Source organism: Oncorhynchus mykiss, chromosome 4 (assembly GCF_057628025.1).
Source record: "Oncorhynchus mykiss isolate SJ-2025 chromosome 4, ASM5762802v1, whole genome shotgun sequence".
NCBI lineage: Eukaryota > Metazoa > Chordata > Actinopteri > Salmoniformes > Salmonidae > Oncorhynchus > Oncorhynchus mykiss.
The window spans coordinates 51,076,047-51,148,135 of NC_143025.1; the positions used below are offsets into that span (position 1 = coordinate 51,076,047).

General features: G+C 41.8%; 3 protein-coding genes and 1 long non-coding RNA gene across 8 annotated transcripts in view; 2 read left to right on the forward strand and 2 right to left on the reverse strand.

Annotated features, from left to right (window-relative positions):
• The first annotated feature begins 2,272 nt into the window (after positions 1-2,272).
• On the forward strand, positions 2,273-19,957 carry ctbs (chitobiase, di-N-acetyl-). Its single transcript, XM_021599959.3, has 7 exons — positions 2,273-2,548; positions 4,048-4,186; positions 14,501-14,709; positions 15,274-15,445; positions 15,605-15,702; positions 18,914-19,075; positions 19,385-19,957. Exons 1-7 carry the CDS (start codon positions 2,438-2,440, stop codon positions 19,586-19,588), a joined length of 1,095 nt encoding a protein of 364 aa, XP_021455634.1. The 5' UTR covers positions 2,273-2,437; the 3' UTR covers positions 19,589-19,957.
• Positions 19,725-35,877, reverse strand: spata1 (spermatogenesis associated 1). Of its 4 annotated transcripts, none has more exons than XM_021599958.3 (12): positions 35,594-35,877; positions 35,274-35,380; positions 34,908-35,025; positions 34,742-34,795; positions 34,110-34,473; positions 33,773-33,899; positions 33,569-33,620; positions 33,217-33,319; positions 32,997-33,122; positions 21,575-21,753; positions 20,834-20,932; positions 19,725-20,574 (listed from the first exon to the last, which is right to left on the reverse strand). In XM_021599958.3, the coding sequence occupies exons 1-12, from the start codon at positions 35,651-35,653 to the stop codon at positions 20,434-20,436; spliced, it is 1,530 nt and encodes a 509-aa protein (XP_021455633.1). In that variant the 5' UTR covers positions 35,654-35,877; the 3' UTR covers positions 19,725-20,433. The 4 variants fall into 4 exon arrangements, with proteins under 4 accessions (XP_021455633.1, XP_021455630.1, XP_021455631.1 ...); XM_021599955.3 differs by having other exon boundaries at positions 20,834-20,977; XM_021599956.3 differs by having other exon boundaries at positions 20,834-20,977; positions 34,766-34,795; positions 35,594-35,857.
• A 15,926-nt stretch (positions 35,878-51,803) lies between these two features.
• LOC149984049 (uncharacterized) lies at positions 51,804-53,785 on the reverse strand. The gene is made up of 2 exons (XR_016495318.1): positions 53,691-53,785; positions 51,804-53,594 (listed from the first exon to the last, which is right to left on the reverse strand). It is a non-coding gene; the product is annotated as an uncharacterized LOC149984049 (long non-coding RNA).
• Positions 53,786-54,720: 935 nt separating this feature from the next.
• uox (urate oxidase) overlaps positions 54,721-72,089 on the forward strand; it is a 17,986-nt gene continuing 617 nt past the window's right edge. The window contains exons 1-8 of one of the 2 annotated variants that reach the window (XM_021599954.3): positions 54,721-54,885; positions 56,985-57,197; positions 57,587-57,703; positions 58,053-58,131; positions 66,772-66,958; positions 69,274-69,397; positions 70,250-70,333; positions 70,620-72,089. The exon at positions 70,620-72,089 is cut by the window's right edge and continues 617 nt beyond it. In XM_021599954.3, the coding sequence (XP_021455629.1) occupies positions 54,865-54,885; positions 56,985-57,197; positions 57,587-57,703; positions 58,053-58,131; positions 66,772-66,958; positions 69,274-69,397; positions 70,250-70,333; positions 70,620-70,694 (900 nt within the window). In that variant the 5' untranslated portion in view covers positions 54,721-54,864 and the 3' untranslated portion in view covers positions 70,695-72,089. Of the gene's footprint in view, positions 54,886-56,984; positions 57,244-57,586; positions 57,704-58,052; positions 58,132-66,771; positions 66,959-69,273; positions 69,398-70,249; positions 70,334-70,619 lie in introns of both variants that reach the window. The other variant, XM_090232256.1, reaches the window with a different exon arrangement.

A 72,089-nucleotide genomic window follows, 5' to 3' on the forward strand; every position in this document is an offset into this window, starting at 1 on the left:
TCCTACAACAAAGCTTTCTTAGTATCCAACAAGCTTTCTCTGCCCTTAACCTTGTACTGAACACCTCCAAAACAAAGGTCATGTGGTTTGGTAAGAAGAATGTTGTTCTCCCCACTGGTGTGATTACTACCTGTGAGGGTTTAGCGTTTGAGGTAGTCACCTCATACAAGTACTTGGAAGTATGGCTAGACGGTACACTGTCCTTATCTCAGCACATATCAATGCTGCAGCCTAAGGTTAAATCTAGATGGTTTCCTCTACTGCAATCACTCCTCTTTCACCCCAGCTGCCAAACTAACCCTGATTCAGATGACCATCCTACCCATGCTAGATTACGGAGATGTAAATTAGAGATCGGCAGGTAAGGGTGCTCTCGAGCGTCTAGATGTTCTTTACCATTTGGCTATCAGATTTGCCACCAATGCTCATTATATGACACATCACTGCACTTTATACTTCTCTGTAAACTGGTCATCTCTGTATACCTGTCACAAGACCTACTGGTTGATGCTTATTTATAAAACTCTCTTAGGCCTCACTCCCCCCTATCTGAGATACCTACAGCAGCCCTCATCCTCCACATATAACACCCGTTCTGCCAGTCACATTCTGTTGAAGGTCCCCAAACAGTGGCGACCTGTCATTGTGGGGCAGACCCCCACATTTGAAGCTAAAAATAAATACACATTTTTTTTTTTATTGTGGGGGGTTGCCTGTTTTGCATGTTATTTTGGCATTAATATGTGTCACATATCAGTTTGCAAACAATGTAAAAGATAAATAAATAACTATTGAGTTAATAAAGCCACAAACAAACATGGTCTCTTTTTTGCTTTCTTGAGTAAGGCAGGTCCAAAATGCAGGTGCTACAGCCTAGCTTGGTGCATTCTTTGGTGGTGGGGCAGCCAGCGGAAAATACGGAGCACAAGGGTTGGTAATGTTCTCTTGTTGTGACGTGATTGGCTCAGTGTTCTGTCACTCATGGAGACACTACGTCACAGCCAAATCTAGGGGTAGAGCTCGAGAATTCAAGCCCCTTGGGTGCTGCCATAGAGTTACATTAGAAGTGCCCATCCTAGAAGGTTCAAAGTCATTGGCCATAGATAAAATAACTGGCAGTCATCATCATGAAGTCGACAATCTACTGGCAAATCCTTTTTAATCCTTGTCATATGAAGAGAAATAATAGATAAAACTTGTCGGTGCTCATTGGCCATAAACATTACAAAACAAGTTGGATATCGCAAATTCAACAATGAAGTAAGCAGTGGCTAACTGCAAGCACTGCAAAGCAATCACTAGCCTGCTATTCAGTGGAGTGGCTGTGTGGTCCCAAGTCTCAGTTTAAGGGTCTATTTAAGGGTCTATTTCAATCTTAAAATTATACAAATGATTCCAGGCTGTATCACAACCGGCCGTGATTGGGAGTCCCATAGGGCAGCGCACAATTGGCCCTGCGTCGTCTGGGGTCATTGTAAATAAGACTTTGTTCTTAACTTGCCTAGTTAAATAAAGGTTAAATAAAATGTAAAAAAATATATTCAACATTGGCCAATCTAGCATTATTTCCCCCGTGCTAAAAACAACTGTTAACTCGGAACTGGGAAATCTGACTTCAGTGAGTTCAAAACAATTGGGAACTCAGGAAAAAACTAGCTCCGACTGGGAAAATACATTTTGAATGGTCATCCGTCTTGGAATTGTTGTTTTTCCGAGTTCCCAGTTGTCTTGAAAGCACCATAAATCCAGGGAATGCCAGACTGGAACTAGCTGCAAAAAAACACTCAAATTGTACAGTTTTATCCTCATCTCTTCATTCAAAGACTCAATCATGGACACTCTTACTGACAGTTGTGGCTGCTTTGTGTGATGCATGGTTGTCTCTACCTCCTTTGTGCTGTTGTATGTGCCCAATAATGTTTGTACCATGTTCTGTGCTGCTACCATCTTTTCATGTGGTGCTGCCATGCTATGTTGTTGTCTTAGGTATCTCTTTATGTAGTGTTGTTGTGTCTCTCTTGTCATGATGTGTGCTTTGTCCTATATTACAATTTTTAATCCCAGCCCCCATTCCCGCAGGAGGCCTTTTGGTAGGACTTAAATAAGAATTTGTTCTGAACTGACTTGCCTAGCTAACTAAAGGTTATGTAAAAAATACATAAAATAAAAGCCACGCAAACGTCCCTGTGTGACAACAAATGTGCCCAATTAGCTGATTCGCTTGAAATGCGCCGACTTTCAGAGACACTCCATGCACGCATAGCATTTAGCCATGACACAAACTAAAAGGCGGTGCCCGACGCTATCGTCATGTGATAATAGATATATCACGCTAAGCAACGTAAAGACCTCCGGTCGAAGAGGTATTGACGCGCAAACTCCGGATATCAAACCAAATAACTATTTTGTGCGAAACCTTACACAACTGTAGTCAACAATGTGGCTGTTTTTGTTTCTGACGCTGGTTAGCGTGTGTTGCAAGGCAGAAGTTTGTCCATGCGAGATCCAGGAACTCTGTCAACAAATTCGCGATGAGAAGGACTTTGAGGTAACGTTAGCATGACCGGTTTAGCAGAAATGTAGCCCGCCATGCTGCTGTTAAAACAGGGTAGCATAATAAACGATGGAACTACTTGAGAGTTTAGGCTGACAGCCCCATAAAATGTGACACTAAACCCTGACATTTGGGTGAAGTCGTGGGTGAGCGTACACTGACAAACTAGGCTAATGGCAAGGCCCCGACATTTTTGAGATAGCTCTTACAAAACATAAAATGGATGGTTGTGTACACATTTTACTGCAAGTGGTTAAATTGATAGATATTGTGACATACACCCTAAACGCAAAAAGTGCGGAATAACGGCTGGCTGGAGGGATGGGCCGCAAACATTTGTGTAATCCAATATTGCAAGCTCTGCTATTGTTACAATTTGTAATACAAGTAGTCCGTTGTCAGTTTTACCTACCCTATTGCTGTTTGTATTTTAATGCATCTTGGAAATATAGAATTGTAAACACAGATACAATAGGTGGACACGTCAACTATGAATATTGATGATAAAGGTAAGCTTTTTTTTTTTTTTTTTTTTGTAGCTGATTAATAGCCATAGTCACAAACCACACTTGCTCTCATTCAGTGCTGTATCGTCCTGCCTGACAAATGCATAATGGCAAAACGTTTCCTTGAAGGATGTTGTATCTTTAGCCCCTACTGTTGTAATTAAGTCAGGTCCACCACAGATTATTTTTGGGACCACCATGGATTTGGCTTCAAATTCAATATTGTCTAAAATCCAATGTCTGCAATAAGTCAAATGTTATTGGTTGCATACACATATTTAGCAGATTTTATTGCGGGTGTAGGAACACAAGCATTTCGCTATCTCCAACATTGTAGTAATATTTAACAATTCACAAGAATGGAATTAATTAATATATAATATTAGGATGAGGAATGTTGGAGTCTGGAGTATAAATACAGTATGCAAATGTGATGGGATGTATAGACATTATGGACGCTGTGGATAGAATATTGTGAATATATACAGCAATAGTTGAATAGGATGGCCTTGACTAGAATACACTACAGTGGGGCAAAAAATTATTTTTGTCAGCCACCAATTGTGCAAGTTCTCCCACTTAAAAAGATGAGAGGCCTGTAATTTTCATCATAGGTACACTTCAACTATGACAGACAAAATGAGAAAAAAAATCCAGAAAATCACATTGTAGGATTTTTTTATGAATTTATTTGCAAATTATGGTGGAAAATAAGTATTTGTTCAATAACAAAAGTTTATCTCAATACTTTGTTATATACCCTTTGTTGGCAATGAGAGGTCAAACGTTTTCTGAAATCAGAAAAACATTATTATTAAAGTGACCAGTGTTCTGTTTTTAGTGACCAGTATTCCATGTCTATGGATTTTGATATGAATGAAATCGTGAAAATATGTTTGTCTAGCCTAGATTCAGTAAAAAATAAAGTAGTTGACACGACAAGAGGCTTTAGAATTCATCACCTGCCACTGGTCTCTCTGCTTTCAGGTGTTTGTGTTTGATGTGGGCAAGAAAGCATGGAAGTCATATGATTGGGGAAAAGTGACAACTGTTGCTGCATTTGGGAAATATGATGCTGAACTCATGTGCCACGCCCATTCGAAAGGAGCACGGCTAGTCCTGAAAGGTAAGGTTAGGCATCTCAACTAGAGGTCGACCGATTAATCGGAATGGCCGATTAATTAGGACCGATTTCAAGTTTTCAAAGCAATCGGAAATCGGTATTTTTGGACACCGATTTGGCCGATTTAAAAAATAATAATAATATATATTTTTATTAACACCTTTTATTTAATCTTTATTTAACTAGTCAAGTCACTTGCCTAGGAACGGTGGGTTAACTGCCTCGTTCAGGGGCGGAATGACAGATTTTCACCTTGTCAGCTCGGGGGATCCAATCTTGCAACCTTACAGTTAACTAGTCCAATGCTATAACCACCTGCCTCTCGTTGCACTCCACAAGGAGACTGTTACACGAATGCAGTAAAAAAAACAATCAATCATATTCACTAGTTAATGACACATGGTTGATTATATTACTAGTTTATCTAGCGTGTCCTGCGTTGCATATAATCTGACTGAGCATACAAGTATCTGACTGAGCGGTGGAAGGCAGCAGCAGGCTCGTAAGCATTCATTCAAACAGCACTTTCGTGCGTTTTGCCAGCAGCTCTTCGTTGTGCGTCAAGCATTGCGCTGTTTATGACTTAAAGCCTATCAACTCCCGACATGAGCCTGGTGTAACCGATGTGAAATGGCTAGCTAGTTAGCGGGGTGCGCGCTAATAGCGTTTCAAACGTCACTCGCTCTGAGACTTGGAGACTTGGAGTGGTTGCATGGGTAATGCTGCTTCGAGGGTGGCTGTTGTCAATGTGTTCCTGGTTCGAGCCCAGGTAGGGGTGAGGAGAGGGACGGAAGCTATACTGTTACACTGGCAATACTAAAGTGCCTATAAGAACATCCAATAGTCCAAGGTATATGAAATACAAATGATATAGAGAGAAATAGTCCTATAATTCCTTTAGTTACTACAACCTAAAAATTCTTACCTGGGATTATTGAAGATTCATGTTAAAAGGAACCACCAGCTTTCATATGTTCTGAGCAAGGAACTTAAACGTTAGCTTTCTTACATGGCACATATTGCACTTTTACTTTATTCTCCAACACTTTGTTTTTGCATTATTTAAACCAAATTGAACATGTTTCATTATTTATTTGAGGCTAAATTGATTTTATTGATGTATTATATTAAGTTAAAATAAGTGTTCATTCAGTATTGTTGTAATTGCAATTATTACAAATACATTTTAAAAATCGGCCGATTTAAATCGGTATCAGCATTTTTGGTCCTCCAATAATCGGTATCGGTGTTGAAAAATCATAATCGGCTGACCTCTCATCCCAACCATATGCCAGTGTGCACTTCATCACCTCCATACATGGATTTGAAAGGATATTACTGGTATTTGAAAACAACCTAGCCCAGGCTTCCTCAACTGGCAGCCCAGTGATTTTATTTGGTTCCCCAAGTTTTCTGGGCAAAAAAATGTGTAACTATTTTTGTTGGACATAATACAGTGAAAAACACCAGCAAATCAGCTCCAATTCATATACAGTGCATTCGGAAAGTGTTCAGACCCCTTTTCCCACATTTTGTTGCCTTTGTTACCACTCAGGGAATTCACCATGAGGCCAACGGTGACTTTAAAACAGCTAAAGAGTTGAATGGCTGTGATAGGAGAGAAGTGAGGATGGATCACTAACATTGTAGTTACTCCACAATACTAACCTAAATGACAGAGTGAAAAGAAGGAAGCCAGTACAGAATAAAAATATTCAAAAACATGCATCCTGTTTGCAATAAGGCACTAAAGTAGACCTGGCAAATAAATTAATGTCTTGAATACAAAGTGTTATGTTTGGGGAAAATCCAACACATTACTGAGTGTACCACACTTCATATTTTCAAACATAGTGGTGGCTGCATCGTTATGTGTATGCTTGTCATCGGCAAGGACTAGAGTTTTATAGGATAAAAAGAAACGGAATAGACCTAAGTGTAAGGATTTAATTATTGGAGTACATCAATAAAAGGGAACCAGGATTTTGGAGTTCTCACAGTGTCTTGGTTTATTGACTCTTCAGTTTTCATGAACTGTTGTTCAGCTTTGTTTTATGAATATAACATTTTGAGTTGGTAGTAAGTGTAATCACAATACTGTGGGTCCCTTTTTACACAAAATAAACTTATTTTCACAATTCAAAATTGCAACCAAATGTATGTTTTATTTTATACAAATATGCATACTTTTTGTAGCACAGTTTGTAGCACAGAAAATAGACACCAAGAAAATATTTAACCAAAATCCTCTACACCGAGTGTAACTTAACCTATAGAACCGGTTCCGTAAACCATACAAAAAAAATAAAAAATGTGCTTTAACAAAAATCATTTGAATCTCTTTCCTTTACAGACGAAATATAGAAAATAACTTTGACAGTAAAATTCCCTCTTTAAGACCTTAATCCACATAAACAAACATTTGTTAAAAATAAAAATAATAAAAAATACAAATGAACTCCTTTTAGACAGTACAGACTTGTCACAGCAAAACTTGTGAGCACCAAAACTGTCAATGTCACCTCAAGCCCACTTGATCACTTTATGGCTATTAACAATGTCCGTCCTTTAATGAGAATGTTCTTCTCTTAGTCACTACAAACAGTAATTTGGGGGCTCCTGAGTGGCGCAGCGGTCTAAGGCACTGCATCTCAGTGCAAGAGGCGTCACTACAGTCCCTAGTTTGAATCCAGGCTGTATCACATTCGGCCGTGATTTGGAGTCCCATAGGGCGGCGCCCACCGTCATCCGGGCCATCATTGTAAATAATAATTTGTTCTTAACAACCTTTAGGGTCCCTTCAAAGTGCTGCTAGCATTTAGCTATTGTTTTAGCATTAGCTAGTATCTTCATGTTGCTAGAATTGTCTTCTTAGAATATCAAATCCAATCCTTTCCAAATAGCATTAGTTACAGTACCAGTCAAAAGTTTGGACACCTACTCATTCAAGCGTTTTTCTTAATTTTTTACTTTTTTCTACATTGTAGAATAATAGTGAAGACATCAACTATGAAATAACACATGGAATCATGTAGTAACCAAAAAAGTGTTTAACTTTTCTTATATTTGAGATTCTTCAACGTAGCCACCCTTTGACAGCTGTGGTAGCAATTCTATAGGAAGAGAGAATGCAGATTCTTTCAAACACCACTTTAATATAAGATTTTCAAAAATGGAGAATCAACTATCCACTCAACAGTGCATAGTTGAAGAGCTCAACGAACAGTGCCGGTTCAATGCTTTTATAGAGAAACACATAATTTTTGTATAGGTGGCAGTCAGCAGATACTGTGTAAAAGGCAATTAGTCTGTGCAGATTTAAGACGGCATGAGGTTGATAGCCCGAGGGCTCAACCGTATAACTGCATTCACAACAACAAATACTATATTGTGCTCCTTTCTGCAAGTTTCTGTAGATGGTAAACCCACGGGATGTCACATCTTGCGGTCGCACACAAACGGACCGTGGCTATACGCGCAGTCTTATTACTAAGTCCCACAAAGACAAGTTTGTATCAGGTTAGAAAAAACACGTATAACAAGACAATTCTTTAAACAATAAAACATGGGCTAGCATGAATAATTATAATTTTCCACAACAGCTTTGTACACTCTTTGCATTCTCTCAACCAGCTCCATGAGGTAGTCACCTGGAATGCATTTCAATTAACAGGTGTGCCTTGTGAAGTTAATTTGTGGAATTTATTTTCTTAATGCGTTTGTGCCAATCATTTGTTGTGACTAGGTAGGGGTGGTATACAGAAGATTGCCCTATTTGGTTAAAGACCAAGTCCATATTATGGCAAGAACAGCTCAAATAAGCAAAGAGAAACGGCAGTCCATCATTACTATAAGACATGAAGGTCAGTCAATCCGAAAATTTCAAGAACTTTGAAAGTTTCTTCAAGTGCAGTCGATAAAACCATCAAACACTGCGATGAAACTGTCTCTCATGAGGACCGCCACAGGAATGGAAGACCAAGAGTTACCTCTGCTGCAGAGGATAAATTCATTAGTTAACTGCATCTCAGATTGCAGCCTGAATAAATGCTTCAGAGTTCAAGTAATAGACACATCTCAACATCATCTGTTCAGAGGAGGCTGTGAATCAGGCCTTCATGGTCGAAACCACTACCAAAAGGACACCAATAATAAGAAGAGACTTACTTGGTCCAAGAAACATGAGCAATGGACATTAGACCGGTGAAAATCTGTCCTTTGGTCTGATGAGTCCAAATTTGAGATTTTTGGTTCCAACCGTTGTCATTGTGACGGAGAGTAGGTGAACAGATCTATCTCCGCATGTGTGGCTCCCACCGTGAAGCATGGAGGTGGGGGTGCTTTGCTGGTGACATTGTCTATTTTGAATTCAAGACACACTTGACCAGCAAGGATACCATAGCATTCTGCAGCGATACGCCATCCATCCGGTTTGCGCTTAGTGAGATTATCAAAAGGACAATGACCCCCCACCCCCCCTCCAGGCTGTGTAAGGGCTATTTAACCAAGAAGGAGAGCGATGGAGTGCTGCATCAGATGACCTGGACTCCACAGTCACCCGACCTCAACCCAATTGAGATGGTTTGGGATGAGTTGGACCGGGGAGCGAAGGAAAAGCAGCTAACAAGTGCTCAGCATATGTGAACCTTGAGAGAATGCCAAGAGAGTGCAAACCTACCATCAAGGCAAAGGGTGGCCACTTTGAAGAATCTCAAATATAAATATACACTGCTCAAAAAAAATAAAGGGAACACTAAATTGTTTTATTTATTTTTATTTCACCTTTATTTAACCAGGTAGGCAAGTTGAGAACAAGTTCTCATTTACAATTGCGACCTGGCCAAGATAAAGCAAAGCAGTTCGACACATACAACAACAGAGTTACACATGGAGTAAAACAAACATACAGTCAATAATACAGTATAAACAAATCTATACACGATGTGAGCAAATGAGGTGAGATAAGGGAGGTAAAGGCAAAAAAAGGCCATGGTGGCAAAGTAAATACAATATAGCAAGGTAAAACACTGGAATGGTAGATTTGCAGTGGAAGAATGTGCAAAGTAGAAATAAAAATAATGGGGTGCAAAGGAGCAAAATAAATAAATAAATAAATAAATGAAATGAATCCAGTAGGGAAAGAGGTAGTTGTTTGGGCTAAATTATAAGTGGGCTATGTACAGGTGCTGTAATCTGTGAGCTGCTCTGACAGTTGGTGCTTAAAGCTAGTGAGGGAGATAAGTGTTTCCAGTTTCAGAGATTTTTGTAGTTCGTTCCAGTCATTGGCAGCAGAGAACTGGAAGGAGAGGCGGCCAAAGGAAGAATTGGTTTTGGGGGTGACTAGAGAGATATACCTGCTGGAGCGTGTGCTACAGGTGGGAGAAGCTATGGTGACCAGCGAGCTGAGATAAGGGGGGACTTTACCTAGCAAGGTCTTGTAGATGACATGGAGACAGTGGGTTTGGCGACGAGTATGAAGCAAGGGCCAGCCAACGAGAGCGTACAGGTCGCAATGGTGGGTAGTATATGGTGCTTTGGTGACAAAACGGATTGCGCTGTGATACTGCATCCAATTTGTTGAGTAGGGTATTGGAGGCTATTTTGTAAATGACATCGCCGAAGTCGAGGATTGGTAGGATGGTCAGTTTTACAAGGGTATGTTTGGTAGCATGAGTGAAGGATGCTTTGTTGCGAAATAGGAAGCCAATTCTAGATTTAACTTTGGATTGGAGATGTTTGATGTGGGTCTGGAAGGAGTGTTTACAGTCTAACCAGACACCTAGGTATTTGTAGTTGTCCACATATTCTAAATCAGAGCCGTCCAGAGTAGTGATGTTGGACAGGCGGGCAGGTGCAGGCAGCGATCGGTTGAAGAGCATGCATTAGTTTGACATGTTTTTAAGAGCAATTGGAGGCCACGGAAGGAGAGTTGTATGGCATTGAAGCTTGCCTGGAGGGTTGTTAACACAGTGTCCAATGAAGGGCCAGAAGTATACAGAATGGTGTCGTCTGCGTAGAGGTGGATCAGAGACTTACCAGCAGCAAGAGCGACATCATTGATGTATACAGAGAAGAGAGTCGGTCCAAGAATTGAACCCTGTGGCACCCCCATAGAGACTGCCAGAGGTCCGGACAGCAGACCCTCCGATTTGACATACTGAACTCTATCAGAGAAGTAGTTGGTGAACCAGGCGAGGCAATCATTTGAGGAACCAAGGCTGTCGAGTCTGCCGATGAGGATGTGGTGATTGACAGAGTCGAAAGCCTTGGCCAGATCAATGAATACGGCTGCACAGTAATGTTTCTTATCGATGGCGGTTAAGATATCGTTTAGGACCTTGAGCGTGGCTGAGGTGCACCCATGACCAGCTCTGAAACCAGATTGCATAGCAGAGAAGGTATGGTGAGATTCGAAATGGTCGGTAATCTGTTTGTTGACTTGGCTTTCGAAGACCTTAGAAAGGCAGGGTAGGATAGATATAGGTCTGTAGCAGTTTGGGCCAAGAGTGTCCCCCCCCCCTTTGAAGAGGGGGATGACCGCAGCTGCTTTCCAATCTTTGGGAATCTCAGACGACACGAGAGGTTGAACAGGCTAGTAATAGGGGTGGCAACAATTTCGGCAGATAATTTTTAGAAAGAAAGGGTCCAGATTGTCTAGCCCGGCTGATTTGTAGGGGTCCAGATTTTGCAGCTCTTTCAGAACATCAGCTGACTGGATTTGGGAGAAGGAGAAATGGGGAAGGCTTGGGCGAGTTGCTGTGGGGGGTGCAGTGGTAGGGGTAGGAGTAGCCAGGTGGAAAGCATGGCTAGCCGTAGAAAAATGCTTATTGAAATTCTCAATTATAGTGGATTTATCAGTGGTAAGTGTTTCCTATCTTCAGTGCAGTGGGCAGCTGGGAGGAGGTGTTCTTATTCTCCATGGACTTAACAGTGTCCCAGAACTTTTTTGAGTTAGTGTTGCAGGAAGCAAATTTCTGCTTGAAAAAGCTAGCCTTGGCTTTTCTAACTGCCTGTGTATAATGGTTTCTAGCTTCCCTGAACAGCTGCATATCACGGGGGCTGTTCGATGCTAATGCAGAACGCCATAGGATGTTTTTGTGTTGGTTAAATGCTGTTAGGTCTGGGGAGAACCAGAGGGTGAGGGTGGTCTATTGCAGGCAGCAACGGTGAGAGACTTCTTTTTAGAGAGGTGTATTTTTAAAAGTAGTAGTTCAAATTGTTTGGGTACAGACCTGGATAGCCTGCAGAGTTCTGTCCTACTATCTTTGCAGTAGATTGCAACACCGCCCCCTTTGGCAGTTCTATCTTGTCTGAAAATGTTGTAGTTTGGATCAAAATGTCAGATTTTTTGGTGGTCTTCCTAAGCCAGGATTCAGACACAGCTAGGACATCCGGGTTGGCAGTGTGCTAAAGCAGTGAATAGAACAAACTTAGGGAGGAGGCTTCTAATGTTAACATGCATGAAACCAAGGCTATTACGGTTACAGAAGTCATCAAAAGAGAGCGCCCGGGGAATAGGAGTGGAGCTAGGCACTGCAGGGCCTGGATTTACCTCTACATCGCCAGAGAAACAGAGGAGGAGTAGGATAAGGGTACGGCTAAAAGCAATAAGAATTGGTCGTCTAGAACGTCTGGAACAGAGAGTAAAAGGATGTTTCTGAGGGCGATAAAATAGCTTCAAGGTATAACGTACAGACAAAGGTATGGTAGGATGTGAATACAGTGGAGGTAAACCTAGGTATTGAGTGATGAAGAGAGAGATATTGTCTTTAGAAACATCATTGAAACCAGGAGATGTCATCATGTGGGTGGTGGAACTAATAGGTTGGATAAGGTATAGTGAGCAGGACTAGAGGCTCTACAGTGAAATAAGCCAATAAACACTCACCAGAACAGCAATGGACAAGGCATATTGACATTAAGGAGAGGCATGCTTAGTCGAGTGATCAAAAGGGTCCAATGAGTAGAGAGGTTGGTTGTGGTCACGGCAATTTAGACAGCTAGCCGGGCCATCGGTAGCAAGCTAGCATAGGATGGAGGTCTGTTAATTAGCCACCTCGTGCGTTTCCGTCGGTAGGATTAGTGGGGTTCCGTGTGGTAGAGGGGATGAATCCAAATCGCACACACACAAAAAAAAACAATAGATATAGTTATAGAGGCCCAAGAAAAATAAAAAATAAATAAAAATAAATTGTCCGATAGGTCTATTCAGATAGCAGCCGATAAGACAGCTAACGGTTAGCGGACCGCAGATGGGCGTTCAGGTAACGTCGCGACGGAGGAGCCAGCCGGATAACTCCTTCGGGTAGATAACGTCGGTAGTCCAGTTGTGAAGGCCCGGTGGGGCTCCGCGTTGGCAGTAAAACGGGTCCGGATAGGTGATTGTAGCCCAGGAGTGATTGATGGAACTCTCAGCTGCCTAGCTCCGGAATAATTGATGTTTGCTCCGGAATCGACGAAAGCCGATAGTCACACGGATAGCAGCTAGCTAGCTGCGAGATCCAGGTATGAATGTCCAGAGTTAGCGGTTGAAATCCAGGGACATGGAGAGAAAATAACACATCCTAGATCTGAATGAATGAAATATTCTTATTAAATACTTTTTTCTTTACTTAGTTGAATGTGCTGACAACAAAATTATCAATGGAAATCAAATTTATCAACCCATGGAGGTCTGGATTTGGAGTCACACTCAAAATTAAAGTGGAAAACCACACTACAGGCTGATCCAACTTTGATGTAATGTCCTTAAAACAAGTCAAAATGAGGCTCAGTAGTGTATGTGGCCTCCACGTGCCTGAATGACCTCCCTACCATGCCTGGGCATGCTCCTGATGAGGTGGCGGATGGTCTCCTGAGGGATCTCCTCCCAGACCTGGACTAAAGCGTCCGCCAACTCCTGGACAGTCTGGTGCAATGTGGCGTTGGTGGATGGAGCGAGACATGATGTCCCAGATGTGCTCAATTGGATTCAGGTCTGGGGAACGGGCAGGCCAGTCCATAGCATCAATGCCTTCCTCTTGCAGGAACTGCTGACACACTCCATCTAGCATTGTCTTGCATTAGGAGGAACCCAGGGCCAACCGCACCAGCATATGGTCTCACAAGGGGTCTGAGGATCTCATCTCGGTACCTAATGGCAGTCAGGCTACCTCTGGTGAGCACATGGAGCCCCAAAGAAATGCCACCCCACACCATGACTGACCCACCGCCAAACCGGTCATGCTGGAGGATGTTGCAGGCAGCAGAACGTTCTCCACGGCGTCTCCAGACTGTCACGTCTGTCACGTGCTCAGTGTGAACCTGCTTTCATCTGTGAAGAGCACTGAGAGCCAGCGGCGAATTTGCCAATCTTGGTGTTCTCTGGCAAACGTCCTGCACGGTGTTGGGCTGTAAGCACAACCCCCACCTGTGGATGTCGGGCCCTCATACCACCCTCATGGAGTCTGTTTCTGACCGTTTGAGCAGACACATGCACATTTGTGGCCTGCTTGAGGTCATTTTGCAGGGCTCTGGCAGTGCTCCTCCTTGCACAAAGGCGGAGGTAGCGGTCCTGCTGATGGGTTGATGGCCTCCTCCACGTCTCCTGATGTACTGGCCTGTCTCCTGTCTTGCCACAGCTCGCATTGATGTGCCATCCTGGATGAGCTGCACTACCCGAGCCACTTGTGTGGGTTGTAGACTCTGTCTCATGCTACCACTAGAGTGAAAGCACCGCCAGCATTCAAGTGACCAAAACATCAGCCAGGAAGCATAGGAACTGAGAAGTGGTCTGTGGTCACCACCTGCAGATCCACTCCTTTATTGGGGGTGTCTTGCTAATTAGGTGTAGGTGTGTAGATGTGTCCAAACTTATGACTGACTGGCTCTGTACATTCTACACGATTCTGTGCTTCCAACTTTGTGGCAACAGTTTGGGGAAGGCTCTTTCCTGTTTTAGCATGACATTGCTCTTGTGCACAAAGCGAGGTCCATACAGGAATGGATTGTTGAGACTGGCCTGCACAGAGCCCTGACCTTAACCCCATTGAACACCTTTGGGATGAATTGGAATGCCTTCTGCGAGCCAGGCCTAGTCAGATTTGAGTGATGTCCCTCAACTACAAAATTTGCCATATTGAGAAAAACAATGATTACAAAACAAATAGCGTTTGCCTTTTTTAAAATTGCTTCTTGCAATAGTCATTTGGAACATTGTGGTAAAATTGACATTTGAATTCATCAAAATATTTATATATATCGCCTAGCCCTAGATGAGCCCTCCATGTGCACTAATCCTAAATGCATTTGTCAGTGTTGTACATTTCTTTACTGTAGGTGATGTGTCTATCCATGAAATGGTGGACCCTGCCAACAGGACAGCATGGATCACAAGCAAAGTGGACTTGGCAAAGAGGCAGTTTATGGATGGCATCAACATAGACATTGAGCAAGAGGTGGCCGACTCCTCCCCAGAGTACTACACCTTGACAGCACTCGTCAAAGAGACCACTGAGGCCTTTCATAGAGAGATCCCAGGTTCCCAGGTGAGTACAATAGTGTATCCTAGTCATGCCAGACCAATAACTTGGGGTGTAGGGGATATGTTGGCGTGTAAGCTAATTACGCTCTGATTCACGAATGAAAGCGGGCCACATTCACAATTTTGGTTGAAAGTAAATTGATTAATCCAACCTTACAATCTGCATACCTAAGCTTTTTTGGGTGTCACAACTGAAAACACTCATCAGGCACCAACCAGAAGAAAATGAACTGAAACAGGAAGGGACTACATGAAATTCTCCAACAAGAAACGCTTGTTTTCGTTTTACTATGATGTGCCCTAATGCAGAGGTTTTCAAACCTCTCCTTGGGGACCACCAGCCATTCCATATATTTGAACTATTCCAGAGCTAGCACACCTTATTCAACTTGTCAACTAATTATCAAAACTTTGATTAGGTTTATCAGATGATCTAGTTCAGGGCTACAACAATAGTGTGGATTGTCTGGGTGTACCAGATGGGATATTTCAAAACCACTGCCCTAATGAATAGGACCCAGCTTCCTCCGTGCCCTTAACTTACCCTCTTCTCCTGACTCGTTCTCAGGTGTCATTTGATGTTGCCTGGTCGCCCAAGTGTATAGACGGGCGCTGCTATGACTACGCCGCCATTGCAGAGTCCTGCGACCTGCTATTTGTGATGTCATATGATGAGCAGAGTCAAATATGGGGCGATTGTGTTGCGATGGCAAATGCGCCATTCAATCAGACACAGTCAGGTAAGTAATTTGTGGAGAAGGACCTCTAGAAGCCCAAACCAGAAGCCATTTTATTGCAGTTATTTGACTTAAAGCTAAAAACTACGGATCCCTAGCCACTACTTGTCATGCTGAACAGACTAATCCTAACCTGCTATGGCCTTCTGTCTTTTATTCCAGCGTATGACCAATATTTGGCGATGATGATAGATCCAAAGAAGCTTGTGATGGGAGTACCATGGTATGGCTATGATTACCCTTGTCTCGACTTCTCCCAGGTGAATACTCCAAAATTGAACTTCTCAACTTTACTTGAGTGTATGCCCTGTTAGTTTACACTATCAATGTTTCCCTCTACTGTGGGGATTATGATCAAATCAACATATTAGCCACTTTTCAATGCACAATACCGTAACAAATCTAACTATGCAAGACAGTCTGTGATTTTGGTTTTTGGCAGAGCGCATCGAGCGATCGCAAGTAGATGCGCCTTTTTTTGAGATCAGGGCCTCATGTAGCCACGTGTGCACATTTATTCATATTCTTTGCTAGTTAGTGAGGTTATTAGCCCAGTTATAGCTTATTTCTGGTCAGCAATGGGGAGTGATTGCTTCCTACAAGAGCACAAAACGTACATTTCTAGCCATCTTTGGAAATCGAGTCAGGTAAATAGTTTTTTTATGTCTTAAAGAGGCAGTGTTATATTTTGAGATAAACTTGAATAATCTAAGAAGCCGATAGGTAGAGGGTCGCATACATTTTGTCAGGATGTTCTCTAAAGTCTCATGGATTGTAGACCTACATTGAACACGTTGGATGCTACTTACTGTAGGCTGTATCATGGAACAGTTATTTCAATAGCTATTTCCATGTTAAAATGTTACAGGATGCATTTTCTCTGTTTTTGATGTTAGGCCACTCTGGTAGGCCTACATTATGATCAAATAGCCACAGTAGCCTTCTTGGCCACTGTTAAAACTTTTAACTTAAAGCAGGTACAGCCTCAGTGTTCACAGTAAACACGTGCCAGAAGTTGCACAGAATGCACTTTCAAGTTTGCGCTTAGTGCCCTCAAAGTATTCACACCCCTTGGCTTTTTCCACATTTTGTTACAGCCTGAATTTAAAAAGAATTACATTTAGATTTTTTTTTGTCACTGGCTACACAATACCCCTTAATGTCAAAGTGGAATTAGTGCATTTGAAAAGTATTCAGACCCCTTCCCTTTTTCCACATTGTTGGGTTACAGCCTTATTCTAAAATGGATTAAATAAACTAAATCCCTCATCAATCTACACACAATACCTCATAATGACAAATCAAAACATGTTTTAGAAGTGTTAGCTAATATAGGTATTCAGACCCTTTGTTATGAGACTTAAAATTGAGCTCCAGTGCATCCTGTTACCATTGATCATCCTTGATGTTTTTACAACTTGATTGGTGTCCACCTGTGGTAAATTCAATTGATTGGACATGATTTGGAAAGGCGCACACCTGTCTATCATTCTTAAATGGAAGAAGTTTCGGAACCAAAAAGCCTCTTCCTAGAGCTGGCCACCAGGCCAAACTGAGCAGTCGGGGGAGCTGGTTACTCTGACAGAGCTCCAGAGCTCTGTGGAGATGGGAGAACCTTCCAGAAGGACAACCATCTCTGCAGCACTCCACCAATCAGGCCTTTATGGTAGTGGCCAGACAGAAGCCACTCCTCAGTAAAATGTACATGACTCTGACTATGAGAAACATTCTCTGGTTTGATGAAACCAAGATTAAACCCTTCTAACCTGAAATAAACATTGGCACCATCCCTACGGTGATGCATGGTGGTAGCAGCATCATGCTGTGGGGATGTTTTTCAGCGGCGGGGACTGGGAGACTAGTCCGGATCAAGGGAAAGAGGAACGGAGCAAAGTACAGAAGTGATCCTTGATGAAAACCTGCTCCAGACCACTCAGGACCTCAGATTGGGGCAAATGTTCACCTTCCAACAGGACAATGACCTTAAGCACACAACCTGACAGAGCTTGAAGGGTCTGCAGACAAGAATGGGAGAAACTCCCCAAATATAGGTGTGCCAAGCTTGCAGCGCCATACCCAAGGAGACTCGAGGGTATAATCGCTGCCAATGGGGTTTCAACAAAGTACTGAGTAAAGGGTCTGACTATATATTAGTAATGCATTTTCTAAAAACCTGTTTTTGTTGTCATTATTGGGTATTGTGTGTAGATGGATGGATAAAACTATCGATTTTAGAATAAGGCTGTAATGTAACAAAGTGGAAAAAGTCAAGGGGTCTGAACATTTTCCGAACGCACTATGTTCAGGAGTAAAAATTGGCTTAACAAGTCACATTGAATTTCAAACACGGATTCAACAACAAATACCAGGGAGGTTTTCCAATTCCTCGCAAAGATGGGTACCTATTGGTAGATAGGTCAAATATAAAATAAAGTCCTTTAAGCGTTGTGAAGGCATTAATAATGCTTTGGATGGTTTATTAATACGTCCACAGTTGCTGGAGAGGAATGAAACCACACGGGGTTTCCAACAGAGTTTTCAATGGCTGTAATAGGAGAACTTAGGATGGATCAACAGTGTTGTAGTTACTCACTCCACAATACTAACCTCATTGACAGAGTGGAAAGGAAGCATGTACAGAAGAAAAAATATTCAAAAATATGCATCCTGTTTCCAGTAAGGCACTACCATAAAACTGCAAAAATGAACTTTGTACTGGATACAAAGCATTATGTGTAGGGCAAATCCAACATACTATACACATCATGGAGTACCACTCATCATATTTTCAAGAATGGTGGTGGCTGCATGTTATGGGTATGCTTTCTTGTTTTTTACAGTAGAGCTAAGCACAGGCAAAATCCTAGAGGAAAACCTGGTTCAATCTGCTTTCCTTTCCTAGGAGCTCAGATGCAAAAATATAATGTCCAATGTCTTCATCAGGGTATATCAATCTGCTTTCCGACACTGGGAGACAAACTCACCTTTCAGCAGAACAATAACCTTACCAATCTGCTTACCAAGACGACATTGAATGTTCCTGAGTGACCTTGTTGCAGTTTTGACTTAAATCTATGGCAAGACTTAAATGGCTGTTTAGCAATAATCAACAACCAATTTTGGCAGCCTATTTTTAAAAGAATGTGCAACTATTGTGCAATCCAGGTGTGCAAAACTCTTAGACTTACTCACAGACTCACAGCTGTAAACGCTGCCAAAGGTGACTCAGGGGGTTGAATACTTATCTAATCAAGAGATGTATATATTTATTTATTTTCCACTTTGACAGAGTATTTTGTGTAGATCGTTGACATAAAAATTAATATTCTATGAATTTTAATTCCATTTTGTAACAACAAAATGTTGAAAAAGTCTAGGGGTGTGAATACTTTCTGTAGCAGGCACTGTACCAGAAAAAAATTAGAGAACATCGTCCTGCTGTCTCAACTATGTGTATTTTTCTCTAATTAGGAAGGGGTGTGCTCCTTAGCCAAGGTTCCGTTCCGGGGTGCACCTTGTAGCGATGCAGCTGGCCGTCAGATCCCTTACAGCTTTATGATGAAACAGATCAACGGCTCTCTGTCTGGCAGGCTGTGGGACGAGGTCCAGCTGGCTCCCTACTACAACTACAAGGTATGGAGACACATTGTATAGAAAGTTTGTTGAACAAGTAGCCTAAGCCCATTTGTCTGGGCTGCTGGTGGCAAATGACAACTCAACACAAGCTGCAGCCATTTTGGGGGAAAGGCTATTTGACTGAAGTGCTGTTAGTTCAATCTAACACAGTCACCTCACAACAAATCGCTTCCTCCAAATCCAATAAAAAACACTGGCTCAAGTTGAACTCTCGCCACGGCTGCATTATCCTCCTTGTTTGCAAAGAGGGTGCCATTGTCGCTGTTGCCCCATTACAGAGTTTGTGAACTGAACTATCATCCACAGGACCAAAGGGGACAGATCCATCAGGTGTGGTACGACGACCCAGAAAGCATTGCCCTGAAGGTGGCATATGTACGAGAGCTGGGCCTGAAGGGCACGGGGATGTGGTGCGGCAACCTCCTGGACTACAGCAACAACTCAGTTGCCCAGGAACAGAGTCGAGACATGTGGAACGCCCTCATGGGTTGCCAAGACGCTCAGTGCTGAGAAGACTGCCTTTCCATTGGATCCTCACAGCTATTTGTTGCTAGTCAATAGATGCTTTTGTTCGAGGACAGAAGTGGGACAGAGGAACCGTAACGTGTATTCCTCTTGATCTCAGGGATGCGTACTTGCACTTCTATTTCATAGTAGTTTTTTTTATTGCAATTGTAAAAACATGAGCCACTTTAAGAGGGGGGGGGGTATGTTTTGTACAAAGAATCATGCCAACACAGATGATTGTCAAACACAGCATTGTGCCACTGTGAATCTTACAAAACAAATTTGGCTTTGCCGTATAAGCACTTAATAAATACTGTGATGTGCATATGCCAGTAGATTAAATAAAAAACATAAATAATTCCCGCCAACAAATTTGTCTTTTCTTTTACTCTCACAAACACTGATTTAAAAAAAAATATTTTTACTTTATTTAACTAGGCAAGTCAGTTAAGAACAAATTCTTGTTTTCAATGACGGCCTAGTCAATCCTAAAACTGCTGTGACTTTGAAGAAAATTCCATCATGAAACGGTTACGAAATCTCTTAGTCATGGCAGATACTGTTGCTTTGATACTGTACAAATATTTGTTTTCATACTTAAGATTTTAAGATGGTAGTATCAACACAGGTAAATTATCAAATGAGAGATTGTTCTTGCTGCAACAGGGACACCACAGTTTAATACGAACAATTGTTGTTTGGTAAACTGAAATCATGGCTTTCACTTGATATGCATTGCAAATAGACATAATTTAAATGTGACCTTTTCTAAAATATGTAATTTGGAATAAGCGAAAAGCAAACATTGTCTTCTGGAATAAGGCCACGGTGGTACTGGTAGAAGTGGCTCAGTTAGGGATGCTTTGAACCTGTGGTCTGTCCCTTGCTCCTGCTCCAAAGCCCATGGAGCCAGAGAGAAATGTCTGGGTATTCTTCTGGGCCAGCTCAGCCTTCAAGGCTCTCAGCTCTGTGGCAGCCTGCTTCCCGAGCTAGGAGGAAATAAACAAGGAAGTGCATCAATGAAAAACATTGAGCACTGTCTGTCCAGCAAAGCTCTCCACCTCCTGCCCAAGTCCCATGTAAAAGTTGATAACTGAAATGTCTGCTTCTCATTTGAAATATTTTTCAACTGAGCCCTTAACATACTGTAGTTTTTCCCAATGAGATAAACAGGGATGGAAAAATAGAGAATTGCATTTACATTTGTAGAGTTATGAGGGAGTCAAATTGCAATTAAGATTTTAATACCTTGATCTCTGTGACGAGCCTCATCTTGGCATCATCCACCTTCCTCCTTAGGTTGTCAATCTCATGGCTCTCTGTCATTATCTGGATAATGAGCTCATTCTGAACATGGTGGGAAGAGTACCCAATTGTCATACTTGAAGATTCCTTAATAGAAAATGTAAATGTAAAAAAAAAACATTCTGACATAATTTACAAACAAAGCATTTGTGTTTAGTGAGTCCACCAGATCAGAGGCAGTAGAGATGACCAGGGATGTTCATTTGATAAGTGCGTGAATTGGACCATTTTCCTGTCCTGCTAAGCATTCAAAATGTAACGAGTACTTGGGTGTCAAGCAAAATGTATCAAGTAAAAAGCACATTTAATTTAGGAATGTAGTAAAGTAAAAGTTGTCCCAAATATAAATAGTAAAGTACAGATCCACACGAACACTACTTAAGTAGTACGTCAAAGTATTTTTACTTAAGTACTTTACACCACTGTCTATAATAATGGCATGGTCTGTATTGACCACAATATGAACTGATTCCCTCTAGTGGATGATGTGGCACAGTCAAACTGACATTGTTGCTATGGCCTTACTGAACCATAAAACCTGAATCAACTTTGCATCCCAATAATCTGCATGTTCACTTCCTTCACAGATTTAAAAGCAAAAAAATAATTAAATAAATGTGGTGGAAACTATCTAGCCAATGTTTGGGGAGGGGAGCACACTTCAGTTGAAGGAGTGATTGTTACTTTGGTGCTCGACAATCTTGCCCGCCATCTGGGCTTTCCTCCTCCATCCCTCGCCTTTAGCTGGTGTAGGATGTTATTGTAGAATATCTCCAGCTCTTGACGAAGACTTCTCAATGTGACCTCCAAAGGGGCTGTGGCCTTCTTGGTATCAAAATAACTCGTCTTCCAACTATCACGAGCTGGAAAACAACAACAAAAGCTCTCAGGGCAAAATTGACTTGCTTTTGCTGCAGTGTCAGTTCTGAACCCATTTATTTCCAGAAAGAGTTTTGAAAAAACAAGATGAAGGTTAAATTGAGGAAGGAAAACATGATTTAGTTGTTTTTTCTGTAACTTTTAAAAGCTGTAGATATAATGCTTTATACGCTGTTATACGCATGTATGAGACGTTTGTTTTCTACACTAAACAAAAATATAAACGCGACATGCAACAATTTTAAAGATTTTACTGATTTACAGTTCTTATAAGGAAATCAATCAATTGAAATGTATTAGGCCCTAATCTATGGATTTCACATGACTGGGTATACAGATATGCATCTGTTGGTCACAGATACCTTGGGGGGGGGGGGACGTAGATCAGAAAACCAGTCAGTATCTGGTGAGACCACCATTTGCCTCATGCAGCACGACATCTTCTTCGCATGGAGTTGATCAGGCTGTTGATTGTGGCCTGTGGAATGTTGTCCCACTCCTGGATATTGGCAGGAACTGGAACATGCTGTCGTACATGTCGATCCAGAGCATCCCAAACATGCTCAATTGGTGACATGTCTGGGGAGTATACAGGCCATGGAAGAACATGGACATTTTCAGCTTCCAGGAATTGTGTACAGATCCTTGCGACATGGGGCTGTGCATTATGATGGCAGTGGATGAATGGCACGACAATGGGCCTCAGGGTCTCGTCACGGTATCTCTCTGCATTCAAATTGCCATCGATAAAATGCAATTGTGTTTGTTGTCCGTAGTTTATGCCTACCCATAACATAACCCCAGTACCACCATGGGCCACTCACCATGGGCCACTCAACAGCAAACCGCTCACGCACATGACGCCATACACGCTATCTTCCCACTACAGTTGAAACCGGGAGTCATCGGTAAAGAGCACACTTCTCCAGCGTGCAAGTGGCCAGCTAAGGTGAGCATTTGTCCACAAGTCAGTTACGACGCTGAATTGCAGTCAGTTGAAGCGCTTCAGGGGAGGACCATCCTCAGGGAATTTCAGAAAAATTTAAAGTGAAACAAAGTTTAACGTTTTAGCTAAAACTACACTAAATATATTCACGTCACCAACTAATTGATTAAAAAACACTGTTTTGCAATGAAGTTCTACAGTAGCCTAGAGTACATAGAGTACATTGACTTCAATACAAAACCTAGGAGGCTCATGGTTCTCAATATCTTCCAAAGACTTACAGAGTAATTATGACCACTTCCGGAGGACATTCTCCAACCTATCAGAGCTCTTGCAGCATGAACTGACACCCATTCAAAGGATCAGAGAATGAATATAGTACTGAAAGAATAAGCTACAGCTTTCTAGCACTGCAGTGCATAACATGTGGTGAGTAGTTGACTCAAAAAGACAATAGTTGAACAGTTTTGAACAAATACATTTCTAGAGAGATTTCGTAGTATATATTTTTTTCACTTTTACTTGCTTAGCTAGCATCGAATGCAGCTAGCTAGATTAGCCTACTCAAACACCTGGCTCAAACAGAGAGGGATGATATGTTAGCTAGCTGGCTGTCCAACACTGGAACTCTTCCAAGTCAAGGTAAGCTTTTGGTTTTATTAATTTATTGCGGCCTGTGGGTGTAACTACTAAACTGCTTGCTGCTGACTACACTGTACTGCATGTTTGTAGCAGGTTTACTAATGCGTTAATTCTTGTAGCTATGTTGACTATGACATGACAACAATGTAGGGACTGTGTGTAGTGGTTAGCGGTCATGACATGAAGGTTTGGCTTGGAAAGGTTTTTTCACCTGGTCACAGACAGCTGATGTGTTGTGTACTGGAGTCCACATGCGAAGGGAAAAGGTGAGAGGAGGAGAGTGCATAGTAGATAGACAACGAGCTGTTTGTATGTGGCTGCTATCAAATCAAATCAAATCAAATTTATTTTATATAGCCCTTCGTACATCAGCTGATATCTCAAAGTGCTGTACAGAAACCCAGCCTAAAACCCCAAACAGCAAGCAATGCAGGTGAAGAAGCACGGTGGCTAGGAAAAACTCCCTAGAAATGAAAGTGAACTGTGTTTGCGTCTAATCAGGGGTGTATTCATTGTGCCGATTCTGTTGAAAAACATTTCTTAAACGGAATGAAAAGGCGATAAACATACCTGAATTTGTCCAATAGAAACTCTTTTGCAACTGTTGGACTAATGATTACACCCTAGATCAGCTAGATGCAGGCAAAAGTGTGCAAGGCGGCATTGAATATGTCCCTGTCTGTCACCTTGACTACTCAATTCTCTCGACCTGCGCACCTACGTTGTAAACTTTCATTCATAGGCTAGATTGTAGCAACCTCACGATGGGTACAGGGAAATTAGAGTATCATGTAGTAGCCTAAACCTATATTTATACATTGAGCTGGGTGAATGGAATATGAATGACAGTCATGCAATATGCTGTAATAGTAATAAAGCCATGTTCATAAAAAAAAGATCATCCTCCCTCATGTTAAACTGCACTGACCACCACTGGTGAAGACAATTAGTATGCAGATGAGCTTCCCTGAGATGGTTGCTGACAGTTTGTGCAGAAATTCTTCAGTTGTGTGAACCCACAGTTTCATCAGCTGTCTGGGTGGCATGTCTCAGACCATCCCGCCGCTGAAGAAGCCGGATGTGGAGGTCCTGGGCTGGCGTGGTTTGTGGTTGTGAGGCCGGTTGGACGTACTGCCAAATTCTCTAAAACAACGTAGGTAGGTGGCTTATGGTAGAGAAATTAACATGAAATTCTCTGGCAACAGTTTTGGTGGACTTAGGTATTCAACATACTACTTCTTATTATTATGCATGCTACACCTTTTACACCGTTTAAGATAGAAACGCCATTCCAAATTCAAAACGTGTGTAACGGTCTAACTTTTTTAATCAAGATTCTAAAGCTCCCCATTGTGACATAATCACTTCCAACGGCCATTCTCGAAGTGAAATCATGCAGCTTTTGACCCAAATCAGCTAATTATTCCACTTTGCAACAACTTAGACAAAGTTAAAGTGTTCCCGTCTTCATCTACTTCTCTGCTGCTCAAATATGGCATTATGGACAAAAAATACTATTCTGAGAAAGTTACAGCAAGTTAAGTAACTTCAAAAAATATTCAAAGGTATTAAATCTTCCTCTATTTCTCTGCTTGTCAAATCCCATCGCCTGTCTCTTTCTAGCCACAGCTCTCTGTGTTATTGAGATTCCAAAACTGAGCTTTTGCTAGGATACTCAGACACAGAGAGGGCAAAAATTATGAGGAGAGTGAAGTGTGACCACAATTACTGACCACAACCACACAAATATTGGCCACATATTGACCAAAACAACTCACCACAACCACAACGACTCAACCACATTACTACTGACCAACGCTACTGACCACAACTTTTGCCCAAATCTACTGATTATGGAAATAAAAAAATATTTGAAAAATATTTGAATAATATAATCAATGTACAACTTCTTTTCACAACCTCAAACGTTTAGAGCTTCAAGCCCCACAACTTTACAATGATTTCACAATTTGAATCACCACCACAACTACTGAACCACATAACTACTGACCCCAAATTCTGACCTCAACCGCACTACTTCTAACCACATCTAGTGACCTCAACCACACAACTGCTTACCACCTCTAGTGACCACAACCACATAACTGCTTACCACATCTAGTGACCACAACCACACAACTTTTGACCACAACCACACAACTATCGAGCACAGCCACACAACTTCTGACCAAACATCTACAGTATCTACTGACCATATTCTCATAATTTATAACCACAACCACACAACTACAGACCACAACTATTGAACCACTATTGACTACTACTACTGACCACAAATTCTGACCAAATCTACTGACTATCGATGGGAATTTAAAATGATTTCACAATTTGAATAATAAATAATAATAATACAAATTTGAGGTATGTCTCAATTGAGTTGCTTGTATACAACTTTTTGATATCTGTTATACTTTTTACATTACTCACTTTCTTGTCCTCTTTTTCTCCTCCATCCTCTTTCATTGGATTTCTCAAGATTCTAAGGCTCCCCATTGTGACATCCCTTCCAACTGCCATTCTCTGTAAGTGAAATCAGTTAACTTTTGACCCAAATTAGCTAATAATTCCACTTTGCAACAACTTAGGAACACTAACTTTTTGTCTATCTTCGTCTACTAATCTGCTATTCATATCTGTTTGCGGAATCAAAGTATAGCTGTTTTTGTAACTCCATTACCATGTGTTCTTCCAACTTTTCCCAAACAACTGCCATTTGGATCAGTAACACAACAAGGTACATAAACATGTTATTTAATTCTCTGTGTGTCAAATCTGCATTCAGATTCGAAATTGTGCGTGCCAATCTGTAACTAGAGCCGTTTTAGTAACACATAGCCAGTCTCTTTCTAGCTGCTGTAAATCGTGTCATAACCTAGCAGATTCATTATTTTCCAAACAACCACCGTTTTGACCACTAACCCAAAGAGTTAGACACAAATATTTTGTAGTGAAATCTTCCCCTACTTCTCTGCTTGTCCAATCCAAAAACAGTTTATAAATCGTGTGTACCAACCTCTAGATAGAGCAATTTTATTAACCCATCGCCAATCTCTGTGTCATTATTGAGATTCCAAAACGGAACCATTGCTAGGATACTCACTGACACTGAGGGCCAAAATTATGAGAAGAGTGACCACAACTTTTGACCACAACCCCACTCCTTTTGGCCACTACCCCATAACTTCTGACCACATCCAGTATCCTCAACCACACAATTATATCCCACAATCTAGTGAACCCAACCACACAACTTCTGACTGCAACCACACAACTGCTTACCACATCTAGTGACCACAACCATACAATTACATACCACAACCACACAACTTCTGACAACACATCTAACCACTGACCATATCCACACAACTACAGAACCACATAACTAGTGACCACTACTACTGACCACAACTTCTGACTATCGATGCGAATAGTACAACTTTTCACTTTGAACACTATCACAAAAAACTTTTAGGAAGCCCCACAACTTTACTTGTTAAGTTACCACCTAGTTCTTTGTCTTTAGCACGCTACTCCTACATCGTTTAAGCTAGAAACGCCGTTCAAACTTTAAAACTTACGGAATGGTCTCACTGGAGTTGCTTGGATAGAACTTTTTAATACCCTTTCTACTTTTTTAAAAATATTTTACATTTTGTCAGTTTTGTCCTCTGTCCACTTGTATGGGATATCCTCAAGATTTTTAGGCTCCCCATTGTGACATCATCCTTTCCAACTGCCATTCTCTGTAAATTCAGTAACATAAATCAGCTACTTTGCAACAACTTAGACAAAAAGTTACACCTTTGTCTACTTCTGCTATTCATATCTGGCGTTTGAACAAAAAAAATCTACATTTTCTGTAACTTTGTAAACAACTGCTGTTTTGATCACTAAAGAAAACAGATTAAACAAAAATATTCCAAGGTATGAAATCTTCCCCTACTTCTCTGCTTGTCAAAACTGAAAACGAATTAGCATCTACCAATCTCTAGATAGAGCTGCTTTACTAACCCATTAACTGCTCTCTTTCTAGCTGCAGTAAGCCATGTCAGAAGCTAGCAGATTAATTATTTACCAACAATTGCTGCAAATTGCAATAAAAGTACGTAACGTTTTAAAGTTTACTTTCCGTGTTGGTCGAAAATACTATCATCAATCTAGCAAAGGCGTTTTGTGGGTCAGAGTGCAGTATTTAGTTCATATTAAAGCACAACTTTACTGTATTTTAGCATGTTTCTCACACTTTAACTAAAAGGCAACAGTGTTGTCAAGGCTACTGTTGCCTAGGAATCATTTACTCACTGGAATGAATGTCTTCTTAACTCTTCAAATTCCCATGATTTGTCAATTTGTTTCAGACCAAAGAGCTGACGTTAAGATTAAGAATACTTTCCCGGTCTGGACGACCTGGAATGATAAAGAGAAGATTTCTAATGCTTACTAGCTTTGTCCTCCTTTTCCCGGATCATGCTAAGTGCTCTAAATAACTTAACTGGCTAGTTTGCCTATAGAAAAGAGAAGAGAAGGCTGGGCTGTACCCCTCTAACTAGATAGAGTGGATTAGGAATATCTTCTACCCAATAAAAAGTTACAGCTGTTTGTCAGAGTTTAGAGTGACAAAAAGTTGCCAGTTCACGTCTACTAACAGGTCTCTGGGTCATCAATGAGCAGCCTAAACGGAGCCATTGCTATGGGATACTCAGACATAGAGGGCAAAAATTATGACGAGGGTGAAGGAAGTGACCACAATTACTGACCACAACTAGGGCTGTGGCAGTAATTATCTTTTTTCAGATGGTGATTGTCAAGCAAATAGCTGCCGGTCTCATGGTAATTGACCATTAACAAACACATTTAGCATCTCCTGGCTTCCTCGCATAGCCTACAAGCCACTTATGCAGACCTTTGGAACATCTACATTTTAATAAGTCTAATAAATCCATGTAATAGAGCCCACACCATTACAATAAATTGGTTATTTATTTTAGACCGGTCTAAAGAATGATATGAAGAAAATGTAGTCTAGAAGAAGAGAATAGAATACTCTGAGTTGGCTATACAACCACACAACTTCTGACTACAACCACACAACTTCTGACTACAACCACACAACTTCTGACTAAAACCACACAACTTCTGACTACAACCACACAACTACTGGCAACAACCACACTACTTCTGACTACAACCACACTAGTACTGATTACAACCACATTAGTACTGACCACAACTACACTACTGTTGACCACAACCACATGACTTCTGACCATAACCGCACAGCTACTGATCTCAACCACTCAACTGCTGACAAACTTCTGACCACAGCCACACAACTTCTGACCACATCTAGTGACCACAACCACACAGTTACTGCCAACAACCACACAACGTCTGACCAGAGCCACACAACTTCTGATCACATCTAGTGACCACAACCACACAGTTACTGCCAACAACCACACAACGTCTGACCACAATCGCACAACTTCTGAACACATGTAGTGACAACAACCACACAGTTACTGACAACAACCACACAACGTCTGACCACAGCCACACAACTTCTGACCACATCCACACATCGTCTGACCACAGCCACAAAACGTCTGACCACATCTAGTGACAACAACCACAGTTACTGACAACAACCACACAACGTCTGACCACAACCACACAACTGCTTACCACAATTATTGACCACGACCAAACTGCTGACCACAACCACACGATTGCTGACCACAACCACACTACTACTGAACACAACCACACAAATCTTGACCACATATATTGAACACAACCACACTATTAACAACAACCACACAACTTCTCACAACAACCACACTACTGCTGACCACATCTAGTGAACACAACCACAACACTACTGACACATCTATTGAACACAACCACACAACTACTGGCACACCTTCTGACCACAACCACACAACTACTGACCTCAACCACACACCTTCTGACAACAACCACACAACTACTGACACATCTAGTGAACACAACCACACAACTACTGACACATCTAGTGAACACAACCGCACAACTTCTGACCACAACCACATAACTACTGACCTCAGCCACACACCTTCTGACCACAACCACACAACTACTGACATATCTAGTGAACACAACCACACCACTACTGACACATCTATTGAACACAACCACACAACTTCTGACCACAACCACATAACTGCTGACCTCAGCCACACACCTTCTGACCACAACCACACCACTACTGACACATCTATTGAACACAACCACACAACTACTGACACATCTAGTAAACACAACCACACCACTACTAACACATCTATTGAACATAACCACACAACTTCTGACCACAACCACCCAACTACTGACACATCTAGTGAACACAACCACACCACTACTGACACATCTATTGAACACAACCACACAATTTCTGACCACAACCACACAACTACTGACCTCAGCCACACACCTTCTGACCACAACCACACAACTACTGACACATCTAGTGAACACAACCACACCACTACTGACACATCTATTGAACACAACCACACAACTTCTGACCACAACCACATAACTACTGACCTCAGCCACACACCTTCTGACCACCACCACACCACTACTGACACATCTATTGAACACAACCACACAACTACTGACACATCTAGTGAACACAACCACACAACTACTGACGCATCTAGTGAACACAACTATACCACTACTGACACATCCATTGAACACAACCACACAACTACTGAGACATCTAGTGAATACAACCACACAACTACTGACAGATCTATTGAACACAACCACACAACTTCTGACCACAACCACACAACTACTGACCTTAACCACACACCTGACCACAACCACACCACTACTGACACATATATTGAACATAACCACACAACTTCTGACCACAACCACCCAACTACTGACACATCTAGTGAACACAACCACACCACTACTGACACATCTATTGAACACAACCACACAATTTCTGACCACAACCACACAACTACTGACCTCAGCCACACACCTTCTGACCACAACCACACAACAACTGACACATCTAGTGAACACAACCACACCACTACTGACACATCTATTGAACACAACCACACAACTACTGACACATCTAGTGAACACAACCACACCACTACTGACGCATCTATTGAACATAACCACACAACTTCTGACCACAACCACACAACTACTGACCTCAACCACACACCTTCTGACCACAACCACCCAACTACTGACACATCTAGTGAACACAACCACACCACTACTGACACATCTATTGAACACAACCGCACAACTACTGACCACAACCACACAACTACTGACACATCTAGTGAACACAACTATACCACTACTGACACATCCATTGAACACAACCACACAACTACTGAGACATCTAGTGAATACAACCACACAACTACTGACAGATCTATTGAACACAACCACACAACTTCTGACCACAACCACACAACAACTGACCTTAACCACACACCTGACCACAACCACACCACTACTGACACATGTATTGAACACAACCACACACCTTCTGACCACAACCACACAACTACTGACACAACTAGTGAACACAACCACACCACTACTGACACATCTATTGAACACAACTTCTGACCACAACCACACAAATACTGACCTCAACCACACACCTTCTGACCACAACTACACAACTACTGACCTTAACCACACACCTTCTGACCACAACCACACAACTACTGACATCTAGTGAACACAACTACACCACTACTGACACATCTATTGAACACAACTTCTGACCACAACCACACAACTACTGACCTCAACCACACACCTTCTGACCACAACTACACAACTACTGACCACAACCACACTACTACTGACCTCAACCACACAACTACTGACCACAACCACACAACTACTGACTACAACCACGCAACTTCTGACCACTAACCACACAACTACTGACCACAACCACACAACCGCTTACCACATTTTTATTTATATTTATTTAACATTTATTTAACCAGGTAGGCTAGTTGAGAACAAGTTCTCATTTGCAACTGCGACCTGGCCAAGATAAAGCGTAGCAATTCGACACATACAACAACACAGAGTTACACATGGAATAAACAAAACATACAGTCAATAATACAGTAGAACAAAAGAAAACAAAACGTCTATATACAGTGAGTGCAAATGAGGTAAGTTAAGGAAATAAATAGGCCATGGTGGCAAAGTAATTACAATATAGCAATTAAACGCTGGAATGGTAGATCGGCAGAAGATGAATGTGCAGGTAGAGATACTGGGGTGCAAAGGAGCAAAATAAATAAATAAATACCAGTATGGGGATGAGGTAGGTAGATAGATGGGCTGTTTACAGATGGGCTATGTACAGGTGCAGTGATCTGTAAGCTGCTCTGACAGCTGGTGCTTAAAGCTAGTGAGGGAGATGTGAGTCTCCAGCTTCAGATATTTTTGCAATTTGTTCCAGTCATGGGCAGCAAAGAACTGGAAGGAAAGATGACCAAAGGAGGAATTGGCTTTGGGGGTGACCAGTGAGATATACCTGCTGGAGCGAGTGCTACGAGTGGGTGCTGCTATGGTGACCAGTGAGCTGAGATAAGGCGGGGCTTTACCTAGCAGAGACTTGTAGATAACCTGTAGCCAGTGGATTTGGCGACGAGTATGAAGCGAGGGCCAACCAACGAGAGCGTACAGGTCGCAATGGTGGGTAGTGTATGGGGCTTTGATGACAAAACGGATGGCACTGTGATAGACCGCATCCAGTTTGTTGAGTAGAGTGTTGGAGGCTATTTTATAGATGACATCACCGAAGTCGAGGATCGGTAGGATGGTCAATTTTACGAGGGTATGTTTGGCAGCATGAGTGAAGGATGCTTTGTTGCGATATAGGAAGCCGATTCTAGATTTAATTTTGGATTGGAGATGCTTAATGTGAGTCTGAAAGGAGAGTTCACAGTCTAACCAGACACCCAGGTATTTGTAGTTGTCCACGTATTCTAAGTCAGAGCCGCTCAGAGTAGTGATGCTGGACAGGCGAGCAGGTGCGGGCAGTGATCAATTGAATAGCATGCATTTAGTTTTACTTGTGTTTAAGAGCAGTTGGAGGCCATGGAAGGAGAGTTGTATGGCACTGGTGACACACAACCACACAACTACTGACCACTACTACTGACCAAATCTACTGACCAGTAGTGACTATCTGTGGGAATTTAAAATGATTTCACTATTCAAATAATATAATCAAAGTACAACTTTTTAAACTTTCACTACCACAACAATACTTTCAAAGAGCATTAGCAAGCCTCACAACTTTACATGTAAAGTTTCAATCTAGTTATTATTATTATGACCATGACAATTATGCATCACAATAGTATTGTCTATGTTTGTAGGGCAGGTCAGTAACTTATTTTGCTGTGCTCTGTCGCACAGATTATTTTATAGTTAAACAAGCTAGTTGGTATTTAATCTGGATCATAATGAGATGCTAATATATTAGAAGGGGGTCATGTGTGCTTTTGTCATATCCTGAAACGAGGGTGCAAAAGAACTAGTCCAGACATACACCACCTTGATTTCGACGATGTCTGTTCTGGGCCAGCAAGTCTTTTCCTTTTCTCAGTAACTCTTGTCTTGTCTGTTCTAGTTGCTTTCTCTCCTCTTTTGCCATCTTAATTTCCTCTATCAGTTCATCTCCTGAGGGAAGGAAGAAACAAACCATGTCATTTGCGTCTTACATTTCAGCAACAACAATATGGATGACTGAAACATAACAGAAATGCCTGCTTACTACTTGATAGGAAGACCGAGGCAGCCATTTTACGAGTGCCCAGGGTTGGGGCGGGGGGTGGAGAGGCGTACTGTGTAGGCATAGTTACTGGGTGTTCAGGGACCTACATGAAAATAAATTATTGGTAAAACATAATTAAAACATTTTGTTGAAGCAAATTGATTTCGGTGTGCATGCCAAGAAAATAGTTTAAGTACTCCTCGCTGCTTCTCTAGACCTATTTCCTTGACTTAGACCCCCTTTTTAATTCAAACCCACCTGCTGGCTATGACATAAAAACATGGTAATTGTAACTGATTTTGGCATAATGTCATTTCAGTAAGTATGTAAGCAGCACGCAAGCATATCTTACCTCATTTTGTTTATTCCTGATATACTTCAGTGTCTGTGCATCTTTAGATTTCCTAAACATCCAAAGAGAGAAAAAAAAATGTGGGTTTACTAATTTTATATGACTCATCTAGAAATTCGGTGCCTGTAACCAGGGTTTAAATAGCTCTGATGGTGGTAGAGCTCTTCCTCTCTGTTATGGCAAAAGTGTTCCTCTGTGTGTTACCTGTGTGGGGTGGGAGAAAACACAGAATCCTGATCTTCCAGTGACTCTGGAACCCCCGAATCGCTGGCTCGGTTTCTCTTGAAATGCTGTTTCTTCTTAGCAGGTGCCACCTTCCCCACAACTGATTCTGTCAAAATGAATTGAACGTAAATGGTTGTAACAACATCTCTGTCTGTTACAACAAGTACAAGGTTGACTTGCTTTTCAGAAATGTCAGTTTAAAGTACACTCCAAAATGTACGTTTTTCAGACAATTTCATACCAGACTCAGAGCACTTTTCAGCAAAAAAAAAAAAAAAGAATGGATTTTGTAGTGACCTATCCCTTTAACGGTCACCTTTAGCCTCTATGACACACTGGGGTGGCCCCTGGGCTTGGGCCTTCCACAGGAGGAGGTCATCCTCAGCGCACCCAGACTGCTGAGAGGAGAGAAGGTCCTCCTCGTTCTCCTCTGTGGAGCAATAGCTCTCCTCTTCCTTCGCCTCCTCATCGGGGCTGGGGTAGGAAGGGGGCTGTGGCTGGAGACCCTGGGGGATCTGAGGGAATTTAAAAGGCTCTTTTGTCCCTGTTGGCATTCCTTGCACTCTGGCAGTGTAGTAAATCTGGGGGTCTGTGGAGTGGGTGTTGGGGGTGAGGGACTGTGAACAGACAGTGTTGTCGCTCTCCACCCTGGGCAACAGGTACAGCTCTGGCTGAGGGGCCTGGAGAGTAGGAGAAGACCATGACATAAGGACAAGGCATGCAACAAACTTATTATAAATAGATTTCTTTTTTTCACTTAAAAAAATATTATACTATCTACAGTGCCTTCAGAAAGTATTCATACCCCTTGACCTATTCTACATTTTGCCATTATGGGGTATTGTGTGTAAATTGAGGTTGTAACACAACAAATAAGTCAAGAGGTATGAATACTTTCTGAAGGCACAATATAAAACATATTTTAACATTTAAGAGTAATGTGCATACATATGGAGGGGCAAAATACTTCACTTTCAAATCCCTTTCTTGTTTGGCTTTGACCTATTAAAAAAAATACAAATGCAATGGGACAATGAATCACCTTATGCCAGTTTACCAAATAAAACACAAGCGATAAGCAACTGTGTCCCTGAACCAGGCCCGCTATACTCACCAATGCCAAGCTTCGGCCCACACATTTTAAAAAGGAAAGCTTGTCAATATCTCTCTCAGCTCCGAGGAGAATGCCAAGCTCACTCCTGAGAGTTCTGAGAGATATATCAGGATACACCCTGGCATGAAAACAACAATTTACAGTGAAGAGGCACTATGTTCAAAAACATTTTCACATCAAAGAAATATGGGTGAAGAGGACAACCATCAAAGTATCTTGTTGACTGTTTAATCTGCAGTTTTCTTTGCCTCTTCTGTACATATTTTCTATTATGAATATTCCTACAGATTGTAGGCTATACTGGTCTCATTATTTGCAGTAACCATATACCACTTCTGAATAGAAAACATTTAATAAATATCTCACCTGATGAATCCAGCAGATATGAAGCTCTTTATGGCTTCAATCGGCACTCTATTCAGTTTTAAGTTCCACTGTTCATTTGGTACAAACAGCACATGGAGCTCAACAAACTAACAAGAAAGCAATCGAAATTAATACGCAATTGGAGCTTCTTACACTTTGCCCTAACAGGGATTGGTTTTCCAAAAAAGCAAAGTTCACCAAGAAAGAGGATATAAAGATTATTGCGGTAGACATATGGTGATAATCTTTTGTCTTGAGTACATAAAATGTAAAAAAAAAAAAAAATCACGACATAATAGTGCAATGTATAGCCTACATACCTTTCTACTTGTTAGTCGTCTCTCATCAGGATATCTAATAGACTTGCACGAGGATTCCATCTTCAACAAGCCTCACCTATTCTAAGAAATAATCTGTTTGACGAAGGCATCAAGTTTTTCCATGATAAATGCTGTTATTTTCACAGAATAAGAAGTAGGATACGGGCTGGTTTCTTTCTTCTCATAAAAGCTTGTGGATGTGTTGCGCTTTGCTTGTCCAGGGTGCGGAGTGGAGGAGTGGACTGCTAAGTAACAATCTCTTGTGAAGTCAAACAGAGCCAATCGAAGCAATATGGATGGCACAAACGGTTGTTGCTCCGCTGCTGATGCAAGACACCAAAAATAAACGTTAAAACATTACCCGCTATAAGGTGGAGATTGTAATAGCTTCATTGTTGAATAGCGGTGGCATTTGAGAATAGCATTTTGGAAAATGTGTATTTGTGTACATCTTTTAAGAGTTTCATTCTAAAACACTACAATGCTTTCATAAAGTATTCACACCCCATGACTTTCCAAAATGTTGTGTTACAGCCTGGATTAAAAAAATATTAAATATACATTATTTGTCACTGACCTACATATAATATGCCATGTTTTTTATACATGTTTATAAATGAATTGAAAATGAAAAGCTGAAATGTCTTGAGTCAATACATATTCAACCCCTTTGTTATGGCACACCTAAATAAGTTCCGGAGTAGGAATTTGCTTAACAAGTAACATAAGTTGCATGGACTCACTCTGTGTGCAATAATAGTGTTTAGCATGATTGTAATAGGGTCATTATATTTGAATGACTACCTCATCTCATACAATTATCCCTGAGTCGAGCAGTGAATTGTAAAACACAGATTCAACCACAATCTGTCTGTAACGGCATTCCTCCTCCTCTTCTGAGGAGGAGAAGCGAGAAGGATCCGAGGACCAATGCACAACGTGGTAAGTGTCCATAACGTTTATTTAAAGACATAAACTGAACACTACAAAACAATAAACGTGAAACGAACGAAACCGAAACAGTACCGTGTGGCAACAAACACACACAAGGAAAACAAACACCCACAACTCAAAAGTGAAACCCAGGCTACCTAAGTATGATTCTCAATCAGACACAACTAAAGACACCTGCCTCTGATTGAGAACCATACTAGGCTGAACTCAAAACCCCAACATAGAAAAGCACACATAGACTGCCCACCCCAACTCACGCCCTGACCATACTAAATAAAGACAAAACAAAGGAAATAAAGGTCAGAGCGTGACAGTACGCCCCCCAAAGGTGCGGACTCTGGCCGCACAACCTGAACCTATAGGGGAGGGTCTGGGTGGGCGTCTGTTCGCGGTGGCGGCTCTGGCGCGGGACGTGGACCCCATTTCACCACAATTTTTCTCCTCCTCATTGTCCGCCTCCGTTGCCTCTTAAACACGGCGACCCTCGCCGCTGACCTCAGACTGGAGACCCTAGAAATGGATCCCGAATGGACGGGAGACTCCGGCAGCGCCGGAGTGAAGGGCGATTCTGGCATTGCCTGGATGACTGACGGCTCTGGCGGCTCCTGGCTGACTGACAGCTCTGGCGGCTCCTGGCTGACTGGCGGCTCTGGCGGCTCCTGGCTGACTGGCGGCTCCTGGCTGACTGGCGGCTCTGGCGGCTCCTGGCTGACTGGCGGCTCTGGCGGCTCAGGACAGACGGGAGACTGGCGGCTCAGGACAGACGGGAGACTCTGGCGGCTCAGGACAGACAGGAGACTCTGGCGGCTCAGGACAGACAGGAGACTCTGGCGTCTCTTCACAGGCCTACCCAACGAAAAAAGGATAGAGAGCAGGAGGTTCCGGTAAAGTATGTGAAGTGATTGACTAGTACAAGGATGTATTCGTAGCCTCCTTTGCTTGCCTCAAGGTGTGTGTAAATCAATGGAGAGCGCTCAAAGGGTGCACTAGTGGTGACAGAACCCAGGGATGTTTCTGCTTGATACATGCACACTGTCTGATGACATAGTCATCTACTTGATGCTGCATGAATGGCCAGCTGCATGAATGGCCAGTAGAATTTCCCTAACTAGATGGATCACTTTGTCTGCTCCAAGTGACCCATGTCATCATGTAAGTTCTTCACCACCACTGGTTTCAGCTTACTGGGTAGCACCATTTGCTTTCATTGACTAGCCTGTCTGTACAGGATTCCTTTGTCCATTACCAACACTCATGCACAAGTCTCCTTGTTTCTGGTCCCATGAGCTTTTTCTCTCTCATTTGGATTCCATCCTTTGTTTTTCCGCGAGATAACTTGTCTGATTGTAGTGTCCTTGTACTGTGCCGCTTTGATGTTCTCCGGTGTAATGGCAGGCACACCTCCAGGTGACAGACCACTGTCTGTAGAGTTGAGTTGCAGTGCTGCCACCCATGGAACATCGTCATTTTTTGCTGCATTGCTTCCTTACCATGCAGCTTAGATGACTTTTGGTGGCATATTTTCCGTGTACTCACCCACATGGCTGTGGAGATTGACAGGGCAACGTGACAGCGTGTCAGCATCCATCTTACCAGATCTGTACTTCAGGTTGAAGTGGAAGACAGCCAACTCCCTGACCCAGCAGTGACCCACTGCGTTGAGTCAACGGGTTGTTGTCTGTGTCCATGTTAAGAGGTTGGTGCATAGTATACACGGTCTCTAAATTTGTCACAGATTGACCACTTTTTCTTTGGTGGAGTTAGCGTTCTGGACCCGTACTCTATTACACGCAGTTTCCCGTTTTGATGTTGGTAAAGCACAGCACCTAGACCCTTGTTGGATGCGTCAGTGTGTAACAAACGTAAGTCACAGTCTGGGTATGCGAGTATGGGTGGATGAATTAGCATTTCTACAAACTTGGCTACGATGGCTCTGTATACAAACGTCCACTGGACAGGTCTTGAACTGTTTTATTTTGCTTTGGTTTTGCCTCTGGTTGGTTTGGGCTTGGCATTTTTACCCCTTGCTTTTTGTGATCTTTGTAGCAGCTCAAACAGGGGTTTGGCCAGCCGGGAGAAATCTTGGATGACTGACCTGTAGTACCCAAGGAACCCCAGCAATGTTCGGACCTCTCCAATTGTCAGTGGCTCCTTCCCCTTTAGCAGCAGCACTGCCTCCAAGTCTTTGGGGTCGATTTGGACTCCCTTGCAGGAGATTCCTACCATCCAACCAATATACCGCACTTGCCGCCGGAAGACTTCACACTTAAATGGCCGCAGTTTGATACCTTGCTCCCTTATTTGACACAGCACTCGTCTCAGGTCTTCCACATGTTCACTGGATGTCTCAGAACAGTAGAGAAAGTCATCCAGATATGGTAAACAGCAGTAGTCTCTCATGCCCTCTAAAACTCCTTCCATTCACCTCTGGAAAGGGCCTGGGGTGTTGTTCAGCTCAAAGGGGATGCGAACCCACTCATACAACCCCCAGGGGGTGCTGAACGCAGTTGCATGTCCTGATCTTTCATCCACAAAGCCTTGATGGTAAGCGCTGCCTTGGTCGCTCGCCGCTCGCTGCCTCGCTGCCCTAGCATGTATCTTGTATCCGTAGTAACGGGTGACGGTCGGGATGGTCTTGCGATTCAGCTCTCTGAAGTCGACATAACCGCAGGTTGCTGTCCACTTTGGGCATGCAGACCACCGGGGATGAGTATGGTGATCTGGATTTATTGATCCAGCCTTTCTCCAGCAGGTTTTGGAAGAATTCTTTTACCTCTTTGTATAGGGGTTTCAGAATGGAGTTGTATCAAATTGCATAGGACATGGACTTGCTCCATCATTATCAGTCGCAATGACCCTGACATAAATTTGAGTTATAGTTGAAAAGAGGAGATTCCTAGCTTAAAAATCATGTACAACTTGTGCATCAACCCTGCACTGCTAGTTACAGAGGAATCACTGATCAGCTGTTTATAGATAAATACACCCCTTTTTTAACTAGGAATGTCAGTTAAGAACAAATTCTTATTTTCAATGACGGCCTAGGAACAGTGGGTTAACTGCCTGTTCAGAGCAGAACGATAGATTTGTACCTTGTCAGCTAGGGGATTTGAACTTGCAACCTTTCGGTTACTAGTCCTCCGCTCAAACCACTAGGCTACCCTGCTGCCCAAGTCTTGTTAGTTTTCAGCGCAGAGCCATTTGCATTCTGGACATTGCAAAGCAAGTGCCACTGTAGAAGACATTGTCTGATATTTGGCATAACTTTTAGCTTGCTTGCTAATAATTTAACAGTTTGACAAGATTGTCAACTATGGCTACTATGTTGAAACATTTATGGGTGTGCTAGCAAGCCAAACGGCTAGTTTGCTTGTCAGTTGACCATTAGCTAACCAATTTCTTGTTTTGAAAAATGGGTCTTATCATCCGAGACGTTCAAACAAATTGAGTTGGCTAGAAAACATTTAATCCTAAAACAGACAATGCTAACAATTGACTAAATATGAATGTTATACTAATGAGCTAGCATAACAAGTGATTGAAAAACGATAGAGCACATCACAGAAAGTATTCACACCTTGACTTTTCCCACATTTTGTTTTGTTACAGCCTGATTGTGTCACGGGCCTTCACACAATACTCCATAATGTCAAAGTGGAATTATGTTTATGTTTTACAAATTAATAGAAATTGAAAAGCTGAAATGTTTTGATTCAATAAGTATTCAACCCCTTTGTTATGGCAAGCCTAAATAAGTTCAGGAGAAGGAATTTTCTCAACAAGTCACAAGTTGCATGGACTCAATAATATTGTTTATGACTACCTTCTCTATGCCCCACACATACAATTATCTTTTTCAATTAAGTATACCTTTGAGAATGGTGAACTTACACTTTGGATGGTGTCACTAAAACAATATAAGAGTCCTTCCTAACTCCATTGCTAGAGAGGAAGGAAATCAGTCAGGAATTTGATCATGAGGCCAATGGTGACTTTAAAATGGTTAGAGTTTAATGGCTGTGATAAGAGAAAACATTGTTCCCTGAACAAAATATAAAGGCAACATGCAACAATTTCAAAGATTTTACTGAGTTCCAGTTCATATAAGGAAATCAGTCAATTGAAATAAATTCATAAGGCCCTAATCTATGGATTTCACATGACTGGTCAATCAATCAATCAATCAATCAAATTTATTTTATATAGCCCTTCGTACATCAGCTGATATCTCAAAGTGCTGTACAGAAACCCAGCCTAAAACCCCAAACAGCAAGCAATGCAGGTGAAGAAGCACGGTGGCTAGGAAAAACTCCCTAGAAAGGCCAAAACCTAGGAAGAAACCTAGAGAGGAACCAGGCTATGTGGGGTGGCCAGTCCTCTTCTGGCTGTGCCGGGTGGAGATTATAACAAAACATGGTCAAGATGTTCAAATGTTCATAAATGACCAGCATGGTCGAATAATAATAAGGCAGAATAGTTGAAACTGGAGCAGCAGCACAGTCAGGTGGACTGGGGACAGCAAGGAGTCATCATGTCAGGTATTCCTGGGGCATGGTCCTAGGGCTCAGGTCCTCCGAGAGAGAGAAAGAAAGAGAGAATTAGAGAGAGCATATGTGGGATGGCCAGTCCTCTTCTGGCTGTGCCGGGTGGAGATTATAACAGAACATGGCCAAGATGTTCAAATGTTCATAAATGATCAGCATGGTCGAATAATAATAAGGCAGAACAGTTGAAACTGGAGCAGCAGCACAGCCAGGTGGACTGGGGACAGCAAGGAGTCATCATGTCAGGTAGTCCTGGGGCATGGTCCTAGGGCTCAGGTCCTCCGAGAGAGAGAAAGAGAGAAGGAGAGAATTAGAGAACGCACACTTAGATTCACACAGGACACCGAATAGGACAGGAGAAGTACTCCAGATATAACAAACTGACCCTAGCCCCCCGACACATAAACTACTGCAGCATAAATACTGGAGGCTGAGACAGGAGGGGTCAGGAGACACTGTGGCCCACTCCGAGGACACCCCCGGACAGGGCCAAACAGGAAGGATATAACCCCACCCACTTTTCCAAAGCACAGCCCCCACACCACTAGAGGGATATCTTCAACCACCAACTTACCATCCTGAGACAAGGCTGAGTATAGCCCACAAAGACCTCCGCCACGGCACAACTTAAGGGGGGGGGGGGGGGGGGGGGGGCGCGCCAACCCAGACATGATGACCACATCAGTGACTCAACCCACTCAGGTGACGCACCTCCTCCAGGGACGGCATGAGAGAGCCCCAGTAAAGCCAGTGACTCAGCCCCTGTAATAGGGTTAGAGGCAGAGAATCCCAGTGGAAAGAGGGGAACCGGCCAGGCAGAGACAGCAAGGGTGGTTCGTTGCTCCAGAGCCTTTCCGTTCACCCTCCCACTCCTGGGCCAGACTACACTCAATCATATGACCCACTGAAGAGATGAGTCTTCAGTAGAGACTTAAAGGTTGAGACCGAGTTTGCGTCTCTGACATGGGTAGGCAGACCGTTCCATAAAAATGGAGCTCTATAGGAGAAAGCCCTGCCTCCAGCTGTTTGCTTAAAAATTCTAGGGACAATTAGGAGGCCTGCGTCTTGTGACCGTAGCGTACGTGTAGGTATGTACGGCAGGACCAAATCAGAGAGATAGATAGGAGCAAGCCCATGTAATGCTTTGTAGGTTAGCAGTAAAACCTTGAAATCAGCCCTTGCTTTGACAGGAAGCCAGTGTAGAGAGGCTAGCACTGGAGTAATATGATCAAATTTTTTGGTTCTAGTCAGGATTCTAGCAGCCGTATTTAGCACTAACTGAAGTTTATTTAGTGCTTTATCCGGGTAGCCGGAAAGTAGAGCATTGCAGTAGTCTAACCTGGAAGTGACAAAAGCATGGATTAATTTTTCTGCATCATTTTTGGACAGAAAGTTCCTGATTTTTGCAATGTTACGTAGATGGAAAAAAGCTGTCCTTGAAATGGTCTTGATATGTTCTTCAAAAGAGAGATCAGGGTCCAGAGTAACGCCGAGGTCCTTCACAGTTTTATTTGAGACGACTGTACAACCATTAAGATTAATTGTCAGATTCAACAGAAGATCTCTTTGTTTCTTGGGACCTAGAACAAGCATCTCTGTTTTGTCCGAGTTTAAAAGTAGAAAGTTTGCAGCCATCCACTTCCTTATGTCTGAAACACATTCTTCTAGCAAGGGCAATTTTGGGGCTTCACCATGTTTAATTGAAATGTACAGCTGTGTGTCATCTGCATAGCAGTGAAAGTTAACATTATGTTTTCGAATAACATCCCCAAGAGGTAAAATATATAGTGAAAACAATAGTGGTCCTAAAACGGAACCTTGAGGAACACCGAAATTTACAGTTGATTACTGGTAATACAAATATGCATATGTAGGTCACAGATACCTTTAAAAACATCAGAAAACCAGTCAGTATTTATCCTCATGCAGCGTGACATCTCCTTTGCATAGAGTTGATCAGGCTGTTGATTGTGGCCTGTGGAATGTTCTCACACTCCTCTTCAATGGCTGTGCAAAGTAGCTGGATATTGGTGGGAAATGGAATACGCTGTCGTACACGTCGATCCAGAGCATCCCAAACATGTTTAATAGGTGACATGTCTGGTGAGTATGCAAGCCCTGGAAGAACTGGGACATTTCCAGCTTGCAGGAATTGTGTACAGATCCTTGTGACATGGGGCTATGCATTATTATGCTGAAACATGATGGGATAGCGGTGGATGAATGGCACGACAATGGGCCTCAGGATCTCGTCACGGTATCGCTGTGCATTCAAATTGCCATTGATAAAATGCAATTGTGTTCATTGTCCGTAGCTTATGCCTGCCCATACCATAACCCCACTGTCACCATGTGGCACTCGGTTCACAACGTTGACATCAGCAAACCGCTCGCCCACACGACACCATACACACGACTGCCATCTGCCCGGTACAGTTGAAACCGGGATTCATCCGTGAAGTGCACACTTCTCCAACGTGCCAGTGGCCATCAAAAGCTTTTGCCCACTGAAGTCAGTTAAGACGCCAAACTGCAGTCAGGTCAAGACCCTGATGAGCATGCAGATGAACTTCCCTGAGACAGTTTAAGCAAAACATTTTTGGTTGTGCAAACCCACAGTTTCATCAGCTGTCCGGTCTCAACACAATCCTGCAGGTGAAGAAGCCGGATGTGAATGTCCTGGGCTGGCGTCGTTCACATGGTCTGCAGTTCTAAGGCTGGTTGGACATACTGTCAAATTCGCTTATGGTAGAGAAATGAACATTACATTCTCTGGCAATAGCTCTGTTGGACATTGTGCTGCACATTTTAGAGTGACCTTCTATTGTCCCCAGCACAAGGTGCACCTGTGTAATGATCAAGCTGTTTAACCAGCCTCTTGATATGCCACACCTGTCAGGTGGATGGATTATCTTGGCAAAGTAAAAATACTCACAAACAGGGATGTAGAGAAATAAACTTTTGTGAGTATAGAACATTTATGGAATCTTTCTCAGCTAATGAATCATGGAACCAAACTGTTGCGTTTATATTTCTGTTCAGTATAGTTACTCAGGAATACTAAAGTAAATGACAGAGTGAAAAGGAAGCCTGTACAGAATAAAACATATTCCAAAACATGCATCCTCTTTGCAATGAGGCACTAAAGTAAAAACAAAAAATTGGACAAAGAAATTAACCTAATCTCCTTAATACAAAGTGTTATGCTTTGGGCAAATCCATCAAAACCTCATGGAGTACCACTAAATATGTTCAAGAGTGGAAGTGGCTGCATCATGTTATGGGTATGCTTGTCATGGGCAAGTACTAGGGAGATTTTTTATAAAAATAAACGGAATAGAGCTAAGCACTGACAAAATCTGAGAGGAAAACTGTTCAGTGGACTTTCCAATAGACACTGGGAGACAAATTCACCTTTCAGTAGGACAATAACTGAAAACACAAGGCCACACATTCACTGGAGTTGCTTACCAAGATGAAATGGAATGTTCCTGAGTGGCCTAGTTACAGTTTTAACTTAAATCTGCTTGAAAATCATGGTGGATAAAAAATAAATAAATCTGAGCGCCATTCTCAGATTATTGCATGGTTTGCTTTTTCCGTAAAGTTTTTTTGAAATCTAACACTGCGGTTGCATTAAGGAGAGATTTATCTATATTTCCATGTCTAACAATTGTATTTTCATCGACATTTATAATGAGTATATCTGTAAAATAATGTGGCTCTTTGCAATATCACCGGATGTTTTTGGAACTAGTGAACTTAACGTGCCAATGTATACTGAGATTTTTTTTTATATAAACGTGAACTTTATCAAACAAAACATACATGTATTGTGTAACATGAAGTCCTATGAGTGCCATCTGATGAAGATCATCAAAGGTTAGTGATACATTTTATCTCTATTTGTGCTTTTTGTTACTCCTCTCTTTGGCTGAAAAAATGGCTGTGTTTTTCTGTGAGTTAGTGGTGACCTAACATAATCGTTTGTGGTGCTTTCGCTGTAAAGCCTATTTGAAATCAGACATTGTGGTGGGATTAACAACAAGATTACCTTTGAAATGATATAAAATACATGTATGTTTGAGGAATTTTAATTATGAGATTTCTGTTGTTTTGAATTTGGCGCCCTGCACTTTCACTGGCTGTTGTCATATCAATCCCGTTAACGGGATTGCAGCACTAAGAAGGTGATTCTAATATGTATTGACTCAGAGGTGTGAATCCTTATGTAAATTCGATATTTCTGCATTTAATTTCCAATGCACTTGCCCAAAAATTCTAAAAACATGTGTTTACTGTCATTATGGGGTAATGTGTGTAAATGGGTGAGAAAAAAAATCTATTTAATCCATTTTGAATTCAGACTAACAACAAAAATACAGAATATGTCAAGGGGCATGAATACTTTAAGGCACTGTAGTTTGGAGAGCATTTGCTCTTTGGGAAGACATTGCCAAGACAGAATAGAATGTTGATGTCTGGCCGACATATAAACGATGTAACTGTAGAATGTAGGCATTCTAAATAAATCTGCAAGATGTCTTGCCATTGAGCAAAAAATGTATAAACTTTGTATAAACCGTGCCTACGCTGGGCAGACATACAGTGCCTTCGGAAAGTATTTAAACCCCCTGACTTTCTCCAATTGTTTTATGTTACAGCCTTCTTCTAGCATTGATTAATTAGTCCCCCCCCCCATCAATCTACACACTACCCCATAATGACAAAGAAAAAAAAGATTTTTTAAATAAAAAATGGAAATCACATGTACATACAGTTGAAGTCGGAAGTTTACATACACCTTAGCCAAAAACATCTAAACTCAGTTATTCACAATTCCTGACATTTAATCCTAGTAATAATTCCCTGTTGTAGGTCAGTTAGGATCACCACTTTATTTTAAGAATGTGAAATTCCAGAAAAATTGTAGAGAGAATGATTTATTTCAGCTTTTGTTTCTTTCATCACATTCCCAGTGGGTCAGAAGTTTACATACACTCAATTAGTATTTGGCAGCATTGCCTTTAAAATGTTTAACTTGGGTCAAATGTTTTGGGTAGCTTCCCACAATAAATTGGGTGCATTTTGGCCCGTTCCTCCAGTCAGAGCAGGTGTAACTGAGTCAGGTTTGCAGGCCTCGTTGCTCGCATATGCTTTTTCAGTTCTGCCCAAAAATTATCTATGGGATTGAGATCAGGGCTTTGTGATGGCTACTCCAATACCTTGACTTTGTTGTTCTTAAGCCATTTTGCCACAACTTTGGAAGTATGCTTGGGGTCCCTGTCCATTTGGAAGACCCATTTGCGACCAAGCTTTAACTTCCTGACTGATGTCTTGAGATGTTGCTTCAATATATCCACATAATTTTCCTCCTCATGAAGCCGTCTATTTTGACAAGTGCACCAGTCCCTCCTGCAGCAAAACACCCCCACAACATGATGCTGCCACCCCCGTGCTTCACGGTTGGGATGGTGTTCTTCAACTTGCAAGCCTCCCCCATTTTCCCCCAAACATAACGATGGTCATTATGGCCAAACAGTTCTATTTTTGTTTCATCAGACCAGAAGACATTTTTCCAAAAAGTATGATCTTTGTCCCCATGTGCAGTTGTAAACCGTAGTCTGGCTTTTTTTATGGCAGTTTTTGGAGCAGTGGCTTCTTCCTTGCTGAGCGGCCTTTCAGGTTATATAGGACTCGCATAATCCTAACAGGGTTGAACCTAACAGGGTGAAAATTAGCCATAGCTCTGTGGGTGATTGAGATTAAACTAATGGTAATGGTAAATGCTTGAAGGGGATTATTTTCTATATGAAATACATTTTAATTTAGCCTAACAGGGTGGAAATGTATGAGTGAGACAAACCGACAAGCATCATGAAACATGGAAAAATAGATAAAACCGAGTTTATGTTATTTAGCTTTGCACAACTGTTCCCACCAAAAAACTGGACACTTCCTGAATGTGAAGTCATTGTGGGAAGGGGCTGCTTTCTTAAAGGAGAATTACTACAAATTAACAGGGTAGAAAGTGATATCAGGGACACACAGAAAATGTTTAATACAATAATAATAAATACAATAATCATGAAAAAAAAACATATTTGATGAGAGAGATTTTAACTAGGACTATAAATAAGGCAGAAAGATTTTCAATATTATAATATTTTATAGCATAAATTTCTTGCAGAAGTTGAGGAATAACAATCATACACAGATTTTTTTTTAAATAAATGCTTTAAATTCCCTTTCAAGATCCATATTTTTGTGTTTTTAAGGACATCTGACCTTATATTTTATACTGAATAAGAAGTAATATTTCTTGGGGACAGAAAAGCCGCATTGTAGGAATGGCCCTACAAGTTACATGTTTAAAATTGTAATCAGTAACCTTTGGATTACCCAAACTCAGGAATGTCATCTGATTACTTCCCCTTTAAAAGATATTAGAATAAGTAAAAAAGGGTTAATCAAACGCATTTGGTGTGTCTTCATAGTGTCTCTGACTTGTGGTTAGACTCGCTCAGATGGAACAAACTTAAACTTGCGCCATTTTTCAATGCGGAATTTAATTTAATTGAGAAAACTAGAAAGGTGTCAATGTTTTATTTTTTGCAAAAATCCTTTCTGAATTTCAAAGTAATCCAAGAAGTAATCATCTCCTTTTCCAAAACTATCTGTAATCTGATTACAATACTTTTTCTGGTAACGTAACTGAATACAGTTAGTTTTTGGGGGGTAATCAGATTACATGTAATCACTTACTCCCCAACCCTTCGCATATATTTAATTTCTTAACTCACGAAACTCACAAATCCTTTGAGACAAATAATATATTATTTTGTACATGGGCGTGGGGAGGTGTGCCCCTTTCTGTCCGAATAAGGCATTTCCAGACAATATATCTATTCATTTAGGATTTTAGGGGACCCCTTTTGGCTCAAGAACACACTCAGAGGCAAACATTCAGTTTTTTCTCTTTAACGTTTGTAAAATGTAAATTAGATGCTGATGGTAATGGAGGGTTCGCCAGGTAGTTTGAGTGCAAGTATAGCAGATGTCTTTCTGTTGCATGCTGAGTACCTTTGTACCAAGACCTTAGGACTTGTGTTTGCTCACCTATTTTGGGGGAACTGTCCTTAGTTAAAGGTGACTTAGAGGTGACTTAGTTCACTTTGCCAGAGGGGTGGAGGTAGTCCCTCTCAGGGAAACAGATACTGTGGTTGAACCAGACTCCCTGAGTGTCTGCTTCCTACCAAAGTCAGTCAACAATCCCGAGTCAACAATACTATCAGAGGGATGCTCTTTGCCCCGCAACTCCCCCTGATGCTACAATCATATTGGTCTGCTCACTTCTGAAGAATCATCACGTTGTGCACCGTCAGATGACTACAGAGAAGGCAAATAGTGGACACATGCTACTGTATATACAGGTCAATGAGTTCATTTTTTTCACAATACTAAATACCAGCTTTAAGTACAGTTTAGGTTATTAGGATCCTGATTAGCTACTGCACCAGTCCTGGGGTCCACATAAAACGTACAAATGCATGACAATGTACAGAACCATTACAGACAACAGCATAAGATATTACATTAAATGCAACTAAAACAATTGAATAAGAGTTATACATCAAGCAACAATAAAAAAACGATTTACTGCACATGCTATTCATAGATTAATATTCTTATATACAGTGCCTTCAGAAAGTTTTCACACCCCTTGACTTTTTTAACATTTTGTTGTGTTACAGTCTGAATTTAAAATGTATTAAATAGATTTGATTTGTTACTGGCCTACACACAATACTCCATAATGTCAAAGTGTAATTATTTTTTTCAAATGTTTTACAAATTAATAAAAAATGTAAAGCTGAAATGTCTTGAGTCAATAAGTATTCAACCCCTTTGTTATGGGAAGACTAAATAAGTTCAGGACTAAAAATGTGCTTAACAAGTCACATAATAAGTTGCATGGACTCACTCTGTGTGCAATAATAGTGGTTAACATGATTTTTGTATGACTACCACATCTCTGTACCCTACACATACAATTTTCTCTAAGGTCCCTCAGTCAAGTAGTGAATTTCAAACACAGATTCAACCATAAAGACCAGGGAGGTTTTCTAATGCCTTGCAAAGAATGGTACCTATAAGCAGACATTGAATATCCCTTTGAGTATGGTAAAGTTATTCATTACACTTTGGATGGTGTATCAATACACCCAGTCACTACAAAGATACAGGCATCCTTTTTAACTCAGGTGCCGGAGACACAGGAAACCTCTCAGGAAACCGCTCAGGGATTTCACCGAGGCCAATGGTGACTTTAAAACAGTTACAGGGTTTAATGGCTGTAATAGGAGAAAACTGTGGATGGATCAACAACATTGTAGTTACTCCACAATACTAACCTAATTGTTAGAGTGAAAAGAAGGAAGTCTGTTCAGAATAAACATATTCCGAAACATGCATCCTGTGAGCAATAAGCGACTAAAGTAAATCTGCAAAAAATGTGTCAATAAAATTAACTTAATGTCCTGAATACAAAGTGTGATGTTTGGGGCAAATCCAATGCAACACATCACTGAGTACCTCTCTTCATATTTTCAAGCGTGGTGGTGGTTGCATCATTTTATGGGTATGCTTGTCATCGGCAAGGGCTAGGGAATTTTTTAAATTATAAAAATAGAGCTAATAGAACTAAGCACAGGCAAATCCTAGAGGAAAACCTGGTTCTGTCTGCTTTCCAACAGACACCGAGAGACAAATTCACCTTTCAGCAGGACAATAACCTAAAACACAAGGCCAAATATACACTGCCGTTGATTACCAAGACGACATTGAATGTTCATGAGTGACCTAGTTACATTTTTTACTTAAATTGGCTTGAAAATCAATGGCAAGACTTGAAAATGGCTATCTAGAAATGATGAACAACCAACTTGACAGAGCTTGAAGAATTTTAAAAAGGATCATTTGCAAATATTGTACAATCCAGGTGTACAAAGCTCTTAGAGACTTACCCAGCAATCTTACCCAGCAATCGCTGCCAAAGATGATTCTAACATGATTCTAACATGATTCTAACATGTATTGACTCAGGGTTTTTTTTTCATGATTTTCTTTTACAAATGTTAGAATTTTCTTTCACTTTGACATTAGAGTATTTTGTGTAGATTGTTGACAATTAAATCAATTTTAATCCCACTTTATAACACAACAAAACGTTGAGAAGGTCAAGGGGTGTGAATACTTTCTGAAGGCACTGTACAGGTCAAGTTTAATTAGATCTTTAGAAATAGGAGAGGAGCTGTGATACAATATGTTTTTTCTATCTGTTTTTTTAAAGCTAAACTTGTTTTTTTGCCAGAGTAACCTCTGGTAGCATAGCATTCCATGATGACATTGCTCTATAATAACTAAGCGATGCATTTCATCTGTTTTGTGTTTGGGTTCAGTGAAGAAACCCATAGTAGCGTGTCTGGTGGGGTATGCATGTCTGTTTGAAGAGTATGCAAATAGATTATACAAGTGGTTAGGCATTTTCAACACACAAACGTTTCTTAAAAAGACTAGAAGAGAAGTAGTCAATTTATCCTCAACCCTGAACCATGAAAGACTAGCATGCATGTTGTTGATCTTAGTTCTGTGTGTGCAGTTAAGGGCAAGGCATGCTGCTTTGTTTTGAGCCAGCCGCAGCTTTGCTAGGTCTTTCTTGATGCACCTGACCATATTATCGGACAGTAATCCAGATGGATGGGACATGATCAGAGCCTGACAACTAGTACAGTGGATCTTTGTTTCAAAAACTCAGAACATCTTTTTATAATAGACATACCTCTCCCCATCTTCACAACAACTTTGTCAATATGAATATAATATCATAACTGACCATCCAATGTTATGCCTAGGAGATCAGCCTCTTCAACTTACCCAATGATCACACCCTTTATGTACAACTCCAGTTGAGGTTTAGGTCCTAGAGAATGCTCTGAACCAAATACAATGCTTTTGGTTTTAGATATATTTAAGGCCAGTTTATTGTAAATTACCCATTCTGACCTGTGCCTCATGACACTCACCTGGTTTATCATTATTGATTGATAACAATTATTTTTCTATCTCTTCCACTCAAACATAACCAAATTCAAAACAGCAGTCGTTCTCTTTCATTATTAGATCTTCAATACACAAATATGATGGTTCACTTTTCAATGTTGTCATTTCACTTCTCAGTTTGTCCTCTTTACTAGTAAAATAGTCAATGAAATGATTGGCTATATCAAAAGGTTGGCTATACCCTTGACCAGAGAAACTCTGTGGCTGCACATTTCATGGAGGCTCATCACAACATTAGCTCTTTGAGAAACATTGGCATTGAACAAATTAACATGTTAAGACTCCTAGGAGGGGTGAGATACTTATAATATATTATTGAGAAGATAATTGTGTTTGATTCACCATTTGTGTACCATGCCTCTTAGAGGTCTGAACCAAGAGTATGATATCAGACCATTTCTTACCTGAATATGTCACTTTGATTTGTCTTGCCTTCCAGGTCACCTACTTGGTCATTTTGCAAATACTGTATATCTTATTTTCTGGAACTACTACATGTACCCATCTCAATGTTATTCAATTATTAGAGATACACAAATGACTTTTGCACCCACAATGCGTCAATGGTCATGTGAGGTGAAATGTGTATATTTTGGGATGTGAGCACTCAGTTTGTTTGTTTGACCTGACAAAGATCCGTTTCGATCGAAACATTGTCAATAAAGTGGTGAATTGGGATCTTTAACAGTGTGCGGGCCTTGTTCTTTACTCTTTACTCTTGTTCCTTACTTTACTTTATTAGCCCAGCACCTATGTTTTTAAAGATGTGCATATGACCACAAGCTTTTGTTATAAATGACCCATCAACTTCAATGAACGATGGCAATGAACTTGGTTTTCTGCTCATAATATCGTTTAAGGTGCTCTAAAGTCTTTTTCCATAGGTTTTTAATGTAATTTATTTTGATTTGGTTATATAATACATATATATTTTTGTTTTTGTTAAGTTTAGTCACAAAATATCTAATTTGGCAGTATTTCAGCCAATTAGCTGAGCAGCCTGACTTGTTTGCCACCTTTCTTGCATCATTTCTTTGAACCAATTTTTCAACGCATCCTTGATCCAGTGGGCACTAATAGTTCTCACATATAGTTCCTTAACAGGTGCATGTTTGTCAACAATTGGCAAGATTAATTTCACAAATACTCCAAGTTCTGCATGCAGTATCTACTAACATGTTAGCAGATACCCATAGACTTCCAGTCATTGTGCTAATGCGAGATAGCATTGGCCTGTTAATCTACCTCTAACTTCCGACATACTGGAAACAAAGACATACAAATGATATCCACAAGTTCATCTACCTCTGGGGAAGTAGATAAAGGGCCTCATTGTCAAAATCCCGAAGTATCCCTTTAAATCCTGCAGGGCAAATGCATTACGATGCAGTTAAACATCCCTGTAACAAGTTATAAAGCTTTATACCTGCAGGCTTTAACTCTAGTGGATCGGTGTCCCTAAATCAGGACAGTTTTGCTCAATATGCGATAATGTGACTAGAATGACATTGTAAACAACAGCCAACGTACGGTGACATAGTTATGTTTTCTATGGGCAGAAAGCTTAATTTATTGTTAATCTAACTGCAGTGTTCAATTTACAGTAGCTATTACAGTGAAACAGGAGACAAAATGTAGTGTAGTTTTGTTTCATGAAATCAAGTTTTATATTCAAATGTAGGAAATGGGTTTTACAGTTTAACCCCACTGCGGTCTCTGGCTCCACACCCACACTGCACGGCCATCTAGATGTGTGAAGGTTAGTGTCTTACCTGCAGGGAAGCTAATGACTCATCATGTATGACATTCCTGGGAGTGTCATCCAAATCAAATCAAATCAAATTGTATTGGTCATATACACATGGTTAGCAGATGTTAATGGGAGTGTAGCGAAATGCTTGTGCTTCTAGTTCCGACAGTGCAGTAATATCTAACAAGTAATCTAACAATTTCTAAGAAACTACCCTATACACACAAGTGTAAAGGAATGTATAAGAATATGTACATATAAATATATGGATGAGCGGTGGCCGAACGGCATAGGCAAGATGCAGTAGATGATAGAGTACAGTATATACATATGATATAGTAATGCAGGCTAAGTAAACATTATATTAAGTGGTATTGTTTAAAGTGACTATTGATACATTTATTACATCCAATTATTTATTATTAAAGTGGCTAGAGATTTGAGTAAGTATGTTGGCAGCAGCCACTCAATGTTAGTGATGGCTTTTTAACAGTCTGATGGCCTTGAGATAGAAGCTGTTTTTCAGTCTCTCGGTCCTAGCTTTGATGCACCTGTACTGACCTCGCCTTCCGGATGATAGAGGGGTGAACAGGCAGTGGCTCGGGTGGTTGTTACAGGCATCCTTGGAAATCTATGGTAAGAACTGCAAATGGTTGTCTAGCAATGATCAACAACTAATTTGACAGAGCTTGAAGAATTAAGAAGTTCTTAAACCTTGTTCACACACCTTAATGCGCAAATCAGTTTTGTTTTTCAAATCCGTTTTGGACTACTGACTGTCCAAATAGCAAGTTACAAGTTACAAAATCTGATTTGTGTGTGTTCAGACAACAGTCATTTGCTGACATGGCTATTGCTAGTTGTCATAGTATTGGTGGGTGTGTGCACAGTGCTGTAGGCTGATTGGTGGTGGTGCTCAAGCTTCCTATCACTCAGAAGTTATGCAGCAAGCTAAGGTGACATGGACGTTTCCCAGTTGCTTTGAATGTTTAAAATCATAGTATAAGAACACTTTTAAAGGCTCAAAGGATATGATGATTTAACTTTCAAAACGAGCTAGTTAGCTACCACGTTCTTGTCAAAATGTCAACAGAGTAGCTAGCGAGAAAGAAGATATGCCAAATAACAGTCTAAAAAACACTTCTGTGCAAATAAATCAGATTTGATCGTTCAGACACAAGTCACATGGCCAGGAATCATACTTGTACCCAACTGTGGCTTGAAATATCTGATTCCATATGCTTTTGGGGTACTCAGACTGCAGGAAAAAGAACAGATTCTAATCAGATATGCCCAAAAAATGGATGAGTCATTTCAAACTGCCAATGTGAACAAGACTTACCCAGAAAGACTCACAGCTGTATCACTGACTCAGGGGGTTGAATACTTATGTCATCAAGATACATTAGTGTTTTATTTGTAATTATATATATTTTTTTACAAATGTCAGAATTTTTCCACTACATGGACAGAGTATTTTGTGTAGATCGTTGACAAAAATGTTTAATCCTACTTAGTAACACAACAAAATGTGGAAAAAGTCAAGGGGTGTGAATACATTCTGAAGGCACCATATCTGATGTAAGCATGTATTGTTTCTGATTGAAACATTCCTTTTCTAGTAAAAAAATAATTGTCATAATTCTCAACATAATCTTGAGAACTATCAGAATTCTGATCCACAGGTTATCAAATAAATATATTTTCTAAGGCAAATGCTTACAGGTTGATAATTGAAAGCTATGACAACATTTGTCAACTGACAGTTACTTGCGTAACTGCTAAAATGACAACAGGTAAGACCACCCTCTTTACAAAATCCTCCATCATAGCCAAATTCCACTCTTGCTGCAGACAAGGACACTACAGGACATCAGGAGACTGGAGGAGGCACAGACACCATGGCAACTACCTCAACTCAGGTACAGAACTTTTTTTTTTTTAGGTTTGTATGTCTTAAGTCAAGTTTGCAATTATTGTTGTCTTGTTAACATTGACCCATTAGATTTCTTCAGAACATAAATACTAAGTATTTGTTGTGTGGGGTCAATGACCATTGAGCCAAACCGCTTTCTCTCACTGGCAATAGGGTGGTTACTTTCAACATAAAAAACAATTTGTTAATCCCAAACTTGAATCCTAAATTAAACACACCTGGTCTTCCAGGTCGGTTAAATCAAGAGCATGAAGTGCCTGCGGCACTCCAGAACCAGCGTTGCCTACTCCTGGTCTATACGGTTTCTTTAGTCTATAATATACTATTTAGTAGTGTTGGGTTCTGAGAATATGAAATATAATTAGTTATGTCACTGAGGGAGAGAGGATAAAGTATAATATTTACATTATGTCAGGATATGTTATTGTTAGCCATCAGGGATCCTCTGGGGGTTGAAGAGACACAGTCTGGTATCAATAACCATGACAGCCTTGAGTTGGGGAGGAGTGAGCACTTTGGGGTAGAGGTCAGGTCAGATGAAGTGAGGAAGAACAGATATCACCAAGGTTCTGTCGAACAACAGCATTGGCTGTTCAGATGTGGAGGAGGAGACTCAGCCTAGGAGAAAGGGTTAAATATCAGTGCTTGTGTGAATATGGTTTTGTCTAATGCAGCTGCATTGACCCTCTGGGAAGAATAAACTTGGTTTTAGCTTTCATAGTGTCCGTAGAGTTTTTACTTTGAGAATTAGAAACAAACAGTAATGGAATAACATTTCTTGAGTGTCCGGCCCAATATAACACAATACAGTATAACATGTTGATATGCCACAAATATCAGATTGGTTTTTATCTCTTATAATCTCTTGTAATATAGGGTCTTCAGACATATTGTAGATAAACATTAGTATGCATCCAATATATTTTCATAGTAATGTGGCAGAAATAGTACCTTTACACATTAGATACACCGTTTAAAAGTTAATTGTAACACTGTTGATATGCTGCAATAGGTTACAATCAATGTTCCCTCTAAGCTGTGCAGCTCCCCTTGGACTGCCACACAGAAGAAATATCAGCCAGCACAAAGAAGCAAGAGCTTGAACTTCACTCAACTTTCTAGAGTTCTCCCCTTTCACTCTACTGTGGGAATGATGCTTGAATCAATGCAATATTAGCCACTTTCAATGTAACAAACCAAAACAAAATTATCTATGCACGACTTAGTATGCAAAACTGACTATGCAAGACATTTTCTTGTAGGCAGAGCACATTGGAGTACAATTGTATTGCAATGACAGGCCCGACTCAGGCCATACTCTACACAGACCAGTACGCCATAACCAATCAGAGCTGCAGTAGGCCTATATGCAAATAGCCATTGCCATATATGGATCCGTGCCATTCAATTTGAACTGGACTGTGTTTATAGCACTTTGTAGCCACGTGCACATTTATTCATATTCTTTGCTAGTTACTGAGTTATTAGCCCAGTTAAAGCTAATTTTTAGACAACAATGGGGGAGTGGTTTCTCCCTACAGTATCACAAAATGTGTGCATTTCTAGCCATCTTTGAAAAGCAAATCAGGTAAAGAGCTTTTTATGTCTTAAAGTGTTGTATTTTGAGACGGTCTTGAATAAGCTAAGTAGCCAATAAGCAGGGGGTAGCATAATTTGGCTGTTTCTCTCTAATAATGGTAAGGTAATAATAATGATTTTTATTTCGTAAAGTGGTTTCTTGTATCAAACAACACAACATTTTCAGTCACCTTGTCTGTAGGACAAGTGGATAGACAGGTTAATGTCAAGTCCTGCATGTTTTTTTTCAAAAGTCTTTGATGGTAGGCCACTTTGGTGGGTCTACTTTATGATCAAATAGTCACTTGGCTGTGACCTAAAGCGAGTACAGCCTCAGTGTTCACAGTAAATGCGAGTCGGAAGTTGCACCAACTTCATTTTTGTTTTAAAAGCATCTTTGAGATTCTTCTTGTAATGAAAAGCGGTATATCAATTAAATGTATAATTATCATTATCACTGTCACAGCACTTTGTGCAACCAACCCCAATGTTCTGACATTTCTGTAGAATGTGGAGTTTGTGCGGACCGGCTATGGCAAGAATCTGGTCAAGGTGCTGTTTATCAGACGAGAGGGAACTCACCACTACATCACTGAGCTGACGGCTAATGTGGAGCTCACCCTCAAGTCCCGCAAGGACTACTTGACCGGTGACAACTCAGACATCATCCCTACTGACACTGTCAAGAACACTGTCCATGCACTGGCTAAGCTGAAGGGAGTACGTGGTTGTGCACTCACACCAGATACGTAGAAAGAGTTCAAAGGTTTGGGAAGACAGCTATCATCATCTGAAAAGTAGATGGCAGAATGCTGAATGAATAAAAGCACTGCAAATGGAATTGGTAGCCAAAATGACTTAGTGATATAGTTCACTTCAATATCAGTTTGTTAGACACCCCTAAATGGTGGTCTAATGTCAAGATGAGTGCATTTCTCTAACCTGGAACCATGCTAGCATGTCTCATACTCTGTTGTGTAAATTCAACAAAATGCATCAGTCTCACTTGAAATGGAAAGATAGGCTAAATCTAATTTCATATATTTATATCTTTCCAATTGACTTTAATACAGGACACCTCAGTGATACTAAGTTTGTGTTTTGTTTAGGTTTTGACCATAGAGCAGTTCGCCATGGACATCAGCAAACATTTCATGACAGCTTTCAAACATGTGACCAGGGTAAACGTGAAGATTGAGGAGGCACCATGGAGGAGACTGGAGAAGGTACAGTAGAATAAGGCTGGATTCAAAATTCAAAACACAATGCCTTTCTTTGAGGACTTGCCCTCATACAACTTAAGGGTCTAGATAGGTGAAAGCAATAGGGTGCGATCAACATTTAGTCTATTGGGGTGTGAAATAGGTTGCGATTTCCCCATACCGCCAACACTTCAGTCCCTTCCGCTCTGCAGGGACACTTTTCGAGGGGAGAAGGAAGTTGTTTGGAATGACGTCTATGATATAGATACGCTATTGGAGGTGACCCCTGTGTGTACTCTGTAAAGGTATACATGGATTAAGTGACATTTAATAGTGATGCATTTAATGAATGAGGCTCGTCTTTCTTGCACAGAATGGTGTCGAGCATGTACATGCATTCATCTACAGCCCTGAATCCTGGCGCTTCTGTGAAGTCGAACAGAATCATAATGGTGAGCTAATAATGGTCACAGACATACTCAAGATTGAATGAAAATGTCACAGTACCGTAATGCCTTATTTCAAGCACATAGCACATAGTGAGCTAATAACATCACTTTACATACTAGAACACAGCTATATGAAAGATATCTTACCATCAGGATCTACCTTTAGCACATGGACAACTTATTATCAAATCTGTATGAAGCTAAAAATGTATGAAGGTTTACTTTGAATGATGAGTGGTGAACCTAAAAGCAACGTCATATTCATTAGGCACCAAACCGAAGAAAATGCTCTGAAACTGAGTAAAACAGGGAGGCACAATCTATACTTGTCCAATTAAGTTAGCTATCATGATTGCCAGCCAATACTAGCTAGGTAGCTAGTATACAACAACCACAATGCTCCTCTGGAGAGGTCACTGGATGGCAGTTCAAATATCACAGCTAGATGCTGCCCCTAGATGCATGGTGCCTCTTACACTATACCTACATTCTTAGCCTTAAAAAAAATGTAATTCTGTACTAAATCATATCTCTGTACTATGTTAAACTTGCACCGGGGGGGGGGGGGGGGGGGTTTAACGACCCTCCCCGCCCTTGTACGACCTGCCACTGGGCTAGGGGCCATGGTGACTAACAGTGGCTCTAGCCTTAGATCATTGATCAGCGGAGGATTTGAAGGAATCAGCTCCAGGATCTCAGAGGTGTGGCCCAGGTCATTTTCCTCAAGCAAACAAGGTTTTTCTGGTTCTGACTTTCCATCCGATGTCCAGAGCTCGGGGTAATCGCTTGAATCCTCTGCCAGCCGAGATGCACTATCCTCCCCAGATTCCTCCATGTCTTCCCTGTCCAGTCCATCGCCAGAGTGGGTGACCTCTCCTGCATCTACATTGATTGAAAGCCCCGCAGCATCACTGTCATTGAAGTGCACTGAATCATCAATTTCAAATGGCAGGAAACCACTTTCTCTCTGCCGTAAAGGTCTTGAATTATTTACCCTTTCACCCTTGTTGGCGATGAGGACACGATCCCCCATGGACAACCTGATGCCTTTTAACCCGCTTGTCATACTCCCGACCTTGTCGTCTCTGTTGCTTGTCAGTGTGCTTTTGGGCAACACTCATAGCTTCCTTCAGCCCAGTGATCAGAGTCTCGACATACTTGTTGCAAACACTGGAGTCGTCCAAAACATTGTGAAACATAACATCCACTGGTAGCCGAGGGACACTACCAAACATGAGAAAGAATGGAGCATAGCCTGTAGTCTCGTGAACAGTGGCACTGTAGGCAAATGTCAATGACTGGATTTGTTCAGGCCAATGTTCTTTGGTTTTCAAGGGCAGACTCCTGAGCATGTTACCTAAAAGTCCTGTTGAAGCATTCAGTTTCTCCATTCCCCATTGGGTGATATGCCGTGGTTCTTGACTTTTGGACACCGGAGAGCTTAAGCAGTTCTGCTATTAGCTCGCTCTCTAAACTTTCACCCTGATCAGTATGGATCCTTGAAGCAAATCCGTAGACACAGAAGACATGATCCCACAGTTTACGAGCTACTTGCTTGGCTGTCTGGTTTCTGCATGGCCATGCATGGGCAAGTTTAGTGAAGTGGTCAGTCACCACCAGAACATTAACTGAGTTCTTCTTACTGTCTTCCTCTGTCCAATAATCCAAACACACCAACTCCATGGGAGAGCAAGTTTTGATGCTCTCTAACTGAGCTCTAGCCGCTGGCTCTTGAGTCTTTGCTAGAACGCATCTCTGGCAGCAGCGCACATACTCCTTGATGTCGCTCTCCATTGCAGGCCAGAAAAACATCTGTCTGGCCGAGGCTAGAGTTCTAGCTTGGCCTTGATGTCCTGCAAGGTCGTGAATGCCAGTCATTGCTTTGAGTCTCAACACCTCTGGCAAGACATACTGGAACTTTCTCCGGTTTGTGTGACTCTCCTTAATGACACGATACAGAACTCCCTCTCTTAGAATCAAGCTGTCCCACTGTTTCATCAGCAACAACACTTTAGAAGAAATATTGTATCGATCTCGTCTGGTGGGCCGTTTCTTATTGAAGACGAAAGGGATGACCTTGGAAGTCACAGAGTCTTGCAGCTGAAGAACTCGAAGTTCCTCGTGCGAGAGTTCAGGCAAAGTGTCAATACCAGGAGAAAGCAGCCATTGGGTGTTGGAACCAAGCTGGATTGCTTGCATCTTCGTTGAATATTCCCAGTCGATATGGAGCAGACATATGGCCTTCACTTCAGCAGTGGTCAAGGAGGTTATTTCCTGGGGATAAGAAGCCAAACGGAAGGCATATTGGACATCATCATTCAACGTCCCAACAACCTCATTCAGAAGTGCTAGGTAGGACTCCCTCACCAGTCTTTGCGGGACAGTCACTGCGAAGGGGTCGCGGCTCAGTGCATCTGCTACTGTATTCTTGCTGCCTGGGATATGCTTCAAATCGAAGTTGTACGGTGCCAGCTTGGCAACCCATCTGCAACCAATCTGTTTGTCATGATGTACGTTAACTTCTTATGGCTGCCATCCCGTTAACGGGAAAATTGTCATCAACAACCGCTGAATTGCATAGCGCCATATTCAAATAATATTACTAAAAATATTTATATTCATGAAATCACAAGTGCAATATATCAAAACACAGCGTAGCCTTTTGTTAATCCACCTGTCGTGTCAGATTTTGAAAATATGCTTTACAGCGAAAGCAATCCATGCATTTGTGTAAGTTTATCGATCGCTCGACAAAACATTATGTACACCTAGCATCAAGTAGCTTGGTCACGAAAATCAGAAAAGCAATCAAATTAATCGTTTACCTTTGATGATCTTCGGATGTTTTCACTCACGAGACTCCCAGTTACACAATAAATGTTCCTTTGTTCCATAAAGATTATTTCTATATCCAAAATACCTCTGTTTGTTTGGCGCGTTATGTTCAGAAGTCCACAGGAAAGAGCGGTCACAACAACGCAGACAAATTCCAAATAGTATCCGTAATGTCCACAGAAACATGTCAAACGTTTTTTAGAATCAATCCTCAGGTTGTTTTTAAAATATATAATCGATAATATATCAATCGCAACTGTATTTTTCAGTCGGAGAGGGAAAGGCAATGGCTGCCCAAACTGTTACGCATACAAAGCACTGCTGGCACCCGGCCATACAATGACGCAATGTTATCTTTCTTGCTAATTTTTCAAAATAAAAGCATGAAACTATGTTTAAAGACTGTTGACACCTTGAGGAAGCGATAGGGAAAGGAATCTGGTTGATATCCCTGTAAATGGAGCAAAGGGAGGCTATGGAACATAGAAGCCACTTCCTGGTTTGATTTTCCTCAGGGTTTCGCCTGCAATATCAGTTTTATTATACTCACAGACAATATTTTGACAGTCTTGGAAACTTTAGAGTGTTTTCTATCCAATACTACTAATAATATGCATATATTAGCAACTGAGACTGAGGAGCAGGCCATTTAGTTTGGGGAACTTATTCATCCAAGCTACTCAATACTGCCCCCCAGCCATAAGAAGTTAACGGGTTACTATCTGTCCAGACAGTGAACTCGTGCCCCTTAAGCCAGTGACTGAATTTCTCACACACACTCCATTTCAGTGCTAGAAATTCAAGTCTGTGTGCCGGATACCTTCTCTGCGACTTACTCAGGGTCTTGCTTGCGAATGCTATGGGCCTTGCCTTATCTTCACCTTCAGGCACTTGACAAAGCACAGCCCCAAGACCATCCAAGGAAGCGTCAGTGAAGAGAATGAACGGCCTCTCGAAATCAGGGTGAAATAGCATGACACAATTCAAAAGAGCATCCTTCAGCTTCTGGAATGCAACGACACACTCCTCAGTCCAATCCGATAGCGTCAGCTTCCGGGAAATCCCACTGTTGCCCTTCTTCCCATCTCTTCCTCTTCTCTTTTGACCCCCAGTGAGTGCAAACAAAGGTCTGGCTATGGCGGAACAGTCAGGAATGAAGTGCTGGTAATATAATACCATACCCAAGAAGGATTTCAGCCTCCGAGCAAAGAGGGAGTGCATCCGTCTGCCTCCATCAGCTGAGCTTGGCTCATCTTGGCAATGGTCTCCACCTTTTCAGGATCCACTGACACACCGTCCTCTTTAATGATATGTCTGAGGAATTTCACTGTTCTTCGTAGGAAGACTGCCACCAAGGGCTGCGAGGCAATCTGCTTGATGAGGAAGGGGATGAGCGTCCTTCACCGTTCGTGCATTCATCCACCTGAAGTCAGTGCATAACCTCAGACTCCCGTCTTTCTTCCATACCATGACTAAGGGGGAGGCATACTCACTAACCGACTTGCGTATAAGACCTACTTCTTCCATATCTGTCAATACCTTCCTCAGCTTCAGGTAATGAGCAGGTGGAACTCTTCTGTATGGTAGCCGGAAAGGTCTGTCATCAACCAGGTGGATACGGTGAACATAACCTCTGGATTCTCCACAGTCCAGATTATGTCTTGAGAAGATGTCTTCATATTTTGTGATGGTATTCACAAGCTTTTAATTCCACTGGTCAGTTACCTGGCATCCATTAATGTCAATGTCTACTAATTCTAGATCAGACAGTCTTTGTTTCAGATTGTGGCAGCCATTGTCATCCTGCTTCTGTTCCATTGGGGTTTTCCTCACTTCATGAAGGCCCTGAAAGATTGTTGCATCCTCAACAGCCAAGCATGTAGACATATCGGCCAGCTTCATGTTACGTCTTAGGGTGAGATGTTTGTCAGAACAGTTTACTACCTTTAAAGGGACCCAGCCATCTCCCCACATGGGTGTAGTAACTCTACCCACAAGTATGTTTCTGGGCATGACCTTTGACCTGGTAGGCTCGACTATTACAGTGCTGCCTGGAGACAATGCCACATTTTTTAGGAAGTTTACCCCAAACTAAGTGTTCAGTCTTGGGCGAAAGAGTCACAGCTTGAGTGAGCTTCACTGTCCCAATCTTGCCATCAACTTGCTGTCCCTTCCATCTTGTGACACTTGTCATCATCTGCAGAAACTTCTCACCCTCTGGTGAGTGGGTCTGGCCATCCATGTTGTTGATGAGCTTCCAGTACTCGTCAGTGCCTTTCATCTCATGCAATAGATGCTTAATGACATTCGATCCCAGGATGAGATCATCACGCTGTCCAGGAACAACCAGGGTGGGCACTTTAACATCAATCCCATAGATTTGCATCTCCAAATCATAGAAACACTTTGTTGAGGTCTTCTTCCCACCACACCCCACTAACACTAACTCTGTAGGAGTCTGATAATGCAGAGGAAGGGCACCTGCTTCCAAAATCTCTCCTCTGCATGTTCACTCAATGTACAGGCCATAGACCCAGTGTCAAGCATGCCCTTAAGCTGCACTTTCCCATGTACAGACACAGAGGTGTAAAACAAATCTGAAAAAGCCTCAACCTCTTGTGAACCTAACATAACAATTTTCTCTCCTTCTTTCGCATCAGAGCACAAAATCTCATACGTTTTCTCGAGATCATCAGATTCTTTCTTAGGGGTAGACAGTTGAACACCCACATTTCCCCCTTCACCTGTGGACGTGTCAGTTTAACGGTTACTGCTGTGGTGGTGAGTTTCTCTGCTGTTGTGTTGGGCGTCTCTCACCACCATAGCGTCCCCCCTGTGTTGGACAATTTGACTTCCAATGATCTGGGGAAAAGCACCAGAGGCACAGGTTCTCATGTCTACAGTGCATCACAGTGGAGTGATCTGTTAAGCCACAAACCCTGCATTCCCTACGCCTGAAGGGTTGGGCGGGGAAAGATGGTGCCTTGGCCTGTGTCTGTGAAACCATAACGGGTGGTATGCTCTTCTCTAAGGTACATTCAAGCAGGTGAATGAGTCTCTCGATACTTGCACTCTGCCCATCTTGTTTGGCGCTTGATGTGAGAGAAGTGTCACTGCACGCACCAGCATTGACCCCGCCTTCAAACTGAGTTATCTGGGGATGTACTGTTATTTGCTTTGATAATAGAGTGGTAGATTGACACACAGTGGCCTTCCTGCGGCGTTCATGTTCATAGATTCTCTCCTGTACTTCACTCGCAGGCAATTTCTCAGCAGACTTGTATTGGAATACTGCTGCCAGTTTGGGGTCAGGGCAGTATGTTACAAACATCCTAACGACATCGGAGTTGGAGCTGTCAATCTTCTTACCTTGTCTCTTAAGGCCCTCGTCAGCGACATCTATGGCCTTGTTCAATCGAACCCAATACTCTATAACAGCCTCTCCGGGTACAGGTTGAGTATTGTAAAAATCAGCCAACGGCATGCATGAATAGGCCAATTCGCTGAAATTCTGTTTTAGAATGTCAAATACAATCTCTGGCTTCTCTGTAGGATCAACAGTTGTCTCATTGGGTAAATTTATCTTTACCATGTCTCTTGCTTTGCCAGATAATCGACTAATCATCTCATCTGATTGTTCCCCAACAGGACATCCCTTCCTCCTCAAGTATATTCTCATCGACTCCTCCCATTCATGAATGGAGCATTTGTCTGTACCATCTCCTCTATATGGTGGAGGTTCCTTTATGTCTGATTGCATGATGAACTTAATTTTACTGAGGTCCACATATCCTACTGACTCTGAATGATGATCACTTATCTTTTCTCTACTTACTGGTGGCTCATAAGTACTGGACCTGCCACTCTGTAGTTTTTCCCAATTGGAGCTCCCTATTTCCCGGGCTAGCTGAGTGGCCGGCTCAGCTAGACCATCTACAGGGGCGTTTGGATTAACACTAGATGAAGGGATTTCATCCACATTTTTTTGTGGAGCAAAACATGGGGGAACCTCCTGCAGCTACACGCTTTACAGGGGTTTGATCAGAGTATGAGAAACACCTCCCCCTCCCAGCAGTGAATTTGGGTTCATCACCATTATAAGATGCCATAACACTAAACCACTAATGTTACGTTAAAATGTCTGTTGATGACCACACTTCTATGTTAGTTAATACATCGTTGTCAGAAAAAAAATAAACAGGAAAGAAAAGACTGCAGTTCCGCTTTTTGCCACAAGGCGGCAAGAGTACCTCAATGATATAATTAGTCTCTGGAGCAGCAGCACCGCGGTGATTGAGCTGAATCCGGGTCTAGAAGGCACCAATGTAACCGGTGCTGTACTGCACCGCTGTAACTCTGTGTTGTGTGTGGTTGATTGAGACTATAGACGTGGACTTTTGAGATCCGATAGAATTCTGCTTGATTAAAACTCTCTCTGCATCCTGCATCTGCATCCAAAAGAAAATAAAACATTTGTAGACAACATATGTTCTGAGAATCGTCGCCTCTTTCTCTCATAGTGCATCAAAATGATTTTTGAATACAAAAATTAGTACAGCCTCTCCTTATTATACATAACATATTTTACATAGATAAAACCACATACCTGCATCCAAAAGAAAATAAAACATTTGTAGAGCACATATGGGGCGGCAGGGTAGCCTAGTGGTTAGAGCGTTGGACTAGTAACCGGAAGGTTGCAAGTTCAAATCCCCGAGCTGACAATCTGTCGTTCTGCCCATGAACAGGCAGTTAAGTTCCTAGGCCGTCATTGAAAATAAGAATTTGTTCTTAACTGACTTAAATAAAGGTAAAATTAAATAAATATGTTCTGAGAATCGTCGCCTCTTTCTACAACAGATGCACAATACAAGGGACTGGGATCGTTCGAGGAGCTAGCCATCGTTCACACATACACATGCTAATACCTTAGCTAGCTATTACCCACATGTTGAATTCAGAATGTTGATATCATCCTAAAAAGTACAATTACAAGTGCATCTTAACATCCACTTATGAGTATTTAGAAATATACAACATGAACAAAACACTGTGTGTTGACTTTGTGCTTAAAATAATCAAACTTTTCTGAAGACGACAGAAAAAGCGTGCCTACCTCTCATAGTGCATCAAAATGATTTGAACACGAGCAAGTACCCACTCCCCTACTCCCAGGATGCAGGCATGCATGATAACAAATCAAAATGACATATTAGTATATGAACCTGGTGAAATTCACACAGTACTTTAACAACTGTTACATACAGTCTGTTTACTACTCATTTAATCAGAATTCATAGCCCGGCAGGTAAGCGTGCTCTTGAGCGTCTAGATCTTCTTTACCATTCTGCCATCAGATTTGCCACCAATGCTCCTTATAGGACACGTCACTGCACTCTACTCCTCTGTATTCTGGCCATCTCTGTATATCCGTCACAAGACCCACTGGTTGACTCTTATTTATAAAACCCTCTTAGGCCTCACAACCCCTATCTGAGATAACTACTGCAGCCCTCATCCTCCACATACAACACCCGTTCTGCCAGTCACATTCTGTTAAAGCTCCCCAAAGCACACACTGGGTCGCTCCTCATTTCAGTTCGCTGCAGTTAGCGACTGGAACGAGCTGCAACAAACACTCAAACTGAACAGTTTTATCTCAATTTCTTAATTCATTCAAAGACTCAATCATAAAAATTAGAAACAGGGATTTTCACTTTCCATTGCAAAATGCTTTAAAACATTTTTGTTGTTGATTGCTCCAATGAACACAACCCTGGTCTTTACCTCTGTGCCCTTCCCCCACAGAGAGCCCTATTCTTCACAGTGGCGTGAAAAACATGAAGGTGCTGAAGACCACTCAGTCTGGCTTTGAGGGCTTCTTCCGAGACCGCTTCACCACTCTACAGGAGGCCAAGGACAGGTGTTTCTGTACCTCTGTCTACGCCAGGTGGCGCTACAACAAGGTCCAAAATGTCAACTTTGACAGTGCATGGTAATTCCTTGAGTTAATGACCTGTGTAAAAGAACAGTTCATTTCATTAATACTGTACATAGTGCCCCATAATACTCTTGACCTAACACCTGTGATCTGTAAAACAGACATCATTTACACGTTGGAAACAAAGCTGTCGATTAACCTTTTACTGCAGTGGGCTAAATCAGGGTCACACAGAGGGATTCTTGGTACTCTTGAACAAATCTACTTTGAAACAAAAGTAAGCTGTAGGGTGACGTTGACAGACATGGCATCTCTGCTTCTAGCTCCTAAGCAACTTTGCAGTATTTAAAAAAAAAAAACATTATTAGCACAGAAAGTTTTTTGTGTTATTACATACAGCCGGAAATAACTTTTGGATATCAGAGCGGCGGTAACTCACCAGCATTGCGACCAGGAATACAACTTTCCCGAATTGGATCATTTGTTCGTACCCAGCTCAGGCGGCGCTGGGCGGACTGGAGACTCCGACAACGCTGGAGAGGAGGAAGGCTCCGGCAGCGCTGGATAGAGGGGCTCTGGCGCCTCTGGACTGAGGGGCTCTGGCGCCTCTGGACTGAGGGGCTCTGGTGCCTCTGGACTGAGGGGCGTAAGTTCTGGCAGCGAAGGACAGGCGGGAGACTCCGGCTGCGCTGGAGAGGAGGAAGGCTCTGGCAGCGCTGGACAGAGAAGCTCTGGCGCCTCTGGACTGAGGGGCGGAAGCTCTGGTAGCACCGGACAGGCAGGAGCACCTGTATTGATGGGACGGAGAGACAGCCTGGTGCGGGGGGCTGCCACCGGAGGGCTGGTGCGTGGAGGTGGTACTGGATAGACCGGACCGTGCAGGCGCACTGGAGCTCTTGAGCACCGAGCCTGCCCAACCTTACCTGGTTGAATGCTCCCGGTCGCCCTGCCAGTGCGGCAAGGTGGAATAGCCCGCACTGGGCTGTGCTGGCGAACCGGGGACACCATTGCGTAAGGCTGGTGCCATGTAAGCCGGCCCAAGGAGTCGCACTGGAGACCAGATGCGTAGAGCCGGCTTCATGGCACGATGCTCGATGCCCACTCTAGCCCGGCCGATACCTATACATTTTTAGGGCTGCCTCTCGGGCTTCCTTGCCAGCCGTGTTTTCTCGTATCGCCGGTTCCTCTCTCCGGCTGCCTCTGCTCTCCTAGCTGCCTCCACCTGTTCCCATGGGAGGCGATACTTTCCCGCCAGGATCTCCTCCCATGTGTAGCAACCCTTGCCGTCCAAAACGTCCCCCCATGTCCAATACATTTTTGGGGCTGCCTCTCGGGCTTCCTTGCCAGCTGTGTTCCCTCGTATCGCCGGTTCCTCTCTCCGGCTGCCTCTGCTCTCCTAGCTGCCTCCACCTGTTCCCATGGGAGGCGATACTTTCCCGCCAGGATCTCCTCCCATGTGTAGCAACCCTTGCCGTCCAAAACGTCCCCCCATGTCCAGTCATCCTTGCGCTGCTCCTGCTGCCGCTGCCTGTCACCACACCACTTGGTCCTGTTGTGGTGGTTGATTCTGTCACGATCGTCGATGACGAAAAACACAAAATAAACTGTACAAAAACAGCCGTGTTTACTCCTCCTCAAGTCGATACCAAATGCAAACTGGAGTTGGGGATTGTAACAAGAAAATGTGTTAATTTCTTCGCCCGCTTTGAGGACAAGACAGTGCACCTACGTGGCCCGCTCCCAAGGACTGTGGGCTCTCGTTCTCCGTGGCCAACGTGAGTATGACATTCAAGCGCGTTAACCCTCGCAAGGCTGCCGGCCCAGATAGCATCCCTAGCCACGTTTTCAGAGCATGCGCAGATTAGCTTGCTGGAGTTTTTACGGACATATTCAATCTCTCCCTTTCCCAGTTTGCTGTCCGCACTGTCTCCAAGATGTCCACCATTGTTCCTGTACTCCCTAGACCCACTTTAATTTGCATACCGCCCCAATAGATCCACAGACGATGCAATCACCATCTGCCCTATCCCATCTGGACAAGTGGAATACCTACGTCAGAATGCTGTTCATTGACTATAGCTCAGCCTTCAACACCATAGTACCCTCCAAGCTCATCATTAAGCTCGGGGCCCTGGGTTTAAACCCAGCCCTGTGCAACTGGGTCCTGGACTTTCTGACGGGCCGCCCCCAGGTGGTGAAGGTAGGAAACAGCACCTCCACTTCACTGATCCTCAACACCGTGGGCCCCACAAGGATTCGTGGTCCCTGTTCACCCATGACTGAGTGGCCATGCACGGCTCCAACTTGTGAAATAATGATCAAACTGATAAGCTTGGGGAAATATTCAATATTCTACTCTTTTTTTGCAGGAACTCTGTCAAGGAGACAATAATTGAGAAGTTTGCTGGCCCATACGATCGTGGAGAGTACTCTCCCTCTGTGCAGAAAACCCTCTACGACACACAGGTCATAGTCCTGGATAGGGTGCCTGAGGTAGGTTCACGCAGAATAAACAAGAAGTCATTTTATGTCCAACATGATGGACATTCCACTCCAAAATTAAAGTTTGTCTTTCAAACCTTTTAAAGTAGTAGTGTTCTGTTGAGAGTAATACATGTCCTAGGCCATCTGTTTTATAGATCATAGCAATGTAAACGATATGCCACAATCAAAAATGGAATGGAAAATATAAGCACAGTGTAATTTGTAGATATGTGTGGCTTATCTTTTCCGTTCATTTAGGCATATAGCTAGATCTACACAACTGATGTCGAGGGATCTGTCATCTTGACATTAGGCTACTTTTGAGGTCTGAAAACAATGTAAATTTTGTATTTTGGCTTGTAACGTCCCTTTAATCTGACTCTGACTGAAGCTAGAGTGGCAAACTGCATGCTGATAAAGCCTATCTTCCCTCTTCCTCTAGTTTAGGGACAGTATATAGCCTATAACTCTTACACACTCACATGCACACATGCATACACACTTTTAAACTAAACAAATAGTTTTTTTTTTTCGTGATTACTGATCAATTCATTTATATCATTTATAATTATTAGGTTTTGTTATTTGTTATTTGGCTTCCAACCACACCTGCACAAGTATTAAAAAAAAAAATGTGGTATTGTCCATCACTTGTTTTTCCTTGGTGCAAATAAATAAAACTATTCATAAAGAATCTCAGAGTATGAGTGCTGATGTGGGATCAGATTCTCCCCGTCCAAGCAATATCAATCATTATGATCAAAAAGGGGAAACCTAGATCAGCACTCCTACTCAGAGACGCTTTAAGAATATGGGCCCTTGTTTCAAAACACTAAGTGTTACTGTGTATGTCTGTTTCAGATTGAAGAGATTGAGATAGTCATGCCTAACCAACATTATTTCACCATTGACATGACGAAAATGGGTCTCACCAATAACAATGAAGTGAGTTGCAACCGGAGAGATACTCAGATGGCCTGTTGCTTCGAGTAGATGCTTCTCCTTGACCTGCCTTTAAGGAAGAGATGAAAAGAAAATTATTTGTTATGCGTTCTTCCTCTATTTCAACTTTTTTTTACACTAAATTGTATATGGGAAACTTTGAACAAAGTGTGATTTTACAACTATTACTACAACATTTGGCAGCATTTCTATGATTTAACAACTTTATCACCACTGGTTGTTCACTGTGGGTTGAATATCTAGTTAACGCATTGCCTTTTCCTTCAAGGTTCTTCTGCCATTGGACAATCCTTCAGGTAACATCATGGGCACAGTACGCAGGAAGCTGCAAGCAAAGCTATGAAAAGGAACACAAAGCTACCCGAAAATACTTTAATCACAGTGAGAACAAAATGATAATTAATGTCCCATCGGTTAAGGTCTCTCCAAACACAACATACTGATCAATCTACAAGGTTGTGTTCATTAGGCACGAAACGGAAAGAAAAACAAACTGAAACGGGGAGGCCTAACCTGTCCGCTTTTGCAAATGTATTTCCATTGCGTGCCCGTTAAGTGAAGTAAAACCTGTACAAAGCTGTATCCTTGCTAACAATATTACTTCCCTGAAATTACAAACAGACAAGTTTGTTCATGTTCTCCAATTAAGAATTTCAAGTGTAGAAAGTGATTCACCCCACATGGTAAAACTTATCCTAAAGACGAGTAGAGGTGAAACTTTTGGTTTACACTAATTGCAATTGATCAAATAATTGTGTGTGCAATTACATATAATTCATATTTTATGAGACAACAAATATAAATAAACAGTTGAAGTCAGAAGTTTACATACACTTTAGCGAAATACATTTAAACTCAGTTTTTCACAATTCCTGACATTAATTCCTTGTAAAAAATCCCTGTTGTAGGTCAGTTAGGATCACCACTTTATTTTAAGATTGTGAAATGTCAGAATAATAGTGGAGAGAATGATTTATTTCAGCTTTTATTTCTTTCATCACATTCCCAGTGGGTCAGAAGTTTACATACACTCAATTAGTATTTGGTGGCATTGCCTTTAAATTGTTTAACTTAGGTCAAACATTTTATGTAGCCTTCCACAAGCTTCCCACAATAAGTTGGGTGAATTTTGGCCCATTCCTCCTGACAGAGCTGGTGTAACTGAGTCAGGTTTGTAGGCCTCCTTGCTCTCACAAGCTTTTTCAAATAGTCTATAGGATTGAGGTCAGGGCTTTGTGATGGCCACTCCAATACCTTGACTTTGTTGTCCTTAAGCCATTTTACCACAACTTTGGAAGTATGCTTGGGGTCATTGTCTATTTGGAAGACCCATTTGCGACCAAGCTTTAACTTAACTGATTCCTTGAGATCCTTCCTCTCTCATGATGCGATCTATTTTGTGAAGTGCACCAGTCCCTCCTGCAGCAAAGCACCCCCACAACATGATGCTGCCACCCCCGTGCATCCCGGTTGGGAGGATGTTTTTCCGGCTTGCAAGCCTCCCCCTTTTTCCTCCTAACATAAGAATGGTCATTATGGCCAAACAGTTCTATTTTTGTTTCATCAGACCAGAGGACATTTCTCCAAAAAGTACAATCTTTGTCCCCATGTGCAGTTGCAAACCGTAGTTAGGCTTTTTTTATGATGGTTTGGGAGCAGTTGCATCTTCCTTGCTGAGCGGACTTTCAGGTTATGTCGATATAGGACTCGTTTAACTGTGGACATAGATACTTTTGTA

What these genes read in the sequence shown, in the direction of transcription:
- spata1 (XM_021599955.3), bottom strand. Translation starts at nt 35,653, where the DNA reads ATGGAATCCTCGTGCAAGTCTATTAGATATCCTGATGAGAGACGACTA. An exon ending in TCAGGAATAAACAAAATGAG is followed by an intron (nt 33,320 to 33,568) that starts GTAAGATATGCT and finishes ATTTTCATGTAG; the next exon opens with GTCCCTGAACACCCAGTAAC. An exon ending in CAAGATTGTCGAGCACCAAA is followed by an intron (nt 20,978 to 21,574) that starts GTAACAATCACT and finishes TTTTCTATTAAG; the next exon opens with GAATCTTCAAGTATGACAAT.
- ctbs (XM_021599959.3), top strand. Translation starts at nt 2,438, where the DNA reads ATGTGGCTGTTTTTGTTTCTGACGCTGGTTAGCGTGTGTTGCAAGGCA. An exon ending in AGCACGGCTAGTCCTGAAAG is followed by an intron (nt 4,187 to 14,500) that starts GTAAGGTTAGGC and finishes TCTTTACTGTAG; the next exon opens with GTGATGTGTCTATCCATGAA. An exon ending in ATTCAATCAGACACAGTCAG is followed by an intron (nt 15,446 to 15,604) that starts GTAAGTAATTTG and finishes CTTTTATTCCAG; the next exon opens with CGTATGACCAATATTTGGCG.